General features: G+C 36.6%; 5 protein-coding genes across 7 annotated transcripts; 1 reads left to right on the forward strand and 4 right to left on the reverse strand.

Annotated features, from left to right (window-relative positions):
- Positions 1-18,196: 18,196 nt before the first annotated feature.
- LOC129884204 (uncharacterized) lies at positions 18,197-19,770 on the forward strand. Its single transcript, XM_055958543.1, has 3 exons — positions 18,197-18,656; positions 18,789-18,866; positions 19,202-19,770. The coding sequence occupies exons 1-3, from the start codon at positions 18,197-18,199 to the stop codon at positions 19,768-19,770; spliced, it is 1,107 nt and encodes a 368-aa protein (XP_055814518.1).
- A 6,067-nt stretch (positions 19,771-25,837) lies between these two features.
- Positions 25,838-27,860, reverse strand: LOC129887340 (uncharacterized). The gene is made up of 2 exons (XM_055962402.1): positions 26,057-27,860; positions 25,838-25,972 (listed from the first exon to the last, which is right to left on the reverse strand). Exons 1-2 carry the CDS (start codon positions 27,547-27,549, stop codon positions 25,882-25,884), a joined length of 1,584 nt encoding a protein of 527 aa, XP_055818377.1. The 5' UTR covers positions 27,550-27,860; the 3' UTR covers positions 25,838-25,881.
- A 9,264-nt stretch (positions 27,861-37,124) lies between these two features.
- Positions 37,125-39,272, reverse strand: LOC129884998 (protein trichome birefringence-like 4). The gene is made up of 4 exons (XM_055959250.1): positions 38,413-39,272; positions 38,136-38,329; positions 37,887-38,045; positions 37,125-37,802 (listed from the first exon to the last, which is right to left on the reverse strand). Exons 1-4 carry the CDS (start codon positions 39,085-39,087, stop codon positions 37,469-37,471), a joined length of 1,362 nt encoding a protein of 453 aa, XP_055815225.1. The 5' UTR covers positions 39,088-39,272; the 3' UTR covers positions 37,125-37,468.
- Positions 39,273-40,022: 750 nt separating this feature from the next.
- On the reverse strand, positions 40,023-41,533 carry LOC129884999 (uncharacterized). Its single transcript, XM_055959251.1, has 4 exons — positions 41,386-41,533; positions 40,925-41,118; positions 40,554-40,779; positions 40,023-40,423 (listed from the first exon to the last, which is right to left on the reverse strand). The coding sequence occupies exons 1-4, from the start codon at positions 41,462-41,464 to the stop codon at positions 40,308-40,310; spliced, it is 615 nt and encodes a 204-aa protein (XP_055815226.1). The 5' UTR covers positions 41,465-41,533; the 3' UTR covers positions 40,023-40,307.
- A 915-nt stretch (positions 41,534-42,448) lies between these two features.
- LOC129887342 (putative pentatricopeptide repeat-containing protein At3g16890, mitochondrial) lies at positions 42,449-59,020 on the reverse strand. Of its 3 annotated transcripts, XM_055962404.1 has the most exons (3): positions 56,690-59,020; positions 55,629-55,831; positions 42,449-43,098 (listed from the first exon to the last, which is right to left on the reverse strand). In XM_055962404.1, the coding sequence occupies exon 1, from the start codon at positions 58,925-58,927 to the stop codon at positions 56,804-56,806; it is 2,124 nt and encodes a 707-aa protein (XP_055818379.1). In that variant the 5' UTR covers positions 58,928-59,020; the 3' UTR covers positions 42,449-43,098; positions 55,629-55,831; positions 56,690-56,803. The 3 variants fall into 3 exon arrangements, with proteins under 3 accessions (XP_055818379.1, XP_055818378.1, XP_055818380.1); XM_055962403.1 differs by lacking the exon at positions 55,629-55,831; XM_055962405.1 differs by lacking the exons at positions 42,449-43,098; positions 55,629-55,831 and adding an exon at positions 43,107-44,531.
- Between the last annotated feature and the right edge of the window lie 13,069 nt (positions 59,021-72,089).

Raw genomic sequence — 72,089 nt, forward strand, 5'->3', positions numbered from 1 at the left:
TATCTCAATGCCTTAATCATTTAAATAATGAAAACATAACTCAAAGTCAAATCACAACCCAATGAATGAAATCGAATAACTCAAAGTCTGTCTAACAAGTCTATGAAACCTCTAACTCTAACTTTAAAATGGGTATTAGGACAGACCCATAGCTACCTCAGAATATAATGTTAAAACTGAAATAAAATATGAAAATATGGACTCTAGAACACCTCTGAATACAAAGAGGTCTCACCACAAGTTGGACGGGAAATGATCTCAATGGTACGCCAGTTGATGATCTCTAACACATGTGTTTGCATCATAAAATGATGCAGGTTAAATGACACCCATACATTGAATCTATGAGTATGTAATATAGATGAAGCAAAATAACTGAAAGAAAAGACTGCAATGGATAGAATGTATTCAACTAGACGTAAAAAGATAAAAAATAAGATCACTTACCTTTACAAAATACTTACTCATCTCTGAACTCAACAATATAAAGTAATATTATAAAAATATTCTTTAACTCTATTTGGGATATTCTCTAACCAAAAACTATCATTATGAGATACGTGATGATACAACATCTCGCCCACGCTGCCAGAACCGTCCTATACCTTACCAAGGTATAAGACCTCTCAACTATTGGATCCACTAAGTACTATAAGGAAGTCATCTAAAAAGTATGAATCATTTACCTATGTTGGCAACATAGTTTATGAGAACTATGAGTTGTTTGAACTCATCCCCATATCGGTGTTGAATACTACTCTCAATGAATATATACTCATGCTCAACTCAATTTTTAAAAATACTATCTTTTCTGGATTTGAGGTAGTTACTCAAACTAGTCTCTTAAAAGAGGAAATTCAATGTTTCTCTTTAAAATATAATCTTTGGGAAATACTTAGTTCCCTATACTCTTCTCTTAACTCTTCTTTAAAACACTTCTTTGAAACTGTTCTAAAACTCTTTTCAGAAATCAATTCAAGCAATTATATGGTTAAAAAGATCTCCTTTCAAATACTAAAAAAGATCAACTGAAGGAGTAGGGTTCATACTGAAATATAGAAATGAACATTATCACAACAATACTCAATTATATGGATACAATAACCTAAGAATTGGATTAAAATTCAACAATAGGCTTAACTCAAAATCAAGGAATGAAACCCTAGATTACTATTTTCTGAAATTTTGATATATGTAGGGCATGTGGACAAACTTGTCCAATACTATGAAAGCCTTACATACCTGGAATGAAGATTAACTTTGCGAAAATTAAAGATTTGGCTTGGAATTCTCGAACGCTAGCTCTTCTCCTTTTCTCCAATACGTGCTCTCAAAATTTTCTAAGTGTTAATGAGAGAAAATACACATTGGATACTCATAAGGGGTTAAATTTAGTCCCAAAATATCTTGGGTTAAGTTTGGAAAGGTGAGAAAAAGACCGGAATACTCCTCATTAAAATAGATTGGGCCATTTATAGGCCCTTTCCTATGGGTCGTAGGAACTCCTACGGACTGTAGGGTCCTCATCGTAGGTCTTGGGTTCAATATTGGACTTATTGGAAATTGAGGCAAATGGGTCTACGACTAACTCCTATGGGTCATAGACTGTTGCTCGAGCCATCCTACTAACTCATAAGAGTTAGGAAACTCCTCTGAAGGTGGAGTCTATAGAATTCCTCTTGCATCTCTTACACCCTTCTACGGGTCTTTGATATTGGTCGTAGGAATATTCCTAGGCCACTGAATTTTTGCTAAATGTCAAGGGGTTCTACGACCACCTCCTACGGGTCGTAGAACTATTAACGGATCGTCATGGCAAGTCGTAGGTTCAGTTCTGAGGGCTCTACAGAGGGTAGGATCTACAGGCCATTTCCTATGGCTCACAGGCCCACCTATGGATCATCAATTGGGCTTGTAGAAAGAGACTCAAGCTCCTAAAATTTTGCTAAGTATCCACGGGTCCTACGAACCCCACCTTACAGCTCGTATGACCTTCTACGGGCAATAGAGTGGCTCGTAGCCTATTAAAGATCTATCCTTCTCTCCTTTTCCTCATGTTTTCTCTTAGTTATTGAACTTAGACTAGGCTATAATATTATGGAGTGGTATAGGCAATCCTTTTCCTTGTGCCCAAACTTATCACAAACAAAGCAGCCTCGAGGACCTAAACCCTGTGGAGGATAACCAGAAGTGTCAGCATATTCTCCCGAACCCAAAAAACCACCATGACTAGTCTAACCAACCCTAGATTCACCCACACTATTTGTATCCTGAATCTCCTCATGCACTGGCCTGCCCTGATATCCCTGAGTGCTTGGACCCAAATACTTACTATTTCTAGATAAATGGCCATTAAACTGACCTTGACGATGAAACCTCTTAGCACCAGTGCATCTAGCATGTTGGATACTCTCGATCATTCTGGCATGGTCCATAATACTCTAAAATGAGCCACCTGATAACACAAAAGAGGTTGTGTCCTCCTAAAGATAACCGATGAATCCCTTCACTAAATTATGAATCCGCTCAAACTCTGTAGGAATACTATATAGCATAACAAGACAACTCATGAAAATGAGACGTACTCAGATACTGGTAATGAACCCTAGTCCAATTTGTCAAACTCATCTCTGTGCTGATCAGAGAGATTGTAGGGCACGAACCTCTCTAGTAACACCTTAGTAAATTGCTCCCAACTCATCATAGGAGGACTGATAGGTCTGCGAGAAAGAACCAATCTCCACCACTCCTTGGAAGCTCATGCAAATGGGTATGAAGTGTAAGCCACTCTATATGCCTCTAAAATGCCCAGGTTAAACAACTTGTCCAGACACTCAATCAAGAAATCATAAGCCTTCTCCCTGTCGTACCATCGAACCTGGGAGGTGCGAATCTAACAAACCTCTCAAAACTCTTCTACTCAAACACTGATATGGCTGCACTGGCAAAAATTGGTAGTGCTAAAATCTCAGAGGTGCAATAAAGGGAACTGAAGAAGAATGGAGAGTCTGAAATCCTACACTAGGCCCTAAACTGGTGGTGTAGCACCAATTGTAATAGCAGAGCATGAAGTACCAACAAGAACACTAGGAGTTGGGGCAGCATCCAATCTAGCCAATAACCGGACAATCAATTCCTAAAGCATAGGGGTGCTACCGATAACCGTAGGAGGCTGGGATGGTCTCTGTTGCTCAAAATCACCCTCATGCTCTTATATAGGCTCATGTGATGCATCTCTAGCTCGTCCTCAACTAGGTGTAGATCTTCTCTCTCGACCACACCCTCTAATTCTGCTACTTCCCCTGCCTCACCCACGGACTAGGGCTCAGGCAGTAGATACGATCTCACATCCCATGTCTCAGGCTCTAGTCCTACAATCTGTGTAGAAGGAATAAATTAGATGTATGCAACATTTGATATGAATAAATCGCACAAAAGAAATTAATGGAATAAATTTCTCCAATTAAGTATATTATAGCCTCTCAAAGCTAAGTATGGACATCTATGTACCGATCTGTGAGACTCTACTAGACACCCTACTCTTTAACTTATGAGACTGGTGAATGTAGCGCTCTTGATACTAATTTATCACCACCCAAAAGCCGATGTCATGATTACATACATCTCAAAACCTAACTTGATGTTAAACCGAACAATAATTCACATACGAGACTCCTAAAAGGAAGTCAGGCCACAAACGAAAGGAAAGAAAATACAATAAAGAATTTTTCAAAACTTGGTGTTATAAGTATAAGGAGTATCTAATAAAATTTAAGTATGAAGTACATCATTAGTCTCCAAATAGTAATAAAGACTGAAATAGAAGATGGAACAAATGGTGATCCGAAGCATAGGATCTCACCATCACTCTGAAATAAGCCTGTCCGCTAGAGATGATTAAGCGCCACGAGGAGTACTCTAACATGTACTGAGTAGGTTTGACCGACTGAATATAAGGAATTAATCAAACTTAAGAAATAAACTAAGGAAATCTCTTCCTAAAGAGTCCCACTTCGACATTGATTCCCCCAATTTATAAGAAATGACATGAGTAAAGTAAACACATAAGATCAAAATAGTATCACATATCAACACATAAGTCAAATAACTAAAATATCAATGTAATGCAATGAGATAATGCATTGATGTGGTGGTACGGTGGAATCAAGGTTGTCACACAATCTGTCGTATACACCTTATCGAGCTAAGGATTCCAAACAACGACTCATGAGGGACTCGCAGTCCATATAAAAAAATAACAATCTCAATATCTCATCAACATGCAACCTAGCTCGTGGTCAAAGATCTAAAAAGATGTCTCATTTTGTTTCTCAAAAAGAGTCTCCATATCTCTCAATCTCTCAAAAACATGATATGATGAGTGAGGATGCGTTCATTACAACCCATATAACATGAAGACATTAATAAACTCAACATGTATCAAAGGTCTAAAAATTCTCAAAACTCAACTATTTTATGATATATACCCTCATAAGAAAAAATAGTGGAAAAGAGTTCGTTTGATGTAAGTGAGCACCCTTTAGGAAGCATTTCATTTTTCAAAGTATGATAATATCCGAACTCAGGACCCCACTCAGGCATTACAAGTCATTTTAGTGTTATAAGCCTCTCTCACAAGCATCTCATGAATCACATGCTCTCAAAACAACTATAATACAATTAAGTCCCCCACACGGGCTAAACAACACATATAAGCCCCCATATGGAAAACACAATATAATCAAGTCCTCCACACGGGCATCACAATGTAATTCACAACCCAAATTATACGTATGATCCCATCCCAAAGTCTATGACATAAGAATGATCAATTACCCAATTCAATCTACAAAAAGGATAACCAAATCTACCTCAAAGGTTAAAAACTTCACCTGAAAACTTTATTAAAGCATCTTAAACCAAACGATCTCCAAAATAATTCCCGACGATCAAGAATGAAAATAATTTATTAAAAAGAGTTCAACAATACCAATATTAGAAGATTTAAGAACCGAAGTCAAAATCATCCAAAAATCACAACGAACACGAAAAAGGTAAATTGGAATTTTACTTGAAAATCAGGTTTTACACATTAAGGAGAGTTCGTGGTTGAAAAACTCATTAAAATTGGATAGAAATCAAGTTCAAAATCATGAAATTACTAATTTTAAAATTTAGGAGAAAATTCCAAAACCCACATTGAAATCTTGATTTTGAAATGTTTTTGGAAGATGAAATCGTTAGGAAATGATTTAGAAAAGATAAAGACACTTACTACAACGAATTTCCTCAAACAATTGCTTCAAAAATCGCCTCTCCTAAGCTCCATTGTGTAACAATGGTGGAAATGATAATTCTCGACTAAATACTATTCATGCCTAAAACACTCTTCGCAATTGCGGACCACTACCCTTCACTATTACGGAGCACAATAGGAATGTTCTTCGTGAACACGGGCTCATAGCCGCGAACGCAAAGCACTGGCCGAACATACTCCACAAATGCGGGGTCACTAGATGCAATTTCAAGGAACAATAGAGGGAACTCTTCGAGAATGCGGGCCCGACCATCGCAATCACGAAGAAGGAAATGGACCTGCAGTAAAAATTAGATAAAACTCAAAGTCTTCGATCGGTCCCTCGAGGTCCTACAAAAATAAATACGATATGCTACCCCATTAATTCGTCATTTCGAAATTAATAAAATCGTAGGATTTCCAAAAAAGGGTTATTAGGACCAAAATACCCCCACGAACCTCTTATGCCTAAAATTTAACATTTAGCCTAAGTACTCAAAATATATTTTAAGGTCTCGGGGCTCTAACTAAACACTAAACTAGACTAAACTCGATGTTTTAGATGTAATAGAACTGACAGAATTTCCATCCGATGCTCAGATCTCGATAAATGGACCAAAGTCAACCATTCCATAGAAATTTCACTCCAAGGGTAAAATTCACCAAAATTCCACTCGATCACATCGAGAACCGCACCAATATTTCCACGATATAAATAAAGCATACAAATGCTAAGAAGTAGAGCAAAATGGTTATTTCACACGAAAAAGTATTTTTTTAAGAATTGAGATATTACAACTTCTGATTTCCAAAATATCATTTTCACTAGAACCTAACAAAGAATTTGAATTATAACCATTTATTTTTTCTTGAATTCTTAGAGGTTGTCTGGTGCACGAAATAAGGTGGGATATTTTAGGTTTGTTTGATATTAGATTTATATGATGTTTGATTGATGTTATACATTTATCTCTGGATTTATACAGTCAGTTAAACATAGAATCAATCTTTTTTTTTATGAAGCTATATAAAACAATAAGAAGAATAAAGTAGGGAGAAGAGAAAAAAAAAATTCTTGAAGGTTATTCAAGGATTGAGGGATATTCATAGATCAATTATAATGAAGGAAAACCCATGTATTTATAGGGAAAAACTGATTTGGTCCTTCAGTAGGATTCCTAATTTTTCTTGCAAGGAATCTACATAATACACATTCACTATAATACAAATATATTTATAACACTCCCCCTAGAATGTCTATTTGATAGATTATATATTTTTTTAAAACCTAACTAGATAAAATCCAGTGAAAAAAATCCTAGTGAAGGGAAAAAAGTATTTATATCTTAATAATACGCATTTTGATGCTTCATTAAAAATTTTATAAGGAAAACTCAATGGGACAAAATCTTGTAAGGGAAAAAAGTACCTCATGTATTAACTCCACCTAATGAGAACATCAATCCAAAGACTTGAATTTTTGAATTCCAAGCTTGTGCACCATCTTATCGAATGTTGTAGTTGCTAGTGACTTGATGAATAAATAGGCCACATTATCACTCAAACGAATCTGTTTCACGTTGATATCACCATTCTTTTGAAGCTCATATATGTAGAAAAGCTTTGGCAAAATGTGTTTCATTCGATCTCCTTTTATAAATTCTTCCTCCAGGAATAAATAATTCTGCAAGTTTCTCACTTTAATTTCATTAAGCCTTTTGATGACTCTTCAAGAGTTTCAATTCAAGTCATCAACTTGCATAACAATACAAAGGATTGTTGATTGATTTAATTCATATGGGGATTATAAATAAGTTTTTGAAAAACTTGTATATGCTTAATGAATTTTGAACCCATAAGATATTTTCATATCAATTTTGTCAAGTGAGAACATCCAATATTTAAATGCATGACATCTTCTAATGTCTAGATTGCAAGTCAAATAATATTTACGCTTACCAAGATGCATCATTTTCCTGATAAATATTTCTACGCCAACATGCTTTAATAGATCGTAGAATTTGGATCCTCATGATCTTTTTCAATATTGTGCTATATTGTATTAAAGATATCGTCAATAATAAATCATTTTGTATTGGTTCGTAATGTGACATAACTTATTGATATCTCGTCGCTTCATTATTTTCGAGTACCTATCCCTCTCATGAGGTTTTATGAAATGTTATGTCGCACGTTCTTTAAGAGCATGTTGCCTCCTTGTTATGATCATTTTGATAATTTACTCTCCTTTTTCAAGGATCGCTTTATATAGAACCGATTGTTCTATCATGCTTCACGCATGTCGTAGACTTTATCCTTTAGAGATTTTTAATAGGAGAATTTGCAACTCTTGGTTGCTTCTTATCTCGCTCTTATGTTAGAACAACTAACATATATCTCAATCTATTTTAGAGAATTTATATTTATGCATCATGGTATATTCATTAATCATATACCGCATGTCACAATTATTAGATGGAAATTATCTCGTCCCTAACCATAAATCAATTGAGAGAGAAATTGATCATAATTATTTTTTAATCTGATGCATATAAGTACTATTGTATGCAATGTATCATAATTCAAACCAACACATGAAACTTTATTCTCATAAGCAATGATTTAACTATTAATCTGAGGCACTTAATGACAAACAAGTTTGAAAGTTAATTAACATTATCAAGATGAATTGTCTTGATTACATCATCTGGAAGTTGTTCTCTTAACTCGATTATTTTGCACAAGTAATTTTGAGAAAGTCAAATTGGAGTTGACAATAAACGCACATGTGATTATCATATAGATGCATCTATTTCACATATCACATGACAGGTGAACTGGCCTATATTCACCTTTTATACTTTTCAGAATTAGGAAGTTCAGTCCCAACATTAGTTGATCCAATCAACTTATCATGAGAACAAACAACACTTTTTGATGAATTTTTTATTTCTTCGATATATGTCTAATAAGTAAATTCCAAGTTTACCATGACATGTGTATTTTGCTTTAGTAAATTTCAGATTTACTACTCCAAAAATAAATCTCAGATTTATTTCTTCTTAATTAATCTACCTCTTCTGGAGGTGAGTCGTGATCCCATCACGATAAGATGCACATTTGTATTTATAAGATTTATTGAATACTATCACATTCATTTCAGAGAATGGATATGTATTTTTGGCATATATCAAACATTCTCATTCTTCATCAATGTAACACAATTATCTGAGCATATCAAATTATGCTAGCTTAGTACCTCATTACACATTCATGTGTATGTATTATTCAACCACTTGTTTTCTTTCAAACATATTATGCACAACTACCACATTCACTTTGAGAATGAAACAAATTTAGTGGGACATGTTTCATGACTTTTCATCAAAAGCACATAATTTTGCTTGAATTATCATTATATTATTATTATGATGCGTTAGGACTTAAACCCAATGTCTTATCTATATAAAATATATGAGGCCATAAATCGATGTGACTTGAACCCAACATCTTATTATCATGGCGCACCGAAACTTTAACCTGATATCTTATCCTATTGATGTGATAAGACTTATTCTCAAACCTTTATGAATATATACCAATTCTAATGGTGATAAACATAGACAAATTTATAAAATATAATACACCTTCTATAATGTAAAGTTAACAGATAATTTAAAGCATGAACAATATTTGCACAATATTAACAAAAAATATTTAGTAAGACAAAGTGCATACTGAATAATAATTATGTCTGACAAGGTTAGATCTGAACAATAATCTCCTCAATAATTAATGTTGCCCTTAATTCAAATAGAAAGCATGTAGAACAAAGAATAAGAGTACTTCATATATACAAAGACAATAGAACTTGATGCCAAAAGAACATGTGATGGATAAATATATCATGGTAATACTCTGCAATCATATGAAGTCTAATAGTCTTTTTAGATTACCACGGTAATACTAGAAGTACCGTCTCTCTCTCACACACACATATATACACACACACATAATTACAATATATGAGAAAATAATACAATAATTGCAATAAGTCTTTGAACATTACACTGTAGAGAAATTTGTGCCCATATAGTGTATAATTTGTTTATTTTTAATTAATGACAGTCCAACATGATTCCAAGAATCATGGACCATTGGTTCATTAACATACAAATCCAAAACAAATCATTTAATAAAAAGTTTCAATCACAGTCGCAATAGAGTTCACAACCATTATCAACAAATGCTCTACCCAAGATAGTTTTTACTTAGACAAAAATAATTCTTTTCTTAATCACATATTAAGAGAAAGTAAGGAAAAGGACTCTTGGTGCAATTATGTTTCAATTATTATAATTCAAAATCCACACTTTAATTTGACAATCAAGTTTAATGAAACACTCTAACAGTAAACTAAAATTATTGTTGAGTGTTTGCCCTGACTTTTCTAGTATAATTAGGTTTTTCTTTTTCTGAAAGAAAAACACAATGTCTTCATATTTGGCTAGTCCTTTTTCTTATAGGAAAAGGTTTATGATTCTATAAATAGAAGCGTATTCCTTCTAACTTGGGATCATTCACAATGTAGTCCTAGAAGCTTTGAGAGTTTTGTCTAGGGGGAGAAACGGTGAGACACAAGTGTTGCGTTAGCACTTGTGTGAACCTCTTTTTATTTTGAGTGAATTGTGTGAGGTTATTTCTCTCGATTATTTGTACTCTCATATTTATAGTGGATTGCTCATCTCCTCTTGTGGATGTAGGTCAGTTGACTGAACCACATTAAATGTTTGTGTCTCTTTTGATATATTTTTCGTTTGTCTTCTTATTCATGATCATTCGAAGTTTGCTTTGCTAGCTTCCGCATGACACCTAATTATTTTTGTTCCTAACAATTACTTCATGGCAATTAGATGTAGCCGCCAGTTCTCAATTAAGAAGAAAAGCACGCATAATTACATATACGTATATTATATATTATCTATTTGAATGTAAGTGTGGCTCATGATGCTAATTATTAGAAAAGAGTACATATGAGAAGCATTCAAGTAACATACTTCTAACATGAGTTATAAACAACAAACACAAACACATAATATATATCAAGAACATGTGGGTAGAAACTAACATATTAGTGATGTCGAGAACAGAGAAAATCCCTTTCATTAGCCATGTACCTCCGTAGTAAGTTTAAGAACCGACATAAGAAACTAAGAAAATAATTTCTACCTTAAGAACGTTATGTAGAGGATGAAAGATATTGAGCGGCTTTATATTATTGCCCTATTGTGATTAACCTATTATTGTTATGTATGGATGTATCTATCCAAGTGAGACCCACCCACTTGGATAGTTGGGCAAGTTAGGCAACAAATTGACTCTTTGTGATGCCTATATAATATGCACATTCTGTGCAAATGAATGTGAGAATACATACAGAAAAACACACACAACTCCTCTCTTTTCCTCTTTCCCTCATTATCTCTCTTGTTATTATTTTCTTATTCTTAAATTATTAATCTAGTCTATTTTACAACAAGTTATCAGCACGAGGCTCCGGCTAATTTTTCAAGGTAATAAAATTGGTAAGAGTTTTATTTAATTTTATTTTTATAAAATGACAAATATTTCTAAAATTGAATTTACTGCTCTTGATATCTCTGGAAAAGGCTACTCATCATGGGCACTTGATGCCGAAATTCATTTAGAATCAATGGGTCTGGCAGACACCATTAAAGATGACATTATGGCATCCAATCAAGATCGTGCTAAAGCCATGATATTTCTCCGTCACCATCTTGACGAGGGGCTAAAATTACAATATCTCACATTAAAAGACCCCCTTAAATTGTGGAAAAAATTAAAAGAAAGATATGACCACCTGAAGTTGGTCATGCTTCCACAAGCTCGTCATGATTGGCTAAATTTGAGATTAATGGATTTCAAAAATATAACTGAATATAATTCTGCTCTATTTAGAATTATAGCTTAGTTAAATTTATGCGGAGAAGAGATCACTGAGCAGGATAAACTGGAAAAAACATACTCCACATTTCCACCCGCGAATATGCTCCTGCAGCAGCAATATTGCAAAAAAGAATTTAAAAAATATTCTGAATTACTTTCTCACCTTCTTATTGCTGAAAGACATATTGAACTATTAATGAAAAATCATGATAGTCGGCCAGTTGGTTCTTTGCCACTCCCTGAAGTGAATCAGATAAATTCTAACCAACGAGAAAGAGGCCATGGCCCCAGTCGTGGTCGTGGTCGTAGTCAAAGAAGAAATTTTAATCATGATGCTCGACTGACACCGAGAAATAACCAGCAATATAAAAGGCAGGGTAAAAAGCCAGAAGCTTTACCGAAGAATAATTCAGAAACAATATGTCATAGATGTGGAGGTGTGGGGTACTGGTCGCGGATTTGTCGGTCATCAAAATGCCTTGTTCAGCTATATCAGGCATCTCTGAAAAGGGAAGAAAATAATCCAGAGACGAATTTTATCTCTGAAGATAATATTGAGCCCATGCATTTGGATGTAGCTGATTTCTTTAATTTTCTGGACGAAAATATGAATATTGATAAAACTAATAATATGTAAATATATTTCTTTTTATCTGTATTAAATATGATGTTTGTATTTTCCTAGTCAATGTAAATAAATAAAATTTATGTAATATACCATGTGTTAATATGTATTTTATTTCTTATTAAAGAAAATATGGAAATGCCTCAAATCTTATTTGGATCAATGATAAATCAAGAGGATATTTGTGTAATTGATAGTGGAACAACTCATGCTATTTTTAAAGACGAGAAATATTTTTCCAATTTACTTAGAAGAAAAGCTAATGTTAATACAATATCTGGTAATTCAAAAATCATAGAAGGCTCCGGAAGAGCTACTATAATTCTGCCTAAAGGAACAAAAATTGTTATAGAAGATGCATTATTCTATTCTAAATCTCCTAGAAACTTATTAAGTTTTAAAGATATTCGCAGAAATGGATATCATATTGAGACACTAAATGAAATGAATACTGAATATCTTGGCATTACCAAGAGTGTCTCAGGCCATAAATATATTTTGGAAAAATTATCAACTTTGTCATCTGGCCTATATTATGCAAAAATTAGTGCAATTGAAGCAAATATGATCGTAAACCAGAAGTTTACTGATCCAAATATATTTGTGCTATGACATGATCAAATAGGTCATCCTGGATCAATAATGATGAGATGAATTCTTGAAAATTCAACTGGACATCCGTTAAAGAACCAGAAGATTCTTACAAATGATGAATTTTCATGTGCTGCTTGTTATCAATGCAAATTAATTGCCAGACCATCGACCCTGAAGGTTGGCATCGAATCTCCTGGCTTTTTAGAGCGTATACATGGAGATATATGTGGACCTATTCATCCATCTAGTGGATTGTTTAAATATTTTATGATCCTAATAGATGCATCATCTAGATGGTCTCATGTGTGCCTGTTATCATCTCGCAACCTGGCGTTTGCGAAGTTGTTAGCACAAATAATAAGATTGAGAGCGCAATTCCCAGATTATCCAATTAAGGTCATTCGCCTTGATAATACTGGAGAATTTACATCCCAAGCATTTAATGATTATTGCTTATCAATTGGGATAAAAATTGAACATTCTGTTGCTCATGTTCATACTCAAAATGGCCTTGCAGAGTCATTTATAAAGCGCCTACAATTGATAGCAAGACCTCTACTAATGAAAACAAAATTGCCAATTACTGTTTGAGGTCATGCTATTTTACATGCAGCAGCACTTGTATGTCTCAGACCGACACATTATAATAAATACTCTCCATCGCAATTAGTATTTGGTCATGAACCAAATATAGCCCATTTAAGAATTTTTGGTTGTGCGGTATATGTGCCTGTAGCACCACCACAACGTACAAAAATAGACCCTCAACAAAGGTTGGGCATATATGTTGGGTTTGACTCACCCTCCATAATTCGATACCTTAAACCGTTGACTGGAGTTTTATTCACTGCTCGATTTGCCGATTGTCGGTTTGATGAAACAATTTTCCCTCCATTAGGGGGAGAGAAAAAGGAACCCGAAAAAGAAAAAGAAATTGCGTGAAAAGTTTCATCACTATCACATTTTGATCCACGTACCCACACATGTGAACAGGAAGTCCAGAAGATTATCCACTTACAAAAAATAGCAAATCAAATGCCAAATGCATTTACTGATTTGAAACGGATAACTAAGTCACATATCCCTGCAGTGAATGTACCTATCCGGATTGATGTCCCAAAAGGACCATCTACAAGTATCATATCTTCTGAATCCCAAACACGCCAGAAGTGTGGTAGACCGCTGGGTTCAAAGGATAAAAATCCTAGAAAGAGAAGCGTGAGAAATAATAAAGATGATACTACAATAAAACCTCCTGAAGAAAGTCAAGATTTGAGTAATCCTGATATTCCTGAAGAAATTAGTGAACCCGAGACTCAAGTGAATGAAGAACTTTCAATAAGTTCTTTCGGTGATGAGATAAAATTAGATCGGTCTAAAATTACGGTTGATAATGTTTTTGCATATAATGTTGTACTTAACCTCATGCAAGATAGTGAAGGTCTTGAGCCTAAATCCATCAAAGAATGTCAACGTAGATGTGATTGGCCAGAATGGCAAAGGGCAATTCAATCAGAATTAGACTCACTTGCTAAACGTGAGGTTTTTGGACCTGTAGTCCAAATCCCTAAAGGTGTAAAACCAGTTGGCTATAAATGAGTTTTTGTTAGAAAACAAAATGAGAGAAATGAAATTGTAAGATATAAGACATGCCTTGTTGCACAAGGATTCTCTCAAAGACCCGGAGTCAACTATGAAGAAACATATTCACCGGTTATGGATGGAATAACATTTCGATATCTCATCAGTTTAGCTGTACATAAAAATCTTGAAATACACCTAATGGATGTGGTTACAACTTACCTTTATGGTTCACTTGATAATGAAATTTACATGAAAATCCTAGAAGGATTAAAATTGCCTGAAGTATTTAAAAAGTCTCGAGAAGTATACTCAATAAAACTCCAAAGATCATTATATGGTCTGAAACAATCAGGGCGCATATGGTATAATCACCTCAGTGAGTACTTGATAAATGAAGGCTATATAAATGATGTCATTTGTCCATGTGTTTTTATTAAGAAAATGGAATCAGAGTTTGTGATACTCGCCATTTATGTTGATGACATAAATCTCATTGGAACCCCTGAAGAGGTCCAAAAGGCGATTGAATATCTAAAGAAAGAATTTGAAATGAAAGATCTCAGAAAGACAAAACTTTGTCTAGGCCTGCAAATTGAACATTTAGTAAACGGAGTTTTTGTCCATCAATCTGCCTACACTGAAAAGATCTTAAAAAGATTCTACATGGACAAAGCACATCCATTAAGTACTCCAATGATTGTTCGATCACTTGAAGTGGAAAAGGATCCATTTCGACCTCCAGAAGAGGGTGAAGAAATTCTTGATCCTGAAGTACCATATCTCAGTGCTATTGGTGCACTTATGTACCTTGCTAATGCAACTAGGCCTGATATAACATTCTCTGTCAATTTATTGGCAAGGTATAGTTCATCCCCAACGCGAAGGCATTAGAACGGTATCAAACATATTTTGCGATACCTGAAAGGTACTATTGATATGGGTTTGTTTTATACTAACAAAGGTTGCGCAGACCTTATTGGTTATGCAGATGCAGGTTATTTATTAGACCCACATAAAGCTCAATCTCAAACAGGCTATCTATTTACACACGGAGGAACTGCTATATCATGGCGATCTACAAAACAGTCCATTGTTGCTACTTCTTCAAATCATGCTGAAATAATAGCAATTCATGAAGCAAGTAGAGAATGTGTGTAGTTGAGATCGATGATACAGTTCATCAAAGAAAGATGTGGTCTAGAAAATGATGTTAAAGTACCCACAATTATATTCGAAGACAATGTCGCGTACATAGCTCAATTGAAGGGTGGCTTCATAAAAGGAGATAGAACGAAACATATTTCACCAAAATTATTCTTCACACATGATCTACAGAAGAATGGTGATATTGATATACAATAAGTTCGTTCAAGTGATAATCTTGCAGATTTATTCACAAAGGCATTACCAACATCAACCTTTGAGAAACTAAGATATAAGATTGGAATGTGTCGTCTCCAAAATATCAAATGAAGTTTTCATCAGGGGGAGTAAAATACGTGCTGCACTCTTTTTTCCTTAACCAAGGTTTTGTCCCACTGGGTTTTCCTGGTAAGGTTTTTGATGAGGTAGCATTCAAGGCGTATTACCATATGTGTGTACTCTTTTTCCTTCACTAGGCTTTTTCCTACTGGGTTTTTCCTAAGTAAGGTTTTAACGAGGCACAATATCTATGGAGGCACATTACACGTGGACATCCAAGGGGGAGTGTTATGTATGGATATATCTATCCAAGTGGGACCCACCCACTTGGATAGTTGGGCAAGTTAGGCAATAAATTGACTCTTTGTGATGCCTATATAATATGCACATTCTGTGCAAATGAATGTGAGAATACATACAGAAAAACACGCACAACTCCTCTCTTTTCCTCTTTCCCTCATTATCTCTCTTGTTATTATTTTCTCCTTCTTAAATTATTAATCTAGTCTATTTTACAACAATTATATACTAGTTGTAGCAGAACTCTATTTGTATTTATTGTTGTACTTATCTTTTCTATAGATATATGTTATAACTTCTCCTTATAAATACAAGAATAAAGAATGAGCAAGCCTCACAATTCACCCTTCACTTTATCTCTTTCATCTTGGTATCAAGAGCCCTAAACGATCTTTTTCATGGGGCCAGAAAGTTTCTCATCTCAAATCGCCCCCTCTGCTCAAATCACCTTGAATCGTTCTTCTCTTGGCCTTCCAACTCCCCCTCCAACAATTTTCAATATCAAAGGTTTTGTTCCTATCCAATTGACATACGTCAACTATCTTACCTCTAAGAAAGTTTTTCTCACAGTTCTTAAAATTCACAACCTTCTTTCCTTCGTAGATGGAATCGTACCATGTCCACCACCCGAGCACGCTGATTTTAGGCTATGGATTCAATGTGATTCTATTGCATTAAGTTGGATTAGTGCAACCCTTTTTTCAGCGGTTCTTAACACACTTTTGAACTATGCTTGTGAGACATCTAAACTATCTTCAACAACTTCACTTTATTGCCTGCTCTTTTCCGGCAATTCGTAAACCTGTAATTGATAATGATTTTGTCACTCAAGCTTTGCAAGGATTATCTCCATCCTATCGAACCTTTGTTTCTAGATTAAATGCTACTGTCACGCTTCCTTCCTTCCCTATATTATGATCACTTCTTCTAACTGAAGAAGCCCACATTAATGCATGTACTTTTGAAGAGTCAAATTCTTAAACTACTTTGCTAGCGTCCACTCAAGGGAAGAATACTTTTAATTTGTCTCCATCTGTTAATGGAAATCAATCCGCAAAAGGACACTCCAATGGATAAGGCCGTGGTAGAAATAACAAAGGTTAGTATGGTAGAGTTCGAGGTTATCACAACTCTTCATGGTCTGATTTCCAACATCAATCTCGACCTCTTTCCCCTAGTATTGGTATTTTGGTTAAAGCCTTTTTTTTTTAGAAAATGAGATTTTTCTAGATAGTCTTTAGTCTAATAGTTCTCTTTTGAATATTATGTTTAGTTTGTAAAGGAAAGGTAGTCCTTGTTTTATGGAATATGTTTTGTAAGAAAGTCAATAGTGATTGGATACGTATATACTCTACTTACTTTTGAAAAACTTATATAGCTATATGTGTCTAAGCCTTTGGTAATATGGCATATGAATGAAAAGAAGTTCAGTTGAACCTTATTTTTTTTTACAAGTTTAAAAATCTAACAGTGGTATCAAGAGCCCTTCTTCTTGAGGGATCTGTGAAGGCAAGAAAGTTAAGGTTTCTCCAGTTCTTCTAAGGTGAGAGCTGAGCAGCAGTAACATGGCATCCAACAACTTCTTGGGTGCAGGCTCTCCTATGTTTACAAGAGAAAATTATCACATATGGGAGCTAAAGATGAAGGCTTATCTCAAAGATCTCAGTCTAAAAAAAAGGGAAGCCCGGTGCACTTAAGCTCCCGCTATGCGCAGGGTCCGGGGAAGGGCCCGACCACAAGGGTCTGTTGTACGCAGCCTTACCTTGCATTTCTGCAAGAGGCTGTTTCCAAGGCTTGAACCCGTGACCTCAAAGCTCTCAGTCTATGGGAAATAATAGAAAGTGAAGATGATCCTCCTCCACTTGGACCAAATCCAACAGTTGCACAAATGAAGATTTATGAAGATGCGAAGTCAAGGAAACCAAAGGCTATCACATGTCTTCATTCAGCACTTTTAGATGTGATTTTCACAAGAATAATGACTTGTGAAACACCTAAAGAAGCATGGGAGAAGCTAAAAGAGGAGTTCGATGGAAGTGATAGAGTGAAGGCTGTCAAACTCTTAACTCTCAAAAGAGAATTTGAGATGTTAAGGATGAAAAAAGGAGATACTGTGAAAGAGTATTCTTCCAAACTTGTGGAAATTGTAAACAAAATAAGTTTGTTTGGTGAAACCTTTCCAGATTCAAAGGTGGTGGAGAAGATGATGATAAGCTTACCAGGAAGGTTCGAGTCCAAGATTTCAGTAATAGAGGAATCTTGTGATTTGAAGACTTTATCGGTTGCAGAACTGATCAGCAAGTTGCAAACCCAAGAACAAAGATCAAGTATAAGAGATGGAGAAGTAGCAGAAGTGGCATTTCAGGCATAATATAAAAGGGAAGCAGCCTGTGAAGGACAATAGAAGGATGGAAGGAGATAAAGTAGGAAAGGGAAAACCATGGAAAGAATCTTCAAAGAAAGGGAAGTTTCCACCTTGCAACCACTGTAAAAGAACCAATCATCAAGAGAAGGACTGTTGGTTCAAAGGAAAGCCATCCATTCAGTGTAGATTCTGTAAAAAGATGGTTCATATTGAGAAAAATTGCAGGTTCAAGCAGAATCAGCCACAACAACATCATGCACAACAGGCAAATTTTATTGAAGAGTCAGAAAAGGAAGAACAAAGCTTGTTTATGGCTTCTCACGAAGAAAACACAAGCAACAAATCCTCATGGTTCATATACAGTGGATGCACGAGTCATATGTCACAAAATGAGCTCTTGTTTCACACACTTGACAAGTCGTTCAAAGCTAAAGTTAGGATGGGAAATGGTGAAATAGTGGATGCACATGGAAAGGGTTCAGTTGCCTTTCAAACTACACAAGGTACAAAGTTTATACATGATGTGTTGTATGTTCCTTGTTTAGCATGTAACTTGTTAAGTGTGGCTCAAATGATGTCGAAAGGTTGTTCCTTATTTTTTAAGGGCAAACATTGTTTGGTTTTTGACTCTAAAGATAGTTTGATTGTTAAAGTAGAAATGGTGGATAAATCTTTTCCTTTAGATGAGAAGTTTGATAGTGCAAATTTTGCAAGTATGAGTCATGGTTGTGGCACAAAAGATATGGGCATTTTAACTATGCTACTTTAAAGTCTATGTATGAGAAAGACTTGACTAAAGAGTTATCTGAGATCTCACTGTCTAAAGAAGTTTGTGAGGCATGTCAGATGGGTAAGGTACACAGAAAATCATTTCCTAAAAGTGCTACCTAGAGGGCAACTGTAAAGCTTGAATTAGTTCACACTGATGTGTGTGGACCTATGCAGACATCATCTTTAGGACAAAATAAATATTTTGTTCTCTTTATTGATGACTTAACAAGGATGACTTGGGTGTATTTTTTGAGTAACAAGTCCCAAGTATTTTTAGTTTTTAAGAACTTTAAAGCTTTTGTTGAAAGACAAAGTGGTTGTAAGCTGAAGTCTTTGAGATCGGACAATGGTGGTGAATACACTTCAAATGAGTTCAATAAGTATTGTGAAGAAATGGGGATTGATCATAAGTTGACAGTAAGTTATTCACCCGAACAAAATGGAGTCTCGGAGAGGAAGAACAGGACTGTTGTTGAAATGGCTAGATGTTTGTTGCTTGAAAAGAAACTACCACAAAGCTTTTGGGCAGAAGCTGTTTATACTTCAGTATATCTGTTAAATAGGTTGCCAACTAAAGTTGTGGATAAAAAAACTCCTATTGAGGCTTGGAGTGGAACAAAACCATCTGCCAAGCACTTAAAAATCTTTGGTTCGATTTGCTATTCTCTTGTTCCTTTAGTCAAAAGAAGAAAACTTGAACCAAAAGGTGAATTGGGGATCTTTATTGGTTATTCATCGCAAGCTAAAGGTTATAGAGTTTTCAACTTGAAAACAAAAAGTATTTCCATCAGAAGAGATGTTGTAGTAGATGAGCATGCTTTGGAACTGGGACAAGGAGCAAATTGAGAAAGATAATGCAAATTTTTAGAACTTGCGTTCGCTGCCTGAAATCCAATCATTTGGCTCTGAAAAGTTGGAAAAAGATGAAGAATCAGATGGGGAATCCTCACTTGATTCGCCCATTTTGAAAACAAAGTTCCTTTCTGAGATATATGAAAGATATAATATTGCAATCTCATAACCAGATAGCTATCAAGAAGCATCACGACATGAAGGTTGGATTGAAGCTATGAAGGAGGAGATTGGTATGATAGAGAAGAATGACACTTGGAAGCTAGTTGATAAACCCAAAGACAGAAATGTAATAGGGGTAAAATGGGTTTATCAAACCAAACTTAATCCAGATGGTTCAGTTTATAAATACAAGGCAAGGCTTGTTGTGAAAGGTTATGCGCAAGTTGCAGGTCTAGATTATGGAGACACATTTGCACCAGTTGCACGACGTGATATAATAAGGCTTCTATTTGCTTTGGCAGCTCAATCAAATTGGAAGTTGTATCATTTGGATGTGAAATCAGCATTCTTAAATGGACAGCTGCAGGAGGAGATTTATATCGACCAACCAGAAGGATTTCAAGTTGCAGGAATGGAGGATAAAAGCTACAAGCTACATAAGGCATTGTATGGATTAAAGCAAGCTCCTCGATCCTGGTACACTAAGATTGATTCTCATCTTATTTATTGTGGCTTCAAGAGAAGTGAAAATGAAGCTACTTTATATGTGAAGAAGGCTAAAGGAGGAGATGTGCTTTTGGTGTCACTCTATATTGATGATCTTCTGTTAACAGGTAGCAATGAATTACTTTCCGGGAATGGAGACCAAGGTTGAAATGTCAGATTTGGGTGAAATGAATTACTTTCCGGGAATGGAGATTCGTCAAGCTACAGATGGAATCTTTATTTCACAGAGAAAATATGCATGGGATATTCTTAAAAGATTCAAGATGGAGAGATGCAAGCCTTTATCGACCCCACTAGTTCACAATGAGAAGATTTCAAAGTTTGAAGGAGGTGATAGGGCTGATCCTGTATTTTATAGAAGTCTAATAGGCAGTTTGCTGTATTTGACAGCAACAAGACCTGATCTCATGTTCGCAGCAAGTCTTCTGTCGATATTTATGCAAGCTCCGAGTTAAGTTCATCTTGGTGTCGCTAAGCGTACGTTGAGGTATATCAAGGGAACTGCTGATTTTGGTATTTGGTTTAAAAAGGAAGAGCAAGGGAAATTGATGGGTTATTCAGATAGTGATTGGGCAGGAAGCATTGATGATATGAAAAGTACTTATGGATATGCTTTTACACTTGGTTCAGGCATGTTCTCATGGAATTCGAAGAAGCAAGAGGTGGTAGCTCAATCTTCTGCAGAAGCTGAATACATCGCAGCTGCTGATGCAACTAATCAAGCTCTATGGTTAAGAAAGATTCTATGTGATCTGGAGCAAAATGACATTGAAGCTACTGTCATTAAGGTTGACAACAAGTCAGCAATATCTATGGCCAAAAATCTAGTGCAACATGGTCGTAGCAAGCATATAAATGTGAAGTTTCACTCTATCAGGCAAGCAGAGAAGGATGGTGAAGTTAAACTTGTTCATTGCAGTTCAGATAAGCAGATTGCAGACATCATGATCAAGGCTCTTCCTAAGGGGAAATTTGAAGTTCTAAGGGCTAAGCTGGGAGTATCCTAGAAAAATCTCAACGAGGAGTGTTAGAAAATGAGATTTTTCTAGATAGTCTTTAGTCTAATAGTTCTCTTTTGAATATTATGTTTAGTTTGTAAAGGAAAGGTAGTCCTTGTTTTATGGAATATGTTTTGTAAGAAAGTCAATAGTGGTTGGATAGGTATGGACTCTACTTACTTTTGAAAAACTTATATAGCTATATGTGTCTAAGCCTTTTGTAATATGGCATATGAATGAAAAGAAGTTCAGTTGAACCTTATTTTTTCTTTATAAGTTTAAAAATCTAACATTTTTCTCCTACTAGACAACGTTAAATTTGTTTTCACTATAATCACATTGTGTTGGAGTGTAGAAACAGGTTCAATCATTCCTTTATGGCTAACAATATTCCTTAATCATTTTCTGCCATGAATTTGGAGGAGGTTCAACCAATAGTTTGGTACCCAGATTCTGGGGCATCTGCGCACATGATTCATGATCCTTCCAATCTTACTGCTCACACTCCTTATTCTGGTTCTTCTCAAGTCATGGTTGGAGATGGTACTTTTCTGTCTATTAAATCTATTGGTTCATTTACTCTTCCAACGACTTCTAAGCCTCTTCTCTTAAAGAAAGTTTTATATGTTCCTTCCCTTGCTATAAATCTACTTTCTATTCAATGCTTATGTGCTGATAATAATTTTTATATTCACTTTACTGACTCTGGGTTTATTGTCAAGGACATGAAGACCGGAACAATATTGCTTCGCTGTAACAGTTATGGGTCTCTCTATCCTTTACATGTCGCTCCTCCAACTTTGGTCTCTTTGCTAAAATTTTGCATGCTTCTCTTTGGTACCAACTCCTTGGACATCCTGGCCGAGAGTCTCTTAGCTCTTTAGTTGTTAGAAAATTAATTAGTAGTACTTCTTCTATTAGCGATAATTCGTGTAATGTTTGTCATTTAGAAAAACAAACTCGAATGTCTTTTCTGTTATCAAGTACTAATGCAAGTTCTCTATTCGTTTTAATTCATTCAAATGTATAGCATGTTCCTATTGTCTCAAATTCTGGTTATCGTTATTACATTTTATTTCTTGATGATTACACCAAATTTTCTTGAGTTTACTTGATGCGTGAAAAATCTGAATCCTTTGACAAATTCAAAGAATTTTATACAATGGTTAAAAATGTTGTTCACACCTCTATTTCTTATTTCTAGTCTGATGGAGGTGGTGAATACGTCAACAACAATTTTAGTTCATTCTTCAAATAAAATGGAATATTCCATCGTCTTTCTTGTACTCACACATCTGCTCAAAATGGTAGGGCCGAGCGAAAACACAGACACATTGTCAATGTCCTAAGTTGTCTTATTTTTTCAAGCATCTATGTCTTTTAAGTTTTGGGCTAATGCTTGTTTGTATGTTGTCTCCCTTATTAATGTTACTCCCCTTCCAGTGTGTAATATACTCAATAATAACCAAGGGAAACACTAGTATTGCAATCACTAAAAGAAATTACAAGAGGTTAACAACTGATATGAAAGAACAAATAAGAAGAAGAGATGGGAAACAGAAGAAGGTAAGGGATGAGAAGATAGACAACTTCACATAAAAATAGTCTTCTCTTACTATGCCTACTCCCTGCTACTTATAACAAACTTTCACTCATTACACTTTTCCTTGCTCCACTTGCTATTCACGTTTCTGTCATCCACGTTTGACAATGAAATCTGCCAACCTTTTAGAGGGAATTGTCACGCGCTTGCTCCTTCTAGGCTGAGTAGTATTCTTGTCCACCATGGCTTCCACGTTGTCTTCCACGTCATTATTTGTGTTCATAACAATACTGTCCTCCTGGAAAAGAACCTTGTCCACAAGGTTCTGGGAAGCCTCAGTATATGGAATAACAAAATCAGTCATTGGTAATGGCGTAACTGGAGTCACCGGAACCCCAACACAACGCTTGAGCATCGAAATATGGAAGACGGGATGAATGCGGGCCTCCTCAGGTAAGTCTAACTTGTAAGCCACCTGGCCAACGCGCTTAATGATTTGGAAAGGTCCAAAGTAACGGCGACCAAGTTTGGAGTGTTGCTGCAAACGAACAGAGTTTTGGCGGTATGGTTTGAGCTTGACGAACACCCAATCTCCCTCACTAAATTCAAGTTCAGTCCGATGTTTGTCAGCAAACTTTTTCATTCGCACCTGTGCCTTAAGCAGATTTAGCTTTAAAAGGTGCAAAACCTTATCACGATCAACAAAATATTCCTCCACTAGCTCGCTGGGACTGCTGCCCAACACATAATGTGCTATGGTGGGAGGGTCTCTGCCATAAAGGGCCTTAAATGGAGACATGCCAGCAGAGGTTTGATACGCCGTGTTGTACCAATATTCAGCCCACGGCAACATCGCAACCCATTTATGTGGTGCATCAGCAACGTAACAGCGAAGATACTGCTCAACACACTTATTTAGAGCCTCCGATTGACCGTCAGACTGAGGGTGATATGCTGTACTCATAGACAAAGACGTCCCTTGCAATCGGTTGACCTCCTGCCAAAAAGAATGTAGGAACCTGGGGTCACGATCAGTGACAATGGTTCGTGGAGGGCCATGAAGACGAATAATCCCAACCACAAAAGCTTCAGCAACAATTCGAGTGGAAAAAGAGGCAGGCAAAGGAATGAAATGGCCGTATTTCGTCAATCGATCTACCACAGTTAAGATGGTAGACTTGCCTTTCTAACTAGGAAGACAAGTAATAAAATCCATAGCTATATCTTCAAATACCAAATTCGGAATGGGCAATGGTTGCAATAGGCCTGCTGGATGGTGGTGCACATCTTTGATTTGCTGGAAAATTTGACAAGAAGCGACAAAACTCTGAACGTCGTTTCTCATTTGCTTCCAAAAAAAAATAGAAGTTAACCTATGATAAGTACGGGCCACACCTGCATGTCCTCCAATCGAAGTGTCATGAAATTCACGAAGCAAATGTTGACGAAGCGGAGAATCAGATGGAACCACCAATCGCCCCTTGAAAAAAAGTAAACCATTACGAAAAGTATAACCAATGCCAGCATCCTGCTTTTCATCCAACTTTTGTTGAAGGTCAATTAACTCCGGGTGTGTTTTATTGAGTGCTCTTAGTTCATGTTCCAGATTATAACTCCTAGCAGAGAATGCCATCAAGACCGCCTCAGTATTGCGAGATAGCGCATCAGCAGCCTGGTTCAATTTACCTAGGCGATATATGATCTGAAAATCGTAGCCAACCAGCTTACTAAGCCATTTTTGCTGCTCTGGTGTTTGAATAGTCTGATTGGTTAGGTTCCTCAGTGATTGCTGGTCAGTATAAATAGTAAACTTACGCCCTAAAAGATATTGACGCCACTTACTTACTGCTTGAGTGATGGCGAACATCTCTCTGTGATAGGTGGAGGCCCCTTGCATTCGCGTACTTAATTTTTAGCTGAAATAGGCTATTGGATGCCCTGTTTGTGACAAAACGGCTCCTATGCCTCGGCCAGAAGCATCAGTTTCAAGCTGAAATTCTTGAGAGAAATTCGGTAAGGCTAGAACTGGCGTAGAACTGAGCTTATCTTTCAACGTCTCAAATGCAGTGAGGGTTGTAAGATCCCACACAAATGCATCTTTTCGTAGCAAATCAGTGAGAGGCCCTGCTATTGCGGCATAATGGTGGATGAAGCGACGATAATAGCCTGCCAGGCCAAGAAAACTGTGTACCTCCTTAATATTCTTAGGCGGAGGCCACTGCTGGATGGCCTTAATTTTACTTGGATCGACACTAAGGCCTTGATTCGATATCACATGCCCAAGGTACTCTATCGAAGTCAGCCCGAATAGGCATTTTGCTCTCTTTGCTACAAGTTGGTGTTGGCGCAAAAGTTGCAGCACAGATTGTAAGTGATTAATGTGGTCCATCCAGCTAACGCTGTACACCAAAATATCATCGAAAAAGACCAATACAAAGTGACGGAGATAAGGTCGAAAAACCTCATTCATAGTGGCCTGGAATGTCGAGGGAGCATTGGATAATCCAAACAGCATAACTAAAAATTCGTAATGCCCATCATATGTACGGAAAGCAGTCTTGTCCACATCTTTGGGCCTTACCCGAATCTGATGATAGCCTGACAACAAGTCAAGCTTAGAAAAATAGACAGCACCATGTAATTCATCAAATAATTCATCAATGGTTGGAATTGGGAATCTATCTCTCACAGTGATTGCATTCAAAGCTCTATAGTCCACACAAAATCGCCAAGTACCATCCTTCTTTCGAACCAGCAATACTGGCGAAGAAAATGGACTTGTGCTAGCCTGAATAATTCCCTCTTTGAGCATATCAGCTACCATTTTCTCCATCACTTGCTTTTGAAAGTAGGGATAGCGATACGGTTTAACGTTGACCGGTTCAGCCTCGGAGTTCAAGTGAATTGCATGATCCTGTGGTCGGGATGGAGGCAATCCCTGAGGTTTCTGGAAGACATCCTCATAGGTTCCAAGAATAGTAAGCAACTACGGATCAATGGGTTCAAAGTAGCATCAGGTTGGATCATTTGCAAGCAGAAATAAGAGGATATAGCCTCAGTGGAAGCACACCTGCGAAGGCTATGCAATTGAACTGGTTGAACTGTAATCGCGTCCCCCTGCCAGCAGTAGGTCTTCCCTTGAAACTGAAACTCGAATAAACGAGCTCCATAATCCTTAATCACCCGACCCAACGTAGACAGCCATGAAACACCAAGCACAACATCTGCCCTATGCATCGGTAATAAGTATAAATCTAGAGTGAGACCGCAACCCTGTATCGAGAGGGAAGTTGCAGGTGTCACACCATCGCATAATAGTCGTTGTCCGCTACCCACCACCACTGGAAAACTGGAAGTGGTATTAATTGGCAGTTGCAAAAATTTAGCCACTCTAGTCTGAATGAAATTATGGGTGCTTCCCCCATCCAGCAAGACCTGGACTTCATGCCCATTAATATGACCAGTGAATCGAAGAGTGGACGTTGGGTTTCCTCCGGCTAATGCATTATATGAAAGGGCAGAGTGTTCTTGAATCTCTAAGCACTGCAATTCTTCAGCCAAAAAATCATCGGAGGTAAACTGCTCCGGCAATGTTGGCTCAATATCGGAGCCATCTGTTAGTAACAATAGTTGTGGCGGAGCCTTACACTTGTGCCCTGCTGTGTACTTTTCTTCACAGTAGTAGCACAGACCACGTTCACGACGGCTCTGCATCTCGGCATGTGATAAACGTTTAATGGGCTGGCGATTTTGCAATTGTGTGGAAGAAGAGGATGGAACATGAGATGTGGTCATAAAATTTCGAGGTGGTGCTGAGATTGGATTGGATAAGAGAGGGGGTCCTCTGTTTGCTAGAGCGGGTCGGAACGACCCTTTTTCTGCTTGGATACGTCGCTCCTGGATATGGGCTTGCTTAAGCACATCTTTATAGCATTTGGGCTCATGAGCAATAACTGAATTTTTAATATCTTCCCTTAGCCCAGAAATAAACAGCCGTACCATTAACCCATCAGAGACATCGGTTGTTTCATTTGCAATTGCCTCAAACCTCCCTTGAAATTCAGATACGGTAGTCACCTGTTGGAGCTTTGCCAAACGTCCCTCTGCTGATTCAAACGCCTTTTTCTTGAAACGAATTCGTGCCTTCTCAGCAAAATGATCCCATTCTACTAATTGTTTGTTCCTGAATAACCATCGGTACCACTCCAGAGCTTCACCGTCGAGATAAAAAGATGCTAAGGTTAGCTTGTGCGTTTCTGCGATTCCGTAAAAATCAAAGTAGCGTTCAGCTTGGAAGATCCACGCCTCCGGATTTTCACCACAAAATCGTCCTAGTTCCACCGGAGCCGGCCTATGAAGGAGTGTGGGAACTTCAGGAGTGTCTTTCCCGTGATGAGGACGAGCAACATCCATTGTTGGATCTCGAGTTTGAGATCCTGCCGAAACGAGCTTTTCGGAAACCTCCAGTAACATATGGCGAATATCTGCAATATCCTTGGAAAAGGACTCTTTCACCTCTTTAATTGACTCATTGACGAGAGCCTTGAGTCTTTGGTCCTCCATGAGAAACCTCTGGATGAAAGCACCAATGTAATATACTCAATAATAACCAAGGGAAACACTAGTATTGCAATCACTAAAAGAAATTACAAGAGGTTAACAACTGATATGAAAGAACAAATAGAAGAAGAGATGGGAAACAGAAGAAGGTAAGGGATGAGAAGATAGACAACTTCACATAAAAATAGTCTCCTCTTACTATACCTACTCCCTGCTACTTATAACAAACTTTCACTTGTTCACTTTTCCTTGCTCCACTTGTTATTCACGTTTCTGTCATCCACTTTTGAAAATGAAATCTGCCAACCTTTTAGAGGGAATTGTCACGCGCTTTCTCCTTCTAGGCTGAGTAGTATTCTTGTCCACCATGACTGCCACGTTGTCTTCCACGTCATTATTTGTGTTCATAACACAGTGCTGCATTTTAAATCTCCCTTTGAACAACTTTACCGTGTGCCAAATTATAATTTGATTCATGTGTTTGGATGTCTCTGTTATCCCTTTGTGGAAGTTGGTTCTTTCTCCAAGTTCCAATCTCGTTCAAAGCCTTGTTTATTACTCGGTTCATCTGATAAACACAAAGGCTTTAAGTGTCTGGATCCTAGTTAAAATAGAGTTATTATCTCTCGGTATGTTTATTTTGTTGAAGACACTTTCCCCTTTCAGACCTTCTTTCCTACTGAGATGCCAACCTCACCAAAATCTATCTCATCGGTAACTGTTTTAGATAACTCCTCTAAGTCTTCTCACTTCTCAATCCATATCACACGTTCTGGAAGAGCTTCGCCTAATATTAATTCTGTTCATTTAATAACTCCTATCCCCAAAAATATACAACAACTCACACATAGTAGAAGTCTTCAGAGTTCTACATTCCAATTACCCGATTCTTGTGATTCTCGCCTTAAAGCTTCTAATCCAATTTCTGCAGCTTCTCCTTCACACCTTGCGCAATCCCCTTCGAATCAATCTCTAGTAAATACCTTAAACTCTTCTCCTAAACGTGTTGCTTTATCCTATGTACAACTAACACAAATTCAATCTTCCTCAGGCAATATTAATATGCCTAACTCTATTCCAACCACCGTAAAACCACATTCTCATTGCATGCTTACTCATTCTCAAATTGGTTCACTCAAACTACGACTTCTTCTTTCTTTGATAGCTTCGACTAGTTCCATTTTATCTGAACCTACATCCTTCGCTCAAGCTACTAAGGATCCGCATTGGATGCAAGCAATGAGTGTCGAATTTGATGCTCTTGTCCAAAATAAAACATGGACTTTGGTACCTCCTCTAGCAAATGTAAATATTGTTTGCAATCAATTGGTGTTTTGAACTAAATTTTATGTCAATGGCTCTATTGAAAGATTTAAAGCTTGGTTAGTGGCTCAAGGATTTGCGCAACATCCCGGAGTGGATTATTTTGAGACACTTTCTCCTGTTGTCAAGCCTAGTACAATTCGTTTGGTCTTATCTTTGGCCCTTCAACACAACTGGTTCATGCATCAACTTGATATGTCCAATGCATTCTTACATGGTGAATTATCTGAGATAATTTATATGCGTCAACCAAAGGTCTTTGTACATCCAGATAATCCTTATTATGTCTGCAAATTGCAGTGTACTCTATATGGTCTCAAGCAATCACCGCATGCCTAGTTCCATCTTCTTGCTCGTTTTCTTCTTGATCTTGATTTTTAGGAATGTATCTCAGACCATAGCATGTTTATCGTTCACTCGGGGGGTGATTGCATAATTCTTTTGATTTAAGTGGATGGTATAGCTGTTGTTGGCTCTTCAGAGTCATTGATATCTCATTTCATCTCTTCTATGTGTACGAAATTCTCAATGAAGGACTTAGGCCCTCTTAATTACTTTCTTGGCATTGAACTGAAGCATAATTCTTTGGGGTTTCTATTGATACGAAATCGTTATATTACTTCTATCCTTCATCGGTTTAAACTAGAGAAGTGTAAATCTGTACTTACTCCACTCTATAGCAAGCTTGACTGGAATTCCACTTCTTCTCCTTTGCTTGAAGATCCTTCTACCTATCATCAAATCGTTGGCAGCCTACAATACTCGCCTTTCACTCGGCCAGACATTCAATTTGCTGTAAACCTTGCTTCTCAATTTCTTCACCAGCCGAGATAATTACATCTTCAGGCAATAAAGCGCATCTTCAGGTACCTAAGTGGCACAATCGATTGGGGCTTGCAGTTGTACAAAACATCTCCTGTTGAACTTAGTATTTATTGTGACTCGTATTAGGATGGTTGCTCAGCCACAAGACGATCCACAAATGGTTTCTGCATTTTTCTTGGCTCCAATCTCATCTCTTGGAACCTACAGTTGCACGCTCTAGTACTCAAGCTGAGTATAGAGCTCTTGTTGTTGCTACTGTTGAGGCTACATGGCTCCAATACATTCTTTGTGATCTTGGTGTTTTTCTTACTTCCCACGTATCCACAAAGTGTAACAACATTGTATCCATTCACTTAGCGCATAATCCAGTTTTCTACTCTCGTACCAAACACATTGCTTTGGATTATCATTTTGTTTGTGAAAAATCAGTCATGGTGACTTGGTGGTTTCTCATGTTCATACTTTTGAACAACTTGCAGATTTGTTCACCAAAATTTTTCCCTCTAGACTTTTTCATGATCTCACTTGCCAATCTTCACGTTCATTCTTCCCGTTCAGATTGAGGGAGGGTGTCGGGATCAACTTATTATATACTAGTTGTAATAGAACTCTATTTGTATTTATTCTTGTACTTGTCTTTTCTATAGATATATGTTATAACTTCTCCTTATAAATACAAAGAATAACGAATGAGCAAGGCTCACGGTTCACCCTTCACTTTATCTTGCCCAATTACTTGGTTAAACTTTTGTGCTGATAATGTGTTATGAAACTATATAAAACAATAAAGGGCTGTCCGGTGCACTAAAGCTCCTGCTATGCGCAGGATCCAGGGAAGGTCCGACCACAAGGGTCTATTGTACGCAACTTTACCTTGCTAGCAGGATCCAGGGAAGGTCCGACCACAAGGGTCTATTGTACGCAACTTTACCTTGCATTTTTGTCAGAGACTGTTTCCAAGGCTTGAACCCGTGACCTCTTGGTCACATGACAGCAACTTTACCAGTTACTCCAAGGCTCCCCTTCGAAACTATATAAAACAATAAGAAGAATAAAGTAGGGAGAAGAGAAAAAAAACTTCTTATTTTCTTGAAGGATATTTAGAGATTGAGGGATATTCAGAGTTCAATTATAATGAAGGAAAACCCCTTTATTTATAGGAAAAACTAACTTGGTCCTTAAGTTGGATTCCCAACTTTTCTCCAAAGGAATCTGCCTAACAGACATTCACTATAATACAAATATGTTTATAACAAATCTCGAATTTAATCCTAAATATCTCACCTTATCCCATTCAATTTGAGATTATCTTATCCCCACCTTTCAGGTGAAATAAACTAATCCACGAATAATGTCGTAATAATTCTATCTACGTATCAAACGATCCCTTAAGTTATACTACTCCCGTTTCAAAAAGAATGATCTCATTTCCTTTTTAGTCTGTTTCAAAAAGAATGACCCCTTTCCTTTTTTAGTAAAATTTTAATTTCAACTTTCCACATGTTTAAGGCCACAAGATTAAGGGGTATTTTGGTACATTTGATATAACTTTAATTTAAGATCACAAGATGAAAAATCTTCTTTATTTCTTAAACTCCATGTCAAATCAAACTAGGCCACTCTTTTTGAAACGGAGGGACGGAGGGAGTATTATAGACTAGTTATAACTCTTAAGTTGTTTTCATTTGAAGTTTGTTGGTTGTTGAACTCATGATTTCTAACCTAGTGAAGTTGACTCTTTCATATGGATTCTATTATATTGGGCTAACCCTCAATTTGAAATCCACTAAAACTATTGGTCGACAAATTTTTGATACAAAGGAAACAGTTTTCAAGAAGCTAGACAAGTTGGATTATTTATAGTTGGTCTTACACAGACTAATAAATCAGCGTCATTTATTTTATCAAACATTCACATGTGGTATCTCATAATTTCATTTAAAAGAGAGAAATTTTTAACCAAAGTTAACAATAGGAGCAATTTGATCCAATAAATGGAAGAAAGGGGCATTTTTAACTCCAAAATTGACATTAAACACAATTAAGATCCTATACGTTAAAAAAAAAGAAGATAAATTTAAATCATTGTCATACCCTTTTCTGTTCTATATACATTCAATTACAATTTTAAAGGATGGAAACTATACTTCTTATCTTAGAGCTTGATCCATCCCATGAACATATACATAAAATATGTCTTTTTTTGGGCTTATGGCCGAATATGAAATAGAAAAGGAGGATGGCCACACAACCATTATACTCCCAGGAAAAGTGTATGATAGAGTTGCAACTACTAATTATCATTTTTTTCGCTAAAAGTTTTCAGTCTTCAATACTCAACAATAACAACAACAACATATGCAGTGAAATTTCACAAGTGAGGTCGGGGAGGGTAAAGTGTACGCAGACCTTACTACTATCCCTCGACTCAAATATATCAGTCCCAAGTAAGAGAGAAAAATAATATATATAACATAGCAGCTAAAATGAAGAGAAAAATAACAGTAGCAAAATAATGTGATAAGCAAAAAGCAATAACAACACAACTATAATGGCACGACTAGGCCTATGACCAACCTTAAACCGTCTCAAGAAAAGACATCATTCTACCCCTACTAGCATTCTATCCTAATATGCGATATCTACTCCTTTCTATCTAAGGTCATGTCCTCGGTGATATGAAGTTGCGCCATACCTTTTCTAATCACCTCTCCCCAATACTTTTTTGATTTACCCCTACCCCTCCCCGTAACCCCTAAATTCAACTGCTCACACCTCCTAACTAAGGTCGATACATCTCCTCTGCACATGCCCAAACCATCTCAATCTCGCTTCTCTCATCTTGTCTTCCACAGAGGTCACTCCCACCTTCTCCCGAATAATATCGTTCCTAATCTTGTTACTCCTAGTATGTCCACACATCCATCTCAACATCCTCTTCTCCACAACATGCCTCTTCTGAACATGTGAGTTCTTAACTGGACAACACTCCACCTCATATAACAGACGGCCTAACCATCATTCTTTAGAACTTACCTTTAAGTTTAGATGTTCTTATCACACAGGACTCCAGAGGCAAGCCTTCATTTCATCCATGCTGCCTCATTTTGATACGTTACATCATCGTCGATGTCTCCACTACTATGGATGACGGATCCAAGATATTTAAAGCTTCGCTCTTGAGGATAGGTTGGTGGCAAACCTCACTTACATGCCCTCTTATTCCATCGCAATATTGAATTTACACTCCAAATACTCTATTTTGGTGCTGCTCAATTTGAACCCTTTGGACTCAAGAGTTTGTTTCCAAATCTCCAACCTATTAACTTTGTCCCAAGTCTCATCAACCAATACTATATCATCCGCAAATAGCATACACCATGAAACCTTCTCCTAAATAGACCGTGTCAGCTTATCCATCACCAAGGCAAAAAGAAAATGGCTCAGCACAAATCCCTGATGTAGTCCCATCTCAATAGGAAAATACTCCGAGTCACCTCCCACCGTCCTAACCTGAGTCTTGGCTCCATCATACATGTCATTTATTGCCCTAATATACACCATCGGGATACCTTTAGCCTCCTGACATGTAATGACCCTCAGGGTCATTTTAGGAATTTTTATAAAATGACCATTTTACCCCTCACTTTAGTTTCTCTGAGTCGTTTCTGATTGGTACCGGGTGTTGATTTTTAGAAAATCCTGTGAAAAGTTAAGTCTTTAGAAATTTTGAGTTTTCATAAGCTTTAAGTATTAAAAAGTGGTATTTGGGGTCAATCGGAACTATAGGCATCAGAACGTAATTCCGTCGATTCCAAAAGCTCTGAAATGTTGAGATTGTCTTGAGAGACTTTACGGAATTAGTTTTGGAGTTGTAAGGAAGATTTGAGGCCTTGAGTTGAGAATTTGAGGAATTTTAAGCCAAGGTTTGACTTTGGTCAACTTTTAGAGTTTTGTTGCTCGAAATAGAATTCCGATGACTCCGTTGGGTTCGGAAGATGATTTTGGTCTAGAAGAAATATTGGTTGAATTTTTAGAGGTCCCGAGCCCATTTTGGTATTTTGAAGGCCTAAGTTGGTTTAGTTGCAACATTTTGAGTTACGAGTCAAGGAGACCTCGAATTCAAATTCTTATGGTTCCATCAGCTCCAAAATGGCCAAATTAGGCTAGTAGCATTGTTGGCATGAATATCGAGGAAATCGATACGAGTTTGAGGCCATTTAACACTTTTGACTTTGAAAGTTAGCCTATGGTTGACTTTGGTCAACATTCTTGAAAAATGCGCTCGGATGAAAATTATGACAGTGCAGTTAGTTTTGGAATATCGATTTTGTTCTAGAACGACCCTTCGTTCACTTTTTGAGTCTTCCGGTCTAATCTCGAGGCCCGTTGTGAAATGTGGCTTAAAATGACACTTGGATGTGGGATCCATTTTTTATTAAAATGATCTTGTATGGGAATTATGAATGCGCCATTTAGTTTGGAATATCGAATTTAGTGAGTTAGCATATATGGTTTATTTTTATCGGATTCCGAACGAATTCCGAGCACCCCGTCGGAGATTTTGGATTTTTCCAAAATCTGCAGCAGCAGCACAACAGCAAGGCCCTTTTTTGGGGTTTGGTCTAAACTTTAAAACCCCGTAACTTGATTTATATAGCTCCAATTTACATGATTCAAAAGGCAAACTTATGAAATATTTTGTGGAGAACGCATTGGAGATCTTGAAAACTAATTTGGAGCATTCGATTCACGTAAAAATCTTGATTTTATTTGCAGCAGTGTCCATTTTCGAAATGATTTTTTGAAGAAATTTGAGAAGTTATTTTTTGGCCTATATAAACCCTATTTTGGTGATTCAAGGATCTAGATTCAAGAAAATTTCGTGAGAAATCTCGTGGTGAGCTCATAAACGCGATAGGAAGCTTCGTTTGAGGTAAAAATACGTGTTTAGTTACTAATTTAGTCTTTTTGGGAATGAAATTTTGTTGAATTTTGGAAGAGTGTATCTTGGTCAATAGTACTTCTTTTTGAGTGATTCTTGAGGCTAAATTGTGGGGGTTTTCACAAGGAACGTCATGGTATAATTTTTTTTGATTGAGAGATTATCGTTTTTGAGAAATCGACGCGTAAAGAGGCTGTCTTGTTTGTTTTCTTAGTTTGAAAATGTGGGAATTGATTGTTTGATCATCTTGCATTATTTTTTCACTCCAAATTGTGTTATAAATCTGAATTTTGAGCTTTGGGTGACGTTTGGAACCTATTTTGGGGGTCAAATCCAGAATTTCGTATGTGGGTTCCATAATTCCCGTTTTAGACCCCGAAATTGGTCCGTCTCCAAAAATTATAAAATTAGTGTATAAACGACCGTATCAACATCGTGATTCTGTTTTTGACAGTGTGGCAGCGTTCCGAAGCTGTTAGAAAGGAAAAAGCCCCAGCATAGTGATTTGAATCTCGCGTGTTTAGCCTACAGGTAGGCTACGGTTTACCTTTCTTTATATTGAGATGGAATGTGTGAAAGCATGTTGAAATAGTTGAAATTTTGGTTGGTTAGTTTAATTGTATATCTCAGGTGTTAGAATTCATGTTTTAGGTTTGTTATCGCACTTTTTGGGTATTTAGAAGCATATGTATCTTATCGTTATTTGTTAGTATTATAAGGAGGTTTGAATGAGCATGTTGTTGATACTGTGGAGTATGTTGACCTTAGTATATGATGTAAAATTGCTTTAGATGCCCCAGCGTTACTCTGGTGGACTTAGATCCTTGTAGAATGGTGTAGCAGGCTAGTGCCTAGTAGTTGGACTTAGCTAGGTGATACCCTTGCTCTTAATAAAACCCTCATCCATAAATCAGTATAATCGTGACTTTCGTGATGCATCGGCAATAATAGATTTTGTGATCGTTGACTTTGGCTCCGGTTCAAGTTTTGGCGGTATATCAGTTGACTCATTGGGGAAAAAATTTTGGTACTATTGTTGTTTAGTTGGAAAGGATATATTTAGAACCATGGGATAAATTATCTGTGAGCATCCGGGTACCCAGTCCCGTCCCCATTTTGAATTATCGGAGAGCATCCGGGTACCCAGCTCCGGCCTCTGCCGGCTTGCTAGTATGATGAGCATTCAGATACCCAGTCCTAGCCTCGATCATATCGATGTGTTACGGTGAGTATCCAGGTACCGGTCTAGGCCTCGACTGCATCGATGTATTACGACGAGCATCCGGGTACCTAGTCCCGACCTCGACTGTATTGATATATTATGGCAAGTATCCGGGTAATCAATCCCGACCTTGGCCACTATGAACATTCGGGTGAGCATCTGGGTCCCAATATCGATCTCGACCCCTAAGGCACCCCTAGTTCGTTGACTTTTGGAGATTCTGGGTTTGGAAATGATACAGTTTTTCGATTCCTGACCTCGCATATTCTTAGTTCCTAACCTTGGTAGTTGTAGCTATTCTGTGTACTCGGCGAGCTTATGGGGATTCGTCCGGATTTTTATTAAATTGCACACGAATGTCCATGCTGGGCTTATGGGGGCCCAATTGAGTATAGTTAGTTGTAGCTCTCGTAGATAGTACTCTTTTCACTTGTGATGCTTATGTTGACTCTTATTTAGTCTTATTCCTCTTTTTCATATTGTTTTTACCTTTTCTACTCAGTCGGCCTATGATGCCTACTAGGTACCTGTTGTCTTGGTACTCATACTACACTCTGCATCTACTTTCGTGATGCAGGATCGAGCACCAACTACCATCACGAATAGATCGAGCCTGTTGCAGACAGATTCAGAGACTAAGGTGAGTACTTGACGTTTCTGGATCACTTCTGTCTCCTTCAGTATGGATGACCCGTCTTTTTTCTTTTGAGACTAGTCAGTTATTGTATATATATATATCCGATCCACTTTCGGGACTTGTACTCGTCTTTTATTTTATAGCAGCTTTGTACTTGTGACTTCTAGGTTCTGGGAGGGATCTTTAGTTGTTTATATCATGTTTTGGTTTACTTCCGCTTATTCTTTCTCCTTATCTTTATAATTTGCCACTCTTGTTTAGTTTTCGCTCTCAAACCCATTACTTGACGTTCCGGGTTTACGGGTTGGCTTACCTACTGGTGGGTTATACTAGGTGCCATCATGACCTGAGGAATCGGGTCGTGACAAGACACCTCTAGAGGATATCCCTCGAAACTTTTTCATAGGCCTTTTCAAGATCAATGATCATAATCATATGAAGATCCCTCTTTTCTAGAGTACGATGAGCAATGTACATGTGAATTTCAATATAGATTCTTTAAAAACATTCAAATTAAAAAAAGCTACATATTTGAAAATCAGAGGTAACAAACTATAATAACATATAACAATTCAATATATTTGTCTAAAAGAAGTTTGACAAAATCGTAGTCAAAGAAAACACTATTGTACTCTTCAAATATAGTAGGAGTAACACGTTCACCTAGACTGGTTAATAAAGTAAGTAGTAGTTTTGAAACAATATCTTCAAGTATTGTGGATGTGCTATTAAAACAACATTTTCAAGTATTAAGCAATGCACCTTCAACAATTACACACTTTTGTTCCTCCACTCTTAACTTGAGTAACTTTCCTCCAACTTCCTAAAGGAATAATTCTTCCTCCTACTATGTTAATGTGATTCTGTTAACCCCCAATCACTTGGAACCAAAGTTTAAAGCAAAAATGTGCATTTAATCATATTTACACATTACAAGACCTTAGGAGAAGGCCAGAGAGAGAGTGGTGACTTATTTGGGGTGGGAAAACTTTTGTTGTGATTGAAGAAAGGTTGCATAAAGTAGCTGATTCCAAGAATCTGGTACACCCGGAAGGCACCAATGGCTGCAGTCTTGAAACATCCCAGGCCTCCTCTTTGATTTTGCCTCTCTGAAAATTGAAGGGTGCCCTTCTTTTCTATAGTCTGTCATCTTAGTAATGTTGAGATAAACAACTGGTGTTTTCATTTCTGATATTACTGATTCAAGAACTCTCATCATCCATGGATATGGACCTAATTGAGTCTTGTTTACTATCGGTTTTGTCTCCCCATCGCAGTTTCCTCCTGAGTTCCATTGACCACCTCTGTAAAAGAAGAGAAATTTGCCTCATTACACTATCAAAAAAAAAAATGAAATCTTTGTGCAAAGATTCAAGGAGAGGATTTACTTGAAATGAGACGCTGAGTATCCCCTAAAAAACACCTTAGTTCTGGTGCTGTTGATAGTAGTATCAACCCAATGTGCCCATGTCTTCAATGCCTTAGTATATGCATCTGCCACTTCTAATCTTTTATAAACATGATTCCCTTCTTGAAAGTAGTTATTCCTAAAACAGGGAAATTAAAAAAAAATCATTTCTTTGGGGAAAAAAAAAAAGAAGAACAAAGTCAGCAACACAAGGTTGATATAGTCTTACACTTTGTCAGTTTTCTGGTGAGTCCACCAATGACCAGTGTTGAAGATGATAATGTCAGCATCATGGTACTTAGTAAGAGATCCATGGATTGTATCGAGCCGTAGAGTTTCACGGCGTGCTCCAGCTTTATCAGAGAACTTCCATTCTTGAACAAGGAATGGAGATTTTATGAAGTCAATTGAGCATTTGAAATCCTACACACAAACAAAACAAGTTTAAAATTATATCATTCAAGAAACGTTGAAATAATTACTAGTAGTATCGTAGTTCAGTGAACCTTAAATTTGAAGGAATAAAATCCTTGATTTCTCAACTGACGGTGGCCAGAAACTTCATTCACTCTGTTCTTTTCAGTTAGTGAGTTTCTCAATGCACAAACCAGAGATTCCCACATGTTCCTGTTCAATGAATCTCCAACAAAAACCAGTCTTTTCCCTCTCAATATCTTCAGCATTTTCAGCCCATCAAACCTTGGGATTTCACAACCATGTGGCTTCCATCTAAGCCTGAGATAGTCTGTATCACGACGTCCATTCTTGAAACAGTTGAAAGAATTGTCAATAAATGGACAAGAACCAGGTTTATAAAGCGGCTGAAGATCATTGTCCTCTACCCATTCACCATCAAAAATATCACAAGATCTGTCCTTTTCTTCAATAGTAACATCAAAAATCCAAGATTTTCGTGGAACCGTAGTGCTAGTTGTGTGAGTATCAGATACTGGTACGAAATGGGGATGGGAAGAATCAAATTCATGAATGGAAGAAAATGAGTGGGGGTGAAGACGAGAAGCAAGAATCTTAGTGGTGACGACTGAGGGAGAGGAGAAGAAAATGATGAAGATGAGGAGGGTTAAGGTGAAGAAGAAGAGAGTGAAGAAAGCAGAAACTTGGGTTCTTGATTTTGAGAGGAAGATTGTAAAGAAGATGCAGAGTTCCTTCAAAGAAGCCATTAATAGAATAGGATGGTATTTTCTCTCAAATTTTGGTTTCTCATTAGGCCCTCATGAAGTTACAGTGGCGGTTTGCATCTAAATGCTGGCAAAGTAACAGGAATATTTCTGGCGACAAGTCTACTTATTTTTTATTTTTTTTTAAACTAGAAGTGGGGAAAATAGGATAATAGTGAATGACATCCTAATGTAATGTAATTAATGAATTTTTGACTATTTTTATATAGGAAATTATATACATATAGTGAATGGATGAGCCCTTTCCGTTCAGTTTTTTCGGACTTCTATGTGCCTTCATGTATCAAGGAGAGACAGATTTTGTTGCCAAATCCTTCGGGGTCGTTTTTCTTTAGGAATTTAGTCTGTAACAAGGTTCGAAGACCTCCGGCTGGATTTGAAATGAATCAGGTAGGGCATTCGTTTACGATGTTTCATTAAAATCAAAGTAGGTTGCAACAATTGTATTTTAATCTGTCAGGGGAAAACAATAACTAATCTCCTGTTTTAGGAGTCCATTGGATATGTTTCCATTGCTTCTTTCATCAATCATAATCAAACTTAATATCTTTGGGAACCCTTTCCTTTCTTCTCAATGTAGTTAGTGAAAGTTCTAGACATTAAGATTAATAAAGATAACTCGTAATTAAGATAAAACTAAGTTATCAATTAAGGAAGAAACTTACTATTAAAAAAGATATCATTCAAGAAAGAAAGTACTGTTGTATAGTTTCGCAAGTGAATAATTCGGTAAATTGGAAGATCATCATTTGTTTAATCAAAAATTTAAAATGTAAGTAGAATGTTAACTTCCAGGCAATGAACTTATTTTTTCTTTTTTTCTTCCAGGAGCAGATGAATTGATGAGCATATAGACATTTTTTTTTGTCATGTAAGTTAGAAATGACTAATTATGTAACTAAGGGATGGTTTGATAGCTGTATATGAAACAAGTTATCCATATTAATTCTAGTATAACTTATAGGTAGGTGGTTAAAGTTTGGGTACAAGACTACAACAACAGCCCATATGGAACAAGAATTTCCAATAAATAAATGCTACAGCTTACAACATTCTCATCCACATCAATATCTAATAATCTTGTTTACTATAGTACTACATGATCAACACACTCGTCAAATTAAACAACACCAAAAACTAGGGCGGTACTTGTAAATCAGAAGCTAATTTTTCCAGCAATATCTTCACTTGTGAACATTGCTTCAAACCAAGAAAATAAGGGCCAAAGTCATCAGAACAAGGCTATGCAGCATGGATTTCGAAGCACGAAAAGCAGTGTTATCATAAGCTAGGATGTGCTCAGCAACACTGAAAAAACCTGTCGACATATTTCAGAATGAGTTTAAACATTTGTTTCTTTAAAAATACAAACAAATTAATCATATCCAATATATTTTTCAACAGAACCTACTGGACAGTTTTGTAAAGTAAAGTGGAGAAAGTGTAACCTCTTTTAGGGCCGTAGCTACATCCCTCCTTGATAGTCTCTTCGACAGCTCTAATGGTGGCCTTATTATAAAATCTGAAGTGCGACAGTATGTTTCCAAGACAATTTAGCACATGGTGAGTCTCCTCTAAGCAGGGTCCTCTGCAGTATTGATCGGTATATTCAGGTGGTACATGGAGCTCCCCTGTCTCAGTCAATCTATAAGACTCCTCACAACTACTGTATATCTGCAGCTTCATTTGAACTAAGTTACTCATCCATTATTGCATTTCAAATTGTATTCAAGTTATAGTATTTGAAAATCATGTCGGCGAAAATAGACCAAAGATTAAGTGAGAATATCCATCATTTGCATGGGTAAGAATGACTTACATGCTTATCAGTGAAACATTGCAAAGCTTTGGAGAAAAGATAGTCAGGTTGAGCATCAATTGTGCCACCACCATACTGAGGTGAGTCTCCGTTTTCCGATGAATATCCTCCATTTGTGCCTCCATAGTTGGGCAAATATTCATTTTCAAGTACTCCTGCAGCGGCGGTTTGAGTCTCATAATCATCTGCTTTACCTATCAAAGAACAATTTACATTCACATAAAGTGTCATATATATGACTTGGAAAAAATCAGCAATATAATGGAGCAAAGAAGAAAAGAGGTTATTTCTCATGCAGCCACTCAACTAGTTACTAATTATTATTATCTCAGAAAATCATCTTTTTTTCTCAATTTCAATTTTCTTCAACAAAGAAAGTAAGCTTTTGAAATAATAATTATTAGTTGAGTGACCATATGAAATTTTTTACAGATGGAATAAAAGTAGAAAGCATATGTCACCTAGTATGTAAGGAAAAAACAAGAAACAGGTCACGGTTAAAGCTTGAAGAGAGTGCTTCATGTTAATGCAAACTGCCATCTCAAAAAATGTTTTTTCGAGCGTAATAGATTCCAGAAAGTAAATTACATCTCCAAGATTGGGTAATGTTCTACCTGCAGGATGGTTGCATATATATATATATATATAGTTGAAGAATGTACAATAGTCAAGTAAAACAAAGACAAATTCCATGGGGAAAAGTAAAAGCAATGGGTGATCTACTCGATGGAAAGTTAAAACATTGGATGGTCTAAAAAGGTGAGTGATTAACTGTAACGGCCAACTAACCAGACTTTACTTGCTTGACGTCTTTTGCATTGAAAATCAAACCTAAAAAGATTTATCCTTGTCCCACAAGTTACCCTTTATAGTACTTAGTACTGCTCTCCAATGTTGTGGAGTTGTATTCTATGTAGTGCCGTTCATTGACCATCTGAAGCCATCAAGGCGCGCAAATCGCAACTGAGCCAAACAAAAAAAAGGATATGGTCAGTATTTAGGATAATTACCTAGTCAATACCGACAATGATACAATAGTTTCTAAACTTCGTTCTATATTAATTTAATGATACAGCAATTCGCTCGGATCTATTGATATCACTGATAGAGATCGAATTTCAAAATCTCTCACTATGTTTGGTAATTATCTAAACTATCATTATATTTGATAATTGGACCATAAACTATCGCCATTTCTAAGTCCCCTTTATATTTTTCCATTTAACATTCCGTATTCGAAACTCACAAGCCCAACAATTAGGATGGATTCGTGTCGATAGGCATACTAGGGCCAATACCTTCCTACCAAAAGTTTCTATATTCCTATATTTTTTAATCCAAGATATTTAGTTGATGATAAGAAAGGAATCTTTAACCATCACACACGCTCCTCAAAAGGGAAAACCTTGAGGGAGGGTTATATGGAAAAATAGAATAACTTATAATTTTGGGTGAGAAGAACAAGCAGAACACCCAACCTGGTGAAATAAACAAGATATTGTAGCTTTGGTGGGTAAGAATAGGTGACAGTATGAGACCTAAATTCATTGTTTAGATAAGCATATCAAGAATTCATCGTCAAGTGTTCACATTAGTAAAATATTATACGTGAGAACAAACTGATAATTTGCTAATACATATTAATTCACACATTAACAAACTTCCAAGAGAAACTTGCTATAGTTCCTCATACAAGCACTTAGTAACAGAAATACATTGATACATGGGAGTGTGTCTTGACGATTGCTTAGCCAGGAGGACTTGTGGAAATATAGGAGCACCGTAAAGAAATAACGAAATATGGTCAAAGACCAATCTCAGCTTCCATTTTGGAAATGTTGAAGGGGCAACATCACTTTCCATAATCCTTCCTTTTACTAATCTGCTCGGCTAAGTACTCAGTAGTGATTGAACTTGTCATTGCACGTTTCTCCTGTAAAACCCCAAACCAATAACCATCCTAACCTCAAAAGACCAACTTAGAACAGAACATTTTATCATAGATGCTGAGATAAAAGTTCTTAACTAACAGACGATCAAATATCTCCATGTCCTATATGATGAGGGCCTTAGACCACATGTCAGGAGCCTATACTGCTTGTTAACTTATGTCGGCCCTCTTTACATGGGTGAGGGAAGTTAGTACAGAAAAACTTCATCGAAGCTGCCAGAAGCTGCATGAACACACAAACTGAAATTAGTCAGGATTATTGTCAACTCCACCAAGACGAAGAAAAAATATGAAGAGGAAAAAACTCTTCAACATGTAAGAAGTCAGAGAAAAACCCTTTTTACAAACTAACACCCAGGTTTTAATGTATGACACCTAAACAAGGAGCTCCATCTTCATATTCACGGTGAATTATCTATAACACGTAGAAAAATGAGTTTGGACTTCTGTCATTGATAAGACCACGCCAGTAACTTCCTTCTTTCCCCTTTAGTCAGGTCCTTGAAATGAAAATCGGTCATCTTAAGATCAAGAGAGGTGTTCAATAAAAAGCACCAGCATATTTTTTTTCCCGATCTCACGGAGAAACAAGTAATATAACAATTCTTTTAGATCATAAGATAGCTGGCCATGTTGCTTTCTTTCTTAGTTCATTCCGTTCCCGTGGATAACACAAGTAAAGACGAAAATGACTAAGTTAAAAGTCTTCATCTTCATTTTAGGGAAAAATTGAGTTGAAATGTAGAATATTACCACAATCTCAATCCACATAGATGTAGAACATCAACATTTCACATAGGAGATATATAATGTGAAACTTTTTGCCAGCCAATACAAGCATATTAAAAAGTAAACCAGCTAAAACATTATCAATCCAAGCAGATATTTAATTGATGCAATTCTTTGATAAATCAAAATGGAAAAAGAATACAATGTTGAATGAGGTGATCAACATCATCTCCATCTTTGTTAAAACATATGCTACCAACTCACTGTAACTGTAGGCCTCCTCCTTAAGTTGTTGGCTGTCAAGATGGAACCTGATGCTGCACTCCAAGTGAAGACAGAAGAGGCAGCATTCTTAAGTATTTTGGGCTTCCATGACAGCGACCACATCGGAATTGACCCATGCTCATTAAGTGAAGTAGGATATGTCAGTGACCAAGCACGACAAAGCACTCTCCAAGGGCATGGAATGTCTAATATTTTGGTTAGAATATCCACAGTAATTTCTCTGTTAGATACTCTGGTTGAAATAAAGGAAAGGTCAATTCAATTCTCGATGGAATCGTGCAAAATTATCCCCCTAACTGGAATATTATTTTGAGATCCTTGAACATATTCGAGGGTTCAATTTTACTATTGTAACTTTGGCCGCTACGATGTGACCTCACTGAAAAGTACCTTCTGGATGAGCCCTTCCGTATTCACTTTTCAGACACACCAATGTGTTCTGTGAAACTTCTACCTCATTCCATCCCAAAACTGTAAGGGTTTTGTTAAAGGTAAGTCACATGATTACTGTCCACTGCACTTTTAAGTAGTTCAGCAATTGTAGCCTTCTTTAGCAGTCGTGATGGAGAGAAAAATTGAAAATTCACTTTCAGAGTATCTTACAGCTCACATCAAGCCCAAATCTTTCTCTGACTGCCATTCCTGACCAAAAATCTAATTAACCTTGAGAAATAATCCTTAAAAACACGAATATGGTCTTACTAACAGAGCTAGAGATTAAGTTTTCCATGCCAACATATCCTGTCCTTAGCACTGATAGAAAAACATGACTGTTATATTTCAAAACCCCTTACGACTCCTGTAAGATGATTGCATAAGGTATTTCATTTTTTTTAAAAAAAAACTGGTAAGATGTGTGTGAGTGTGTATATATATACACACACACATTAAAACAGTACCATAACAGTACTATCTACAATTACAAAACCCAACCATGCTTATGACTATTGCTTCACAAAGAAGCTATCATATCTACAAGTTATTCAGTCTCCTCTAGATAGTTTTCTTTACACCAAAAATGAAACAAAAGAACGAAATTCATTTGACTTTCTGCACAAAATAGCATTTGCCTTTAAAAACTCTATAATTCCTCTCCTTCCAGATTGTCCACCATATACAAGCTGAGACAAATTTCCACTTTTTTTTGTCTCACTGCACCACCATTATAGTTCCAACACTTCAACAAGTCACAACTGGTTGCTGGCATAGACCAATTTTATACCTACCATGTTCAAAAAGAGTTGCCACAACCGTCTACTTGGGACAGTGTAGTGTCGAAACAGATTGCTGTTGTTTCTCTGGCTGCACCACACAGATAACAACTAGAACATAGATGAAATCCCCTTCTTCTGAGATTTTCTGAGTGAGACATGCTTCTCACTACAAGCCAAGAAAAACATAAGACCTTGTGAGGTGCTTTAGTCTTCCATATGAACTTACATAGCCACTGGACAGGTTGTGTATTTTGTGTAATCTGGAAGTTATCGGCTGACCTGACAGTAGAGATTCCATCACCGCCATATTTCCTGTACAAAGTATCCTCGGATTCTTTGAAACCTTGGAATCTGAAAAACTTCACAGCTCTTTCCAATTTCCAGTCATGTAAAAACCTTCTGAAAGTGAAATTCCACTTGTACTCCTTTAACTGATTCAAAATTTACACCTGATACAGTAGCAATATTATAGAATTTAGGGAATAAATCTTTTAAAGAGCCATGCCCAAGCCAGTTGTCATGCCAGAATAGAATTTTCATCCCATTGCCCCCTTTTAAGCTAAAATTTTCTGCCAAAAAAGGCCACAAGGATCTAATAGCTTTTCAGCCTCCAACTCCAAAGGAATAGTTCTCACAGTATTAGAGCACCACTGGCCTTCTTGGCCATAATCATGCACAAACCTCCTCCATAAAGTATTGGTCTCCAGGTTATATCTCCATAACCACTTCATCAGTAAACTTTGATTATGAACTTTGAGATCTCTAATATCAAGTCTTCCATCTCTATGTTATGCATTGTACTTTTAATTTAAATTAATATACATCTTATCATTTAAATTGTGTATTCTTCATAGTGAAAATTAATAATAATTTTAAATTATATCACTTAAAGTGACTGAAAAAATAATATTTGAAATATTTTTAATTCGGGATGAAAGTACTATATATTAAATAATATATTTTAAAACTCTTCATAGTGAAAATTAATAATAATTTTAAATTATATCACTTAAAGTGACTGAAAAAAAAAATATTTGAAATATTTTTAATTCGGGATGAAATTAGTATATATTAAATAATATATTTTTAAAAATGTTATATTACATTAAAAAAGAATTACAAATATTAGAGACTTAATTAATGGCCTTATATGATTTATAATATGTTAATTACAAATGTTGTATAATAGATATAATAATATAATAATCAAAAAGTGAAATAGAGAGTGTGAATAGGAATTACTATCCTAACTCTCTATAATTGGAGACTAGAGGGTGAAATAGAGATTGGTTGGAGAGGGCATTCTCTATTTTACTCTCCAAGTTTAGAGAATGGAGAGTAAAATAGAGAGGGGTAGGAGATGATCTTATGACAATTAGCCATCCTCTGAAAAAACTTAGTGCTCTTGCTTTAGCCATAGTATTCAAGATCTTTGTCTCCAAGAAATTTCTTCACTTTTTGCCACTTTGTGATACTCCATTTAAAGGCTAGCTTTCATTAATCATTATTAATTCTAATTCATACTCAGTTAAAGGTCTTCACTCCTGAATGGAGTCCAAAGAGCTAATATTGCAAAGTTTATCAGCCTTCTTGACCTTCCGACTGGAGTCCAAAGACCTTTTTGCTTGAATGATCCCCTTCCTTAATTTGGGTTGATATCTTCTAATTGATCTTCATTGCTTGATTTACGCCGGATTTCTCATCTGTTTATCTTCCTCTTCTTTTCCTTTTTGATCCCAACAAATCATTGCTCCTTGATTTATCTTCTTTCCATTTCCGATTCCAGTGAATCACCCCTTTCCTTGCGAGTTATTGTTCCTCCTGACTTTCCATTAATGCCATCAGCTACGTTCTTCTCCATTGAAGAACACTTAGAATTAATATTCCTTACAGGCTCGTTTGGTATGAGGGATAAAAATAAATAGTCTTGGGTTAAAAAAATAGTCGTGGATAAAAATTTGGTGTCTTGTTTGGTTGTCAAGTTTGGGATAACTTATCCCACCATTTATACCATAGTGATGGAATAAGTTATCCCATATACATGGAGGGATAGCTAATCCCAAGATAATTAATCCTAGGATAACTTGTTCCCAACCAAATGACCCCTAACAGGACTGTCGCAGCAAGTCTAAGTATCATTTTTTTCATTATAGAGAACTCGTATCTTCATGTTTCCAATATCATTCACTTCAAATTGAAATTTCGATAGCTGGCTCGGCCAAACCGAGGTGTGGCCCAAGGTCAATGAAGTGAGTTGAGAATCATGAGGTCTCAAGTTCAAATCCAAGCAAAGACAAAAATACTAGGTGATTTCTTTCCATTTGTCCTAGCCTTAGTAGGTAGGAGGTGGCAGGTATCCCGTGGAATTAGTTGAGGTGCACAAAAGCTGACTCATACCATGATTATTAAAAAAATTCAAATAAATTTGTTGAATGCTAAAAGAATGAGGAATTTACCGAGCACCCCTTCAAAAACCTCCTATAAATCAGTTTCTTTTGCATTACTTTAATCAAAGTATGTCAAAGAGAAAGAGAAAGTTCAATCTTCATTATTAATTTATTTTGTTTGATAAACAGTAAGTTTGCATTATATCCGAAAACCATATTTACAATAGGGACTCTAGAATGCTTCTATCTCTATCTATAATGAATCAAGTACATCAATAACAGCATAGACTAATTAGAGTATAACTGGTTACACCAAAAACAGAGCAGTAAGATAAAGTTAATCTTGATCTTCTGCACTTCATTTTCTACAACTTCATAGCATCTGAAGTTCCTCTCCTTCCACATTGTCCACCAGATGCATGCTGGGATGAGTTTCCACCTACACCTATTTTTAGATATTACTCTTACTTCATCGCAGATTCTCAGAACTTTAGAAACCTTGCCTGGCATGAACCATGTTAGGCTTTTAAGGTTCAAAATAATACTCCATAACCTGCCTGTGAACTTGCAATGTAGAAATAAGTGGTCGACTGTCTCAGCAGTCTCCTTACACAAAAAACATCTAGAACACATGGGAATTCCCCTCTTCATTAGATTATCCAGTGTAAGCACAATTCCTCTTGCTAATAGCCATACAAAACAGGAGAATTTATATGGAATTTTGACTATCCATGGCCAGTTGAGAATCTGGTAGTTGGACTGATCCAATTGATAATAAGCGGCATTAACCTTGTATACCCCTTTATTATTACCTTGCCACCATAGAGTATCCTTTCCTTTTTGGAGACCTGAGAATTGGTTCAAAGTGTTGAAAAATCAGTAACTCTTTTGATTTCCCAGTCATTCATGTCTTCTAAAACTGATATTCCATCCTTGGGCTGACCACATCTCTGCCACTGTTTTGAGATGATGATTAGTTAGGTTGTAGATATCTAAAAAGACCACTTTCAAAATGCCAACTTCATGCCATTTATCATTCCAGAAGCTACTCTAATTCCCATTAGACACTTTTATCTTGGAGTGTGCTTGTATTTCACTCCACAATAACCTGATGGATTCTCATAAGCTTACCCCATAAGAAGTGGTGACCTCCTTGGCCATCCAGTTGTCCACCTCCTCATATTTAGATTTGATAACTCTAACCCACAATTGTTTTTGTTCTGTCGAGTTCCTTCATAACCATTTCATCCTGAGGGCTTTGTTGTGAACTTTCAGATTCTTGATCTCCATACCTCTAGTCTTTTTACCACACAAAACTACTTTCCACTTGACCAAATGGTACTTCTTTGTTTCAGAGTTGCCATTTCACAAGAAATCTCTCCTGATGCTATCCAACCTACTGATGACACCTGCTGGAATAGGGAACAAGGACATCATGTATGTTGGAAGGGTATCAAGAGTAGAGTTTATGAGAGTAGTCTGCCCCCCTAAGACAAATAATATGACTTCCATCTGGCCAATTTCTTCTCACACCTTTCTAAAACATTGTTCCATACATTTGTTGATTTTGATTTGGCCCCCCAAAGGCATTCCCAGGTACACAATAGGAAGATCCCCCACCTCTCCTCCCAATATAGCAGCAAGTGTCTCCATATTAGTCACTTCATTTATAGGATATAACATACTTTTCCTCCAATTGATATATAGTCCTGAGAGACCTTCAAAGAGAACCAGAATAACTCTAAGATGTCTTAAATGGTGCTTATCTACATCACAAAAGATTTAGAGTGTCATCAGCATATTGTAGGTGGGACTCCTCAAGGCTTTCAGAATTAGGCTTAGCTACTTCAAATCCCCTTATCCATCCATTTGTCTTGGCTGTTTTAATCATACTGTTAAGTCCTTCCATAGCAATCACAAACAGGAGGGGGGACAAAGGATCCCCTTGCCTAAAACCTCTCAGAGCTTTGGAAAAATCTGTTGGGCCACCATTTTTAAGGACAGAGAACTAATTGTGGATATGCAGAACTTTATCCATTTAAGCCATTTGTGTCCAAAACCCCATCTTTTCCAGAAGATTAAGTAGGAAGCTCCAATTTACATGGTCATATGCTTTTTCTATGTCCAATTGGCAAAGGATCCCAGGTTTCTTCTATTTTTGCATGGAGTCCACAGTTTCATTAGCCAAAAGCACAACATCCTGATTTGTCTACCTTGATAAATACCATTTATTGTTCATCGACCAGTTTTGAGATCACCCCTTTCAACCTTTCTGTGAGAACTTTATAGAACAATTTATATACACTGCCAATTAAACTGATGGGCCTGAAGTCTCTTAAGTTATTTGACTCCTTTCTTCTTGGGAATGAGAGCAATGAAAGTAGCATTAAAACTTTTTTCAAAGAAACTATGCTTGTGAAAATTATGGAATGCCTCCATAATGTCCTGTTTCACTACTTCCCAACAACTGCTAAAGAAGTCTATTGTGTAGCCATCTGGCCCAGGAGCCTTATCAGTAGCCCATAGTTTCAAGCACCTGAGTACTTTCTCTTCATCAAACCTCCTCTATAAGTTCTCTTTCTCATCATTGCTCAAAACTGGGCAATCAGGGCACACAACAGTAGGCCTCCATTGAGATATAGATTCTAATAGAACTCAGTGATGGCTTTTTCCATTCTGAATGGATCTTCTTAGACTTCCCCTTGAATCATCAATTGATCAATATTATTGAATCTTTTATAAGCATTGGCAATTTTGTGGAAGAACATGGTATTTCTGTCACCTTCTTTCAGCCACAGGGCTCTAGACTGTCACCATGATATTTCTTCCCTCTTGATCAGCTCCTCCAACGGTAGATTCATAACAGCCTTTTTCCCAAGATTTTGCTTCTGATAAGGGTCTATCTTCCAAATTGCCATCTAATCTTGCCATTTTCTGTAGTAAATTTTGCCTCTGCATTCTCAGATTCCCTTCAACAGACTTGGTCCACTCTTTCAATTTACCTTTAAAAGCTTTCAACTTCCAGGCAAGGATATAGTCTGGCTTCCCGAGAAAGAGAAGGAGCTCCACCAATCTTGGACTCTATCTTTGAAACATGTTGTGCTCAACCACTAGTTTTCAAATTTGAAGTATCTCTTGTTCTTAATCCAACTACCCCCTTGTAATGAAAGAGGAACATGATCAGATGCCAATCTTTGTAGAGTAATTTGTTTTATGTTATTGAAGCTAGTATCCCACTCTTCTGAAATCATAATTCTATCAATTCTGGAGACTGCATCTTGAGTATCCCCTTTAAACCAAGTGTAACTCCCATCTTGTAATGGTAGGTCAATCAACTTAAGATCTTCTATAATGTCTGAAAACTCCACCATCCCCCTAGTTCTCACCTTTTCTTTGATGAATCTAGTGGTGTTAAAATCTCCATAAACAACCCAGGGACCTTCCACTAGACCTCTAACAACAGCCATTTCTTCCCACACCTTCCTTCTTTCAACATAACAATTAGGAGCATATACTCCGGTCAAGTGGCAGGCAAAAGATTGAAAAACAGATTGAAAAACAGAGCTTCAAATTTGCAAGTTAAAGTGTAGGATCCTATCTTTAGAATCCCCCCCTTCCATATTTTACTATCTCAAAGCATTAGGTTAACCCCTCGAGTGCCACTAGCCTCTAATTGAGCATATTTGATCCATCTACCACCGCAAATTTGTTTGACAATATCATAAATGTCCCCCTCCAATTTAGTTTCCTAGAGGCAAATGATGCCGGCCTTCTAGTCCACCACCATACTCTATACAATCCTTCTTTTATCTCTACTGATCAACCCCCTTGCGTTCCAGGAAACTAGTTCGAACTGCATAGGTACAAAGCTAGGATCTTTCTTCCCTTACTTGCATTCCCACTATTTCTAAATTTAACACCAAAAGAAGCTATGCATTTGAGTTCTTGTGCACCTTTGAACCTTCCTTTCTTACACACACTATCTGTCTCCACCTTTCCTGCATGCCTGCTGCTGTCAACATGTAGGAAAAGCTCTAGAGCTTCTTCCTTATGCCCTTGAAAATCAACCCCCAATAGTTTGCTTAGTTTGACTAAATTTTGTTGAACCCAATCAGAGTTTTCTCTCTCCCCCTCACCGATGACTTGATGTTGTTGTACAGGTAGAGGTACAACCTCTCCCATCTCCCAGTTATCTGAAATGGTAATTGTGTTCTACTTTTCGATCACTGCTAAATTTTCCCCTTGTTTAAATTCTCTTCAAATCTGTCCTTAGCATATTCTGTGTGGGAGAAAAGCTCTGGAAGAAGATGAACCCACATGAACTACTTCGACTATATTTGCAATGACTTGATTCCAAGATGAGGAATTAACCATCTTGTCTCTTTCATGTGGATGCTCTTAGTATCAAAGAATAGACCAGCTTCAGCAAAATGATCGAATGTCTCTGAGTTGGCCTTTCCTCCTTGGAAGTTATTTAGAATTACTTGGAGGGCCGCTGCATCAGGCCCAAAGTCTTTATTCACAGACCCCTCCAAAATAGGCCCAATCTATTGGGCAAAATTCAGATCTTCATTAAAGAAGCTCATGTGCTTCTTACGTGTATCTACATTGGGCCCTCTTCCAACTGTTCTCTCTAGCTCCCCACATGTTGACTAGACCCATCTAGACTTGGGAGATTATGAATTTTTCTTGGTGTGCAGATGGATATTCTTTTTAACCTCTGTGTATAGACTCCGATCAGTTTCTTAGATGTTGCAATAATTGTAGGATAAGTTTCCACAACATCTGACTATCTTTCAGCCCTAGATTTACTCTTTGGCCAATAGGGATGTGGAAAGTGATGCTGTCGTGAGAGATTGAGACTTCCTTTGGTAGGTTCGTTCCATCATTCTTCACCAAAACTCTAACTTATTTGAGATGATTTTTGAACTCGGACTCCTCTGTGGACACCCATCCACCATAAAAATCACCAGTTTCTTGAAAAACATTCTGCAACCACAGGTGTATAACAGCTTTGATCCAGGTATTCTTTGCTGGAACAGAGTCCACAGATCTAACCACCACCGGATTCCATCATTGGAGTTGTATTTTGTGCTTTTCCCAGAACCATTGCTCTTGAAATAGCTTCTCCGCCATGAATCTGTTCAGGAATTCGAATAAAAATAGACCCCCATACATCTCGTAAATGTTCATCCCAAATACATGTTTCCAGGTGGAAGACAAACATCTTTTTAGATTAGCCGGTGTAAGTCTTTCTTGGAGTTCCTCCCCAAAGCTTCCAACTAGGCTTCTTTTCAAAAGTTCACAACCCTGAGCATCACTACCTCAGAAACTTCAAGGATGTTTAGATTTTTCCAAACCTCAGCATTCCGAAGCTTCTCTGATTGCCATTTACTCTCCCATAAGGCCTTGGCGTAGGGGTAATTTGATTTAGTTAATCTTGGGGGTGCTTCCATAGGTAACTTCTTGGAGCATTTAATGAAGCTTTCCACCTTAAATGTTAATTCCCTCCACCCTGAATTTATTGTTGGTTCAGGGACTATTAATATTATTAATGGGAAAAGGCATAAATTCCCACCTGAATCAGTTACACACTTAAACTATCATGGCGATCTATTACACACCTAAATTACCTAAAAGTGAAACTATTACCCCCCTACAACTGACGTGACAAAAAAAAGCTCGTCAGATTCTGTAAAGTAAAAAAAAAAATCACCCCACCCTCACATCATTTCTTCCTCACACCCACATACCCTCCTCTTCTTTACACCACCTCTACTTACTCCCATTTTGAATCTTATTATTTTTCTTTCAAAATTCATTAAGAAGAAGAAGAATTCTTCTCCCCATTTTGGTGGAGAAGACGATTGGGGTTTGGAAGGGGGTTGGGGGGGTCGAATGAGTGGTTAATAATTAATTAGAAGTTAATTAGTATAAAATATAGTTAATAAAAGAAATGTTAATTAATAAAGAAAAGAAAAAAATATAAAAAATCGAATGGTAGTAAATAATTAATTAGGAGTTAATTAGTATAAAATATAGTTAATAAAAGAAAAGTTAATTAATAAAGAAAAGAAAAGAAATATAAAAAATCGGATGGGTAGTTAATAATTAATTAGGATTTAATTAGTATAAAATATAGTTAATAAAAGAAAAGTTAATTAATAAAAAAAAAATATATAAAAAATCGGATGGGTGGTTAATAATTAATTAGGAGTCAATTAGTATAAAATATAGTTAATAAAAGAAAAGTCAATTAATAAAGAAAAGAATAGAAAAAATATAAAAAATTATAATTTCTGACATAGCGATGACGTGGCGCCACGTAACAGCGAGTGTAATACACCATATACTATGAGAGTAGTGTTATGCATTCAGGTGTGTAATAGTTTCACTTTAGGTAGTTTAGGTATGTAATAGATCGTCATGATAGTTTAAGTGTGTAACTGACTTTTCGGTACAACTTCAGGGGAGAATATCCCCCTGTTGACTGATATTATGCTCAAATATCTTATGTATCTGTTCTATTTTCTGTTATAGAATTGCTCCACATCCCGCTCAGAGAATTTCCACCTTCTAGGTCTGCTATCCTTTATCACTTGAGGCCTCGTAAAGAATGAAACTGATGCATTCCATACATTTGTTGCTCATCATTGTTCTTCTCATCATCTTCCTATTTCTCTTGACCCACTCATACCACACTTTGTTGCTGGAGAACCATCTAGTCTGGTAATGTCAAAGGACTTAAAGCTTGCATTAAAGATTTAAAGTAAATTTTGTTTTCCCCCGTGCCGAAGAAAAGATTTTCACAGAAGGTGATAATCTTGAGAGAATAGAGAAGAGAAGGGCAACCATTGGACAAGAAGTTATATTTAGTGAGAAAAATATATGGGTCTAGTCGGGAATTGAGTTTTCGGTGGCCGGCAAGTATATTTGGATGGTTTCGAGGAGAGAGAAAGAGACAAAGTGTAAACTTCCAGATTTGAAGGATTTTCGAAGAGAGAGAAAGTCTAGAAGAAGGTTAGAGAGGATCGAGAAGAGAGAAAATTGATAGTCATGTCGGAAAAGGTATTCCGGCGACCATGAAGGAGAAAGGAGGACAGAGAGAGTGGAGGAGGGAGATTTGAGGCTTACCTCGAGATTCGTGTTAGAGAGCCAATTTTTCCATTATTAATTTTACAGATCTGAGATATGCTCTTTTCAATTTTCATTATTAATTTTAGTGATCTAAGATTTGCTCTTTCTTTATGGAAGATGAAATTGACTTGTTACAATGGTGGAAAAGGTGCTTTATTGGTCGTGAGGTGGAGTTGGGGAATCTTAAGTTGTTTTGTTGGTGGTACTGACTAACTCCACGAGATACTTGACATCTCCCACCAGCTATAGGTACTAGGTGAACTGTTCACCAAGGCTAGAACAAATGGGAAGAATCACCTAGTATTTTTGTCTCCATTGAGATTTGAACCTGGAACCTCATGGCTTTCAACCACTCCATTGACCACTAGACCACACCCTTTGGTGCAAAAGGTGAAGGTGATACTTTAAGAAGGTGAAGGTCCTCTAATGGTGACTTTTAGGGGAGTGGATGGTGGAAGAGAAAAAAAAGGTGAAAAATATATTTTAAACGGTAAAATACACGTGCTAAGTTTGGTTTGTGGCATTTTAAGGGTGTGTTTGTTCCACTTTTAAAAAGTTGAAAGGAGTAATAGGACCCCTTTAAAATAAGAGTGTGTTACAAAAAATTCAGGTATAGTATAAGCATCATTTTAGCCATTTTCCCCAACATAAATAGAAAGGGTGAATCAAACAATTACAGTGAACTTTGAAGGCTGCTCATTGATCATCTTAGAGTATCAGACCCAATGCAGCATAAAATTGAAACAAGAAAACCTAGATTTTCATCGCCACACATGATCCATTTCAAAATAATGGACTTCAGTTTATAATCACTCAAAATCGAACAAAAGAAATGGAGACGGGAACTAGAAGGGGAGAATGGAACAATTACACATTGAAATAAAAAGAGCATGCATCGAAAATAGAAAAGAGGAGATGAATGCAAATATGTAGCGAAAATAAAAGGGAGAGAATAGACAAATATCAAACAAGAAATAAAGATAAAAAGAGTAATTTCTTACCTTGAAAAACAGAGATGGAATTAGAGATGGAGCTTGATCCTTGAAGACTGAGAGTTTCGAAGAGAAAGAGAGACCGGTTCTGAGTGAGAGAGACTGAAGAGGCGGGACGGTTGTGATCTTGACTCTTAAGAAGTTGAGATTGTGAGAGAGATACGGTTAAGTCAAAGAGAGTGTTGTGGTTTAGGAAATATCCAAGGAAAGCCCTAAATGTTTTGTAATAGAAAGGAGGAAATTAGATATACACTATAGAGCCTAGTTGTATCTATATACACATGTCCAATTCAGTTTCTCAGTCGGTTCAGGTGTTAAATATACCATCCATAACTGAATCATGGAACCATTATAATTGATCATTGAATTCATAAACCGAATAAAATGATCCAAAATAATTATTTTGGTTTGAAATTTCTGGTTGAACCGGACTGTGCACAGCCCAACCTAGATGTAGATATCAAACACTTAGATGCTTTGATTAACATTACATTAAGAATTGCTGCTCACTAGTAATAGATCACAGCTGATTCATAACGTGGAAACAAGAAAAACATCTGTCGTAATAATATACACAGATATAATCTATTGAAAAATCTAGTATTTTATTTAGTCAACTACTAGTAACAATACTTGTGAACAAATAATAAACACAAGCCAACATCTGAGGCATCACCGGTCCATAGAGCAGCACCTTTACTTTTTAAACTTGTCCATTCCAACTTTACAGTACATTAGACTGGTAATATATTACAACCAAATCCAACTTTTTTCCTTTGCCTGGCAGTACCCATCTATGTCCTTGCCTACATAGCATCTTTTACCATTTGGGATTCACAATTGCAAATACAGTGATCAGGGGAGCAAGGATGGGAAAAGGTAACTTTTATTAGCTGTAGGTTTTTCTTTGTCATGCATGAATGGGAAGAACATAAAACTAAATAGCAACTTAGAGATCCACACAAAATAAAAATGCACAGGGCAACAAAAGAAGAGAAAACAAGTGGAACATCAAAGAGAAGATATCATAACAGCATACCTATAGTAACTTATCAAGAAAGCAGTCATACCTATAGTACATTAGGCCAGCCCTGATGGGTCAATAGCATGGGTATGTTCATGATTGGCTAACAAGCAGCGTAGCTTGTGAGCATTAAGTGATAATCACTCCTGAAGCAAAGATACTATGAAGAAGTAATGGGTTCCAATAGCATTCCCCTTTTTCCGCACTCCCTTAAAACATCCTGCGCTTCTTCAATACAACCTGATTGAATAAGTGAATCAAGATATAGTTTGCATGTCAAAACATCGGGGATGCATCCATTTGCTTCCATTGAAAAAAACAATCTCTTAGCTTCATCAAATCTCCCTGAGTTACATAAGGCTCTGATAAAAGCACCATAAGTATGATTATCAGGGATCAAATCCAGCGTCAACATGCTTACCAGAAGCCTTTGTGCCTCATCAATCTTATTCATCTTACAAAAACTTTGAATTAAGGCATTGAAGGAGAAAACATCTGCCTTTATTCCATCACCTTGCATTTTTCTTAATAATTTAAGTGATCTACCAACATCCCCGTGGACACAAAGTGCACGAATTAAGATATTGTATGTTACAGCGTTTGGAACAACTCCCCATCTTACCATCTCTGTGAGACAGTCTAAAGCATCGTCAATGCGGTTTACTCTACAAAGACTATCAATGATTGAACTAAACGTGAAAATGTCTGGTCGAAAACCATGTTCCAGTAGTATGACTAGTAGCTCATGTACCTTCTTAACCTCCCCTACCTTGGAATATCCACTAATAAGAGTGTTAAAAGTTACAATATTGGGAGTGACACCTCTCTGAAGCATATCTTTGAAAGCATCTGATGCTTTGTCCATCATTCTGATTTTGCAAAAGCAATCAATAACCCGGTTATAGAAGAATGTGTTAGATACAAGACCATCCCTAAATATCTGGTCCATATATTTGTTCCCCTGTTCAACTCTCCCACCTTTATAAAGAGCATCAGCAAGTGCAAGATAAATATCAACACTAATCTTCACCCCTCGAACAGTGATGAAGTCTAACATCTGACAAGTATCATCAAGCTCTAATCCTTTGATTAAACAAGTCAGTGCAATGTTAAGAGTTGAGTTATCCAGGAAGTAACCTCTATCAATTGATATTCTTAATAGTTGAGCTGCTTCTCTTGGCGAAAAATTAGTACTAAGGCAATGTAGCATGGTAGAACAAGCTACATTAGGCAAGACATGTTCTTTCTCTAACCATCTACATAACAATTCAAAGCCCTTATCTAGTGTCACACACCGAAATACTCCATTAACTAATGATCTTACAGTAGCTTCATTTGGTACAATGCCCCTACTCTTCATTACCCCTAAGAGCTCAAATGCCTCGTCCACCCTTTTAGCATTACAAAACCCCTCAACCAAAATTGTGTAAGTAAACACATTGGGAGAGTATCCCACTCCTTCCATCTGTTTCACCAGACGAAGTGCCTCCTCCACAACCCCAGCCTTACAAACTCCATGAATTAGAATATTATACGTAAACTTATCTGGTTTACAGTTATCCACCTGCATTTGCTGAAACTTTAAATAGGCTAAGTCAAGTGAATTGCACTTGATCAATGCATCGATTACCGCATTATACAACCTAGTGCTAGGAGTGAGCCCCAAATAAGAAACCTGCTCCAAAATGTCAGTACAGTACTTCCCCAACCCTAATCTCCCCCAACTACCAATTAGAACACAAAGCAAGTCCACATTAATTACATTTCCAGAGTTTCTGATATCTTGAACAAGCTCAGCTGACAACAAAAGGGGACCTTTCCTATAAAGTACATTACCTAAAACCCCCTTAACTGATTGATTATTCGCAAAAGAGGGAAAAATCTTCAAAACCCAGATGTAAAATCTAAAAGGGTGTAATGGGTTTTCTTGATTTTGCAAAATACTAACAACTGCTTGCTGATTCAAAGTAACCCTCTTGGCTTTATACTCATGGTTTAGCAATAAATACCAGTCTTTTCTTGCAAGAATCAGGGAAAAATACTCATGATCAACAACACTTGCTCGAAAGTTTACCTTTTTAGCTGCTAAGGAAGTGTTGGAATTCCAATTCAATGAAGGCTTACTGGGTGAACATTGTTGAGTGGTGGGGCTGCTGTTAGTCGCAATATAGTCAAAATTTGAGGGTTTTGGAGTAATGGGTCTAAGGGAATTTTGGTTTTGTTTAGTGAGATTCGTGAAAGCAGGTGAAGAAGCCCTTGAAGCTACAGAGGAAAACCCCCTCATACTCTTTAATTCCCCTTTGGAGCTTATGGTTTATTTATGAATGCGATATGTTTTGTTCTCCAGTGTGATTAATTTTATCGCCCTGAAAATTGAGCCACAGGTTACCCAAAAAAAAAAAAAACTCCAATTAAAAAAAGGTGACCATCAGGATAAGTTAAATCATTTGCTAATTAAGGGATTAAGTTAAATAAGGTTGAAGTGTAATTTTAAAATTTGTTAAACTTTTAAAAAATATAAATTTTTCTACACTTTTCTAATAGGGCCACAACTCACTCATTTCAAATCAGCTTTTTTCAAAAAAAAAAAAACATTCTCTTCTCTCCATTCCATCTTCCTCTCCACTCCAAAAATCTCCTAAGTTCTTCAAGTTTTCTATTTTCTCTTCATTTTCGTGTCGTCCTTTGCTCTTCATCTTCGTCGTCTTCTTCTCTTGTCCTCAACATTGTCATCGTGATAGAGGTAAAAATTTCTCCAAATAGTTAGGATTTTGAGTTTGAATTTTCATAGTTTAAAAAAAAAGAATATGCATATTGTGTGTATGCTATGTTTATTGTTTCTCCAAATATTTCATAGTTTATTGTTGTTGTTTTTTTGCCCTAATTCATTGTATTCATTATTGTGATGGTGTGACATTGATGAAAATATGAAGAAATAAATAATGTATGAATGACATAGTAAAAAATTAAGAGTAAAACGGTGTATAATTGCTACAACAATTTCAAAATTTGTTTGATTTTTTTAAACAGATGAGGTACTTGTTGTAACCGCCCTCTCAGCTATTGAAGAAAAATCATTAGTTGCTTAATAAGTCGCAAAAATTTAAGTAGTTGATGAACCAATCGCTTAAATTGATGCAACAAATTTCTTAACTTGCAACCTTAAGTTGTCGCAACAACTTAAGTAATTGATGAAGCAATTGCTTAAATTGCTTCATTAAATACCTTAAGTTGATGCAACAACTTAAATTGTTGACGAATCAACTGTAGTAAATTTCTTGAGTTGTCTTAAGGTGTTGTTACTATTTAAGTAGTTGATAAAGCAACTGCTTAAGTTGATGCATCAATTTAAATTTTTGATGAAGCAACAACTTAAGTTGATGTAGTAAATTTTTTGACTTGCAACTATTTAAGTTGCTGCAACAAATTGTTGTAGTAGCTTAAGTAGTTGATGAAGCAACTCTTAAGTTGCTACTGAGAATATCTTAAGGTGTTGCAGTAGCAACTACTGAAATTATTACACTAAATTCTTTATTCTTTAAGCTGTATTTAAGTTATCGTAACAACTAAGTATTTCTAAAGCAACTGCTTAAGTAGCTGCACTTTTAATTTCTTAAATTGCTATCTTAAGTTGTTGTTGTTGCTGCATCTGCTTAACTTATTTGTGCGTAAACTCCTTAAATTGATGTAGCAAATCACTCATTTGAAAAAATATGAAATTATGTATTATAGTTTATTTTTCTATTTTATTGAAGAACTAGTTGTGCTAATCTATGTGTTTTATCTCATATGTGTAGATAAAATGGCTCAAACAAGAAGAAAACTTTTTTCAAGCAATACTCCCCGAAAATCTAGAAGAATAAGCACACAATCCTAAAGAGAAGAAGCAGCAACAACAACAACAAAAGTAGTAGAAGCACAAGCATCTACTAATAAATTAAATTTATTGGTTAATGCCACAATGGTAGATGGTGAGGCAGCCTCAAGCCCTAGGCAATCAGATGAGGGTTATGAGGCTCAACAACAATCAACAATGGATAAAGAGAATTGCTCTTCAAAAGAAGAAGCAGAAAAAAAAGAATAAAATATATGAGATAAGACTGATTCTTCTTCAAAACAAGCAAGCAAATCAGACGATGTTGTGTTGACAAAAAGAATAACAAAATTTCATCATGATATCAATGCCTCTTCTGTCTCTACTGCCGATTCCCCTCCTGACAGTCCTTCAATAGAAGCCATTATTATGACAATTAAATTTTTAGACTATGGCTTGCAGATAGTGTTGGACAATCATCCCTGTGATTTAAAAAGTGATATTGTTGTTAGATCAGGTATGGAAAAACCTTTCAAAAATTTTAGAAAGATGATTGTGGAAAAAAATTTAGAAAAATATTTTCGAAACTGGTAAAGTTGCTGTCATGTGACCAGGAGGTCATGGGTTCAAACTTTGGAAACAGTCTCTGGCAGAAATGCAAGGTAAGGCTGCGTACAATAGACTCTTGTGGTCGGGACCTTCCTCGAACCCTGCGCATAGTGGGAGCTTTAGTGCACTGGGCTGCCCTTTTTTTATATTTAGGAAGTTTTTGAACATAGATGAGGAAGTAGTTCTACATTTTCAAATGAGCTTGGTGTATCAACTTCTTCGGCAAAAGATAATTAGTGATGAATAAAAATCTATTTGGATAAATTATTGTGGCATGCCAATTTGTTTTGGCATGAAAGAATTTGCAATAATGACAGGTTTAAATTATCATTATACTCTTAGCGTTGTTGCTAGGTTGGAGAAGATATCCAAGAGTTCTAAGTTTGTTGAGAAGCATAAAAAATTGCTTAAGTTAACTGGAAAATGCTTTAGAGAAAAGGATTTATTTGCCCTTCTAAACTCCGAAGAGGTTTCGAAAAATTGCAAGAAGTCATTATGCTTACTCTGATTTATGCACATTATTTTTTGTGCACGCGATCCAAGCACAAGAATTCATGTTGAGTGGACTGAGCTCTGTGCCGACCGCAAAGAATTTCGTGCCCATTCATGGGACCATGAGAGCTTCATACTCACTATTGAGTATCTGTTGAAGGATTTGAACCCAATAGAAAAAGCCAACAATCTTTATGGCTTTTCTTAGACTTTCACGATAAACTTTATTCAGTAATTTTTATCTTTATTAATATTTAGTTCATTATTCATTATTTTGATCTCTGGTGATATTATTTTATATAGGCTTGGGCATTTGAAGCTATTCTTCATCTAATGGCTCAATTTAAAATGTTATCTGATGAAGAAACTTGTCCAAAAATTCCTAGATGGCTTAATGCAAAAAAAATATTTTTATTAAAATTGATGATTTATTTGCTCCTCCATCTGACTTGGTAAACCTCATTTTATATTTATGTACCCTTAAAATTTACTTTGACACAGTACTTCTGCCTCAATAAATTCGAACTTGTTGCAATAATTTTCATAATTATTGAATATTATTAAGCAAAATTGATCAATTGTTATGTTTTTTTTTTTTTTTTTTTTTTTTGGGGGAACAGACCCTACACGAGGCTCCCACCTCTCGTGCACAGTCAGGGGTTAAGCAACACCCCCAAGCCTTAACATAAATAATCAAAAATAAAAATACAAGGAGGGGGACATAAACCTTACCTCCGATCCTATGGTGGTTCATAAGTCGGCTAACCTATTAAGGTCGGCTAACTCATCCCCGATACAAAGAAGAGACTAACTATAACTAGAAAGCAGTAAACCTGTGAGAGGACTCCTCCCGGTACAATTCAACTATGAAAGCATAAATGAGGGAGACTCTCCCCTTCCATGAGAAAAAAGGAAATTAACCTACACTAGTCCTATTCCAACTACGCTACGTACCAGACATAGCTACATTGAAGAAGAAAAAGTATACGAAACTTCTATCTCACATGGGATGGGAAAATTCTTTTCATCTTTGCTCTTTTTAGTCTTGTCGTACCAAGTAAATCCAGGTGAAATGTTCCATTGCATCAGTATCATGATTATCAGCTATGGGGGCTGAAAGGAAAGGAAATATATGGAGCTACAGTATCCAACAGCCTTGGAGTTGTTGTGGAGAAAATTGAGAGCCTGAATATCAGAACAAGTGTTGCTGCATTCGACCACCTGCATGGGGGTCCAAATATATGGTTGCTGCAGATTGTTGTGATCAGGTTCAGCTTCTTGGAGTACCTACACAGACAAACAAAACCAACAAACCACACAACCAAAGAGCTAGCTTGTATTTGTTCCTTGTTTGCTGCAGGTTGGTGTAGTTGTTGCTGTGGTGTGTTGATAATAGAGAGTATGGATGGCAATGTGAGTGTTCTGCTCCATAGAAGCCCCAGGTTATTGCAGCCCTCATAGCAGTTCCAAAGAGGTTCTAAACAAAAACATTCAACCAAAGACAAGCAACCAAACAAACAGGTGTTGAGCTGCTGCAGTTGTTGAGTTATTGCAGTTACTAAAAGTTTTGCACAGGGGGCTGCTGCAGTTGTTGAGCTATTGGAGAAGGTATAGGTGGAGTAGTGATTAGGAGAGGAGGTCCATTTATGCCCAGCTGCTGTCTCCCTTCTATTGGGAATCTTTGAACCTGCATAAGGAATTATCAAAGAAACAACCAAATGGGGAGAATGAAGATGCTGCTGTAGGTTTGTGTGCAGCTCCAAGTTTCTTTCATAGTATGAGAGGTTAAGGAACTTGTTGGAGCATGCTTCACTGAAAAGAAAGTCCTCTCTTATGATCTGGTTCAGGTTGCTTGTGTGTGGCTCCCCAGTCTCAAAGGAATACATAAAGTCAAACAAGCACCAAAAACAAGAGGGGTCTCCATTTCTGCACAATCCTTTTGTTTCAGTCATGGATCGTCCTGTAGCAGTGTTGTCCTCTATGTATTTGTTGTTAAAGCATGTTGGTGTATATCTCCAACAACCTACAAATACACAACAAATAACCAAGGACAAGCAAAGACCTGTACAGGTTAATAGAAAGGAATGGATCTCAAAGAGAATTTTGGAGCCTGTTAGCATTTTCCATGTCGCTCGACTAACGTCTCCACTTATCCGTTTGAGCTGAAACTTTTTGGAGTTTGCATATATATCCTTTCCTTTAGACATGCAAGGTTTGAAGGCTTGTTTCCCAAGTTGGAGCTTCCAGTTAGCAAAATTCTTCCTTTTTAAGCTTAAGACAGCTGATTGTTTCAAGCTCGCTCGCCTAATGTCTCCAATTATCCGTTTGGGATGAAATTTCTTGGGCCTTATCAAAATAATATATGCTGCAATCCTGCAAAGTTTGGGGGCCTTTGGACAGGTCCACAAGTTACTCCTCACCCTGCACCTGCTGCCCTGCTTATTAGAGGTTGCAGGGTGTGTGGAAGTTGTAGTTGTGCTCTTCTCTATGTATTTGTTGTTGAAGAATGCTGATATATCACTCCAGACACCTGCAATAATACAGCAAGCAAGCCCAAACAAAACATAGTGTACACAGACTAGCATTAAAGAAGGGACCTCAGTAAGAGCTTTGGAGAGTGTTATCATTTTCCAAGTCGCTCGACTAACGTCTCCACTTGTCCATCTGAGCTGAAACTTTATGAAATTAGCATATATACCCTCTCCTTTAGTCATGCAAAGTATGAAGGCTTGTTTCCCAAGTTGGAGGATCCAAATTACTAAAGGCCCTCTCTTTAGGCTTAAGGCAGCTGAATTCAATGTCGTTCGCCTAACGCCTCCAATTATCTCTTTTGGCTTGTGTTGTTGCTGATGTTGTTGAGTGGTTGATACATATGGAGCTTCTGTGTGACCTGCAGAATCAGTTGGACCACAAACAAGTACTATTGTTGTTGCTCTGGTATCTGCCAGGGATTTAGGGTTGTTGTTGTGTGCTGGAAATGGTTGAAGATCTTTCAGGTAAGCTGCTGTTGTTATAGTACATGCCTTGTGCAACTGCATCTTGTTAGAGTTTGCAGTGATGCTCCAGCACCCTGCATAAACAAACAAGAAAACACAAAGGTAGTGGAGCTCTTGTTGGTTCCAACAGTTGCTCCAGCAGTGGTTGTTTGGTTTCCTCATCTGGTGTAGTTTCATTGTTGAGAAACAGCCATAGTGAGTGCTGCCTGTTGGAAGTTGATGAATTTTTTTTACCTGGACAAAAACAATCAAACAAGAACCAATCAACAAATTAAACAGTAGGCTTGCACTCCATTGGTTGATGGTGTTCTGCAGATTCCTGTTGGTTGTTGTTGGTGTTATGTGATTCATCAAGGTGTTGTAGGGTGTTGGTGATCTTGTTGTGGGATGCTGCATGTGTGTTGCAACCATGAATGGTCCTCCAATTGCTGGATGGTCTATTGTAAGTCTGCACCTACCTGCACATCCAAGAATGAGAAGAAAGGAGAAGACCTCTACTCTATTCTTTACCTCTAGTGGTATGTTGATTATTCTATGAAAGTAATAAACTAGGGAGACTCTCCCTTTACAATATGACATAGCTATGTTGACTAAGAAAAAGTACATTGCAAATACATATAGGAAACTATTACACAATCTGACTTAAGATATATTAATCAAGGAGGTTGTTTGATCTTTTTTAGGCTTTTCCTTCTGAAACTTGCCAGTCCTAGCTTGTCCATCTTGAAGTAACCCTTTGTTTCTTTTGGAAGCTGCTGTAAGTTGTAGAATTGTTGTGTCTGATTGAACATGTGGCTGCATTTAGATAAGGTATCTGCAGGGTGATTTGTTTCTCTGAATATGTGTATACACTGAAAGAATTCCAATAGCTGGACCAAAGACTGCAAATTTGCAACATATTTGTAAATGTTCCAAGGTGGTTTGATATCTTTTTTCAGCCACTTGGTCAATAATTCTGAATCAACTTCCAATATCACTCTATTATAGCCATGTTGAATGCACCATTTGATGCCAATAGTTGCTGCTTGCACCTCTGCTTGGTTGTTAGTACCCTGTCCCAATGGAGTTGCAAAGGCATATATTAAGTTCCCATTGTGGTCTCTTAATATTCCCCCTGCTCCAATTTTCCCAGGGTTGTCTAGTGCACTTCCATCAGTATTCAACTTCACTATGGAAGGTGGAGGCCTGATCCACACCACTTTGATCACTCTCATATCATGCTGGCATTTTTCTACCATAGTAACTAGCTCCTTCCAGCTCTCTGGCCACTTAATGTATGGGTAAGCATTGTTTATCAGCATGTATATATCCTTACCTATGGAGAATTTAACTCTAGTCACACTAGATTTCTTTCCTCCATACTTGCTTGCACATCTATTCTTCCATATATGCCAACAAACAAAGATAGGAGTGGCCTGCAACATGAGCTTATGGATATCATTATTGGGCTTGGAAGTCCACCACTTCATCAGGATGCATCTCAGGGACATGGTGTCATGCAGGATCCCCCAGGAACTGGAGAATTGTTGCCAAATATGCTTGGCAAAATCTCCAGAAGCAAATATGTGCTCTATATCATCCAATCCAGGTTTGTAGCAACAAGAGCATGCTGCTGGTGCTACTCCAAACTGGCCAAGTTTATTATTGGTGGGCAACTTATATCTGAGAGCTCTCCAAAGTAGAAAGGAAGCTTTGAAAGGAATGTTGGTGTGCCAAGTGCTGCCATCAGTTAAGGTCCTAGCTTTCTTCTCCCTGATTTGTTCCCAAGCAGATTTGCATGTGAAGCCACCATGAGAATTCAGTTTCCAGCAAGCTTGATCAGGTATGTTGTGTTTGTAGATAATATCAGTGCTAAGTATCTGCTGCACCAGCTGAGGAGGGGCTTGTGAATGTGAAAAATGCTCCGAACGAGTGAATTTGTTGATTTCTAAAGTTGAGACTCTAGAGGCAGCCATCAATATATTGATATCCAAAAGAGGTATCATTCCATTTTTGAAAATCTTAGACCCTTACACTCCTGTTGGTGTAAAAAGAAGGAGAAAATAGATTTGTAAGGTGCTATCAAATTTCAGAAAAAGGGCAATCAACAATTCAAAGACGGTAGATGATCAACAAAAAGAGCTTCAACCGGTAGATATTTATAAAAATATTGATGACCAAAAGAAGAAAAAATTCCAGTAATGAATTAAAGAGAAACAGGCAACTAAGACAAAGTTTACAATGCATGAGTTAATTTTTTATGACTTTGCAATGATGACAAATATGAATATGTGGTGGGAAGACCGGGTAAGTTTTCTACAGTTTCTTTTAATATTTAAGTTATAATTTTGTTTAGTTTATTTAGTTACTGCAATTGCTGCAACAATTACAGTAGTTGCTGCAATTATTTCATGAAATTATTGCAACAAGTACAACAATTGTTGTGCCTGTTGCAATAACTTAATGGAATAGTTGCAGCAGATGCAACAACTATTGTTGTGTGTTTATGTTGCTTCATTAGTTGCTGTAATTATTTCATGAAACTATTGCAGCAAGTACAACAATTATTGTTTCTGCTGTAATAACTTAATGGAATACTTACAGCAGATGCAACAACTACTGTTGTGTGTTTATGTTGCTGCATTAGTTGCTACAATTATTTTATGAAACTATTGCAACAAGTACAATAATTGTTGTGCCTGCTGCAATAATTTCATAAAATAGTTGCAGCAGATGCAACAACTGTTGTTGTGTGTTTATGTTGCTGCATTAGTTGTTGCATCTGTTATACATAAATTGATTAAATTATTGCAGCAGATGTTGAACATGTAGCAAAAATTCTACTTATTAACTGATTTTATATTCATGATTGCAGCATGTAGATGAGATATTATGCCTTATGCGAATAAGGCATATAGACTATCCCACATATTATGATCCGACAAATATAATTCTGGACCTCAATTTCTATAATTCTTTCAAAGATCTCTATACTCAGTTGTCGGATACTAGCATGCAAAAGGGTGTTGTTTCATTTAAAGATCGTGTTTATACACATATATTTAGTGAATTTTACATGACATTTTGCAAAGGAACCGAACCCTTTTCCGGCGGGTCCCATGGATTGATGCGAAAAAAAATTATACTATGATGAATCTAGAGAAAAAACATTTCATCTTGAGTTTGTAATCGACAAGGGAGTGATAAATGTTTATGATTGCAACCTTCCATGTTTTGCGGAAGATGAGTTCATCCTATTCATGATGCCTCTACTAGAGTTATTTTCTAGATACTTGAAGCAGTCTGAAATGTTCACACACTTGCTTGCAAATCTGCCCAATAAAGAATGTAAGTATGACCGAAAGAAAGAATCTCCAAAAAATAAAAGAAGGGCGGCTTGTGATTCATACTCACTGCCTTATATCGAGCACTTGATTACTCGCACTCCTATTACCTTGATGTGTGATAACACTATTAACCGGATGTGATGAAAATGGGCAGTGGGAGTGTTTGAAAATGAAATGACACCAAAGTTAAGTTCCTGGAAATGACATGGCTTGTATGTATGTTTTTAGGTTGACAGACAAACAATATTTTTCTTTTATGTTTTTTTTGAAAGACTGCTTGATGTTGAACCTTTATTTTATCGTAAGTAATGTTTGTGTTGAATCCTTGTTGATTAAAATTGATATGGATTTTATGTTTATTTTGAATGATTTTCTGCTTTTGCAACTGCTTCACATGTTGAGAAATATTTCAGCAAGTAAGTACATTGCTTCAGCAGCTACTTCACTAGCTGAGAAAAATCTCAGCTAGTAAGCAATCAACTTCACTTGTTGAGAAAAAAATAAAAAATAAAGTAGACTGCCGCAACAACTTCTTCACTTGCTGTGAAAAATCTTAGCAAATAGATAGTCTGTTTCAGCAACTGCTGCAATTGCTTTAAAAAATATTAGCAAGTAGTATCTCTGATTTGGCAATTGTTGTAATTGCTGAAACAATTCATAAGCAAGTAGCTATTTGATTCACCGACTGATGACTTGTTGAGAGAGTTTTTAGAAAATTACTAAATAATTTGAATGTTAATTAACTATATTAATCATACTAAGTGATAAATAAAGTAATTTTAATTTATTAGAGTACTTAGACTTGAGTTTGGTGGTGATTTTGAATAATTACATAGTAATTTATTCATAACAGATGATAAATTGAGTAATTGAACATGTCTTAATTGAGTAATTTGGTTGTTAATTAATTATGTCAATCATATTTAATGATAAATAAAGTGGTTTATATATATGTATATATATATATATATATATATATATATTATAATACTTAGACTGGAGTTTGGTAGTGATTTTGTACAAATACATAGTAATTTATTCGTAAGAAACGATGAATTGAGTAATTGAACACATAATCAACCTTAATTGAGTAATTTGATTGTTAATTGATTATGTCAATCATATTCAATGATAAATAAAGTGGTTTTTATGTATTATAGTACTTGGACTTGAGTTTAGTGATGATCTTATACATAAGAATGATAGCAAGTATCTTAGTTGGTGCAACAAATTCATTAACTTGATGAGATTTTCTCAGCAAGTTCAACAATTGCTGAGTCATACTGTCTACTTGCTAAGAATTTGTCTAGCAAGTACAACAATTATTGGATCGTATTGAGACTTGCTGAGACAATTCATCAGCAAGTAGCTGTTTGATTCAGCAATTAATGCACTTGCTAAGATAGTTTTTAGGAAACTACTAAATAATTTAAATGTTAATTAACTATATCAATCATACTAAGTGATAAATAAAGCGATTTTGATGTATTATAATACTTAGACTTGAGTTTGGTGGTGATCTTGTACAATTACGTAATAATTAGCTCGTAAAAGACGATGAATTGAGTAATTGAACACGTAATCAACCTTAATTGAGTAATTTAGTTGCCAATTGATTTTGTAAATCATATTCAATGATAAATAAAGTAATTTTTATGTATTACAGTATTTAGACTTGAGTTTAGTGATGATCGTATACAATTACATAGTAATTTATTCATAACAAACGATAAATTGAGTAATTGAACACGTAATCAACCTTAATTGAGTAATTTGATTGTTAATTGATTATGTCAATCATATTCAATGATAAATAAAGTGGTTTATATATATATATATATATATATATATATATACACACACACACTTGAGTTTGGTGGTGATTTTGTATAATTATATAGTAATTTATTCGTAACAGATGATGAATCGAGTAATTACACGCGTAGTCAACCTTAATTGAATAATTTTAATCTTAATTGACTATATCAATCATAATAAGTGATGAATAAAGTAATGTTTATGTATTATAGTACTTAGACTTGAGTTTAGTGATGATCTTATATGGTACACACCACACTCTTGAGCTCAGAATGTCTCTTAAGCTTCTTAGAAGTTATGAAGTGAGTCGGATAATCTACTACACTATCACACAACTCTAAGGAAGGAGAATGTGATACTCCATAGTAGGAAAAGTTGGAAATAGGGTCATGAGAAGTCGGAAAGAGTTGGAGAAGTAAGGAGTCGTAGGACTCGAATTACCTATGTAAGCTACTAATTTAGAAGTATTGCATACCTAAGCCACTTGAGTACATAACAAGTTTACGTAGAAAGGATTACATGGGTTCTTAAAATAAAATGAGATTACGAACCCACGCGGAGAAGGAGAGAACGCCACATGGCAGCAAGAGGAGGCGCCACGTGGCAGCCTAGGAAAGTGCCACATGGAAGCAGGTGAACCTCCTGCTTGGGGTCAAGTAGGTGACCCACCTACTTGGGGGTGGGCCCCACCAAGGACACGTGGCAGCCTAAGAGCCATGACATGGATACGTGGCCCAATAGGGGCCGAACACGTATCACCCTTAGGGGTTGACACATGTCACCTCCCAAGGTAGAATATATATGTATGTCAATGACTCTTAAGTCATTTTTTCATCCAAAAAAAAGAAAGCAAAGAGAAGAGCAAAGAGGAGAGAGAAAATGTGAAAGCTAGAGAAAAACTAGCTATGGCTTTGGCCAAGTTTAAGGTGAGTCTCTAATTTTCTTTGTGAATTAATTATCTAAGGTGTTACTTGAACACGTGAAGGTGTATATGTGTATATTATTATGACTAAAGAGTCATTTCTTCAGCCCTACACTTGAAAACAATTGAGAGAAAAACCTAGGAAGCCAAAGAGAGGGGCTACGGGTTGAGGCCAAGAAAGGTAAGCCTTCAACTTTTATTCCGTGAATTAATTATTTGTGGTGTACCATGGTTATATATCAGTGTTTAATAACATAAAATCACAATTTGGGGTAGCAAGGAAGTGATACAAACAGTCCGCTCAATTTCAGCACGTTTAGAGAAGTTTTGAGTCATAATTTGGCAGTTTTGGCCAATTTCGGGTAAGGTAAGGTTTCTCCTTTCAATTTGGACTTTATGGTGTTGTTATAAAGTGTATTACACGTCCTATAGGTGGATGTAAGTATAAAATATGCGTAGAAATGCTTGACATTGAAGACAATCTAAATTGGAGTCGTTATAGTTGAATTGTCATAGAAGTAAAGTGTTGTGCTTGTGGTGTGCTGTTGCAGGTGTGTGGGGGTGTGTTAAAGGGCCCAAATGTATTCTAAAAGGGGTGTGGGTACTTCTGGTTTCATCCACACGACCCCTCGTCTTTTATAATTAAAGGTTTTGCGAAATAAAGACTAGAAACCCTATTTTGGTATCATAATTTTCAGCAAGTTGTTTGGAGCTTATGTTGTGTAATGTTGCCATGTTTTAGTTGTATATGAGATGAATATTGTTGTTTTTGGTTGGATGTAGTGATTAGTGATCTAATTGGAAATTTAGATAGGGCATGTTATAGGAGAGGTACTGCCCGATTTCGGTTAACTCCTTAACTAACTAAGGAACTAATCGAGAAGGCGAACGAGAAGATGAGTTCTATGAATACTCGTATGTAACTTAAGATGCTGGAAATTCGAGGGTTATTGATGCTCGTATTTCTTTCATGTTAAATAGGTTCAATAGATGATGAGGCGAACATGTTAAGAGTAATCCGTAAGAGGTATGTAAAGCTAACATCTTCTTTTTTTGGCATGTTTTTGGCATAAGTATGTAAGGCTCAGACTTTCTTTTGGCATGTCTTCGGCATAAGTGTATTAAGATTATTCTATCTCTTGGCATGTTTTGGGCACAAATATGTAAAGCTAATCTTCCTTGTTGACATGGTTTTTATGAAGCAAGTATATGACTTTTATATTATTCCAAGGAAGTTCTTATTCGTAGAGCCGCTAGGATGGCCAACTTCTTGATTTTCCAAAAGATATTTGTTATACCTTGATATGTGTATATAATTCCCAAAAGTTCTATTTTGATATAACCCATAGTAACTTTCAAAAGGTACTTGATATGACTCTTATCTTGATTTTGAATGATAGCTCATTTTGATTATTCCATCGAGTCTCAAATATGATTTAAATTGCATATAGTTTCTCATTACTCCACTC

This window comes from Solanum dulcamara, chromosome 4, assembly GCF_947179165.1.
Source record: "Solanum dulcamara chromosome 4, daSolDulc1.2, whole genome shotgun sequence".
NCBI lineage: Eukaryota > Viridiplantae > Streptophyta > Magnoliopsida > Solanales > Solanaceae > Solanum > Solanum dulcamara.

Coding starts and splice junctions, on each gene's coding strand:
- LOC129887340 (XM_055962402.1), bottom strand. CDS start 27,549: ATGGAGGACCAAAGACTCAAGGCTCTCGTCAATGAGTCAATTAAAGAG. Junction 25,973..26,056: donor CAATTGCATAGCCTTCGCAG/GTGTGCTTCCAC, acceptor ATTGATCCGTAG/TTGCTTACTATTCTTGGAAC.
- LOC129884999 (XM_055959251.1), bottom strand. CDS start 41,464: ATGGCAGTTTGCATTAACATGAAGCACTCTCTTCAAGCTTTAACCGTG. Junction 41,119..41,385: donor GTTTTTTCCTTACATACTAG/GTGACATATGCT, acceptor GTTCTTTGATAG/GTAAAGCAGATGATTATGAG. Junction 40,780..40,924: donor AATGTTTCACTGATAAGCAT/GTAAGTCATTCT, acceptor ATGAAGCTGCAG/ATATACAGTAGTTGTGAGGA.
- LOC129884204 (XM_055958543.1), top strand. CDS start 18,197: ATGGAAGGAGATAAAGTAGGAAAGGGAAAACCATGGAAAGAATCTTCA. Junction 18,657..18,788: donor TGCCTTTCAAACTACACAAG/GTACAAAGTTTA, acceptor TTGACTCTAAAG/ATAGTTTGATTGTTAAAGTA. Junction 18,867..19,201: donor TGATAGTGCAAATTTTGCAA/GTATGAGTCATG, acceptor AAGTATTTTTAG/TTTTTAAGAACTTTAAAGCT.
- LOC129887342 (XM_055962403.1), bottom strand. CDS start 58,927: ATGAGGGGGTTTTCCTCTGTAGCTTCAAGGGCTTCTTCACCTGCTTTC.
- LOC129884998 (XM_055959250.1), bottom strand. CDS start 39,087: ATGGCTTCTTTGAAGGAACTCTGCATCTTCTTTACAATCTTCCTCTCA. Junction 38,330..38,412: donor TTTATTCCTTCAAATTTAAG/GTTCACTGAACT, acceptor GTTTGTGTGTAG/GATTTCAAATGCTCAATTGA. Junction 37,803..37,886: donor TACTCAGCGTCTCATTTCAA/GTAAATCCTCTC, acceptor CTTCTTTTACAG/AGGTGGTCAATGGAACTCAG.